Here is a 72,089-nt window from a genome sequence, read left to right on the forward strand (position 1 = left end):
GAGCTGATTTTTCAGTTTGTTCAAGTTTTCACTTGTTAGAATGGAGAGGTGACTTTCAAGCTTCTTAAGCACAGGGCTGGAAACCGGAAATCGGTACTGAATCCTTACATTTGAGAATAACTGCCATTACTACTATGTTATGTGTTCTTAACATGGACACATGAAATATTCCTCCGCTTCCTTAGGCCTTCTTTAATATCTTTCAATAGTTTTATAATTTTCTTCATAAAAGTCTTGTACATCTTGTGCTGCCATAATAAAATACCATAGGCTGAGTGGGTTAACCAATAGAACTTTATTTTTCTCAGTTCTGGAGGCTGGAAGTCCAAGATCAGGGTGCTGGCACGGTTGGGTTCCCATGAGCCCTCTTTCTGGACTGCAAATGGCTGCCTCTTGCTGTGTCCTCACATGGCAAAGAGCTCTGGTGGCTTCTTATAAAGCCATTTCTGGTACCATTTCTATTGGATCAGGGTGCTATCCTTATGATCTCATTTAACCTTAATGTCTCCCTTAAAGGTCTTATATCTAATGCAGTCACATTGTGGGGGGATGGTAGTTAGGGGTTCCATACAGGAATTCTGAGAAGACATAATTCAGTCCATAGTACAATGTTTTGTTAGATTTAGTCCTAAATACTATTACAAGTGGTTTTATTTTTCTTATTATACTGTTAAGTGTTTTGTGGTAAATGAACATGTAATTACCTTTTGTATATTGATTTTGTAAGAATTTGCTGTTATACAAAAAATAGCATATAACAGATCTAAGAGTATTAACAAATTTTAACTTTTATGAAAAAAATTTTTTTGAAAATTTCTTTATTTCAGATTCATTGCTACATAGAGTCACATAATCCTCAAAGTCTAAGTTTACAACTGATCATCACAAGATCCCTATCCATATACACATTAGTTAGACAGAGGGAAAAAATTCTGTACAACATTTTAGTAGTTACATGATTTGAAAGAATTGTGAACTAGTGAAAACTGAAAAACTCCCAATGCATTACACACAGGATAACCATTCTCAAATACAAGAAAGTGGGCCATAAAAGAAAACTTTCTGTTCAGTTATAGTACACAATCTATTGGGTGAATAAAACTACATAAATTGGTACTTTTGCTTTTGAATATTTGTAGTATGGTATTACCCATTTATGTGACATTTAATAATAAAGTTTCAAGTCTGGGTTCTCAAGACAGTTAACTTGATAATTTTGAAGAGTGTCTGGTGTACCCAGAGTGTTTTTTTCATTTATCTTTTCTTCTTTCAGAAGGTTTTGAATTTTTAAAAAATTTGAATGTTGTTGGAGCTGTACCTTTTCTACCACAGTGGATTAAATAAACTTGACAAAAGTATGGTTTGTCACTTTCTGGGATACTCAATTTGCTGTTTTTCTTTTCACATGCCCCTGTTAGCACATATGGCCAAGTGGTCACCTGTAACAGGGAAGTCTCATGATATTAGTTACACAGGTAAGGGAAGTTGTATTTAACCATTCCTCCTTCCCAGTCTGTTGACTTAGCAGCAGGGGCTCCCTAGCACCTAAATCTTTTATTTTCACATATATACATAAAATAGTAGACACTTCTTTCATTTATCTCTTCCTTTTTAGTGGGACTGTGCAATGCTGGAGCAATAATCTAGAATGTCCTGAATAGTGAATTCCATTGTAACACCAGATCCAGGATAACAGCGAGCTATCAAACCTTCAAAGTGCTTATATTGGCGTATAAATTCATCTTGCATAGAGTGCCACACCACCTATTATAAAAATGAAAATAAAAGTCATTAAATTATGAATGGCAATATAAATCAGGTATGTAGAAATTATGTCAAGGCACATTGTAAGAAGTTAGCAGAGTGTAATGGTGAAGAACGTGCACCCTGGCTCCTTCAACTTACAACATATGTGACCCTGATTATGTTACATCACTACTCTGTGCCTCAAGTTCCTCATCTGTAAGCCGGGGTAGTAATGATAATGATAATGATACTTTCTTCATAAGGTTCGTATGAGGATTAAATGAGTGCATGTACATAATAAGGTGCTTTGCACATGTTTGACATTTAGCCATTATTATATCTAATACAATATCCAATACAGATGTGTATTTGCACAAGTATATATGGAACTAAGACTAGTAATGAAATGGAATGCAACAGTTAATGCTTAAATTCCATTTCAGATGAAAGTTTAAAAATTTCTTTAGCTAAAACTGATGACATAAAACATTGTTTGATACTATGAAGGACACCAAGATGGATTGTCTGCAATCCAAGGATTTATGATTTAGCAGTGGCAGTAACTACGTAAACAACTATCAAGGCAGAATCTGATATATACATTGACATATTAGCTAATACTAACAGGTTACATTTATTTATTTTTTAAATGTTTATTTATTTTTTCTGAGAGAGAGAGAGAGTGAGTGAGTGAGCGATCAAGGGCAGGGGAGGGACAGAGAGAGAAGGAGTGAGAGAATCCCAAGCAGACTACATGCTCAGCATGGAGCTCAAGGTAGGGCTCAATCTCAGGCATCCATAACAGGTTACATTTATTGATGCTTACTGTGTATCAGCACAGTACAAAGTGCTTTATATATGTATTATCCTATTTGCATCTATTTATATCCTATTTACACCATGACTACCTGGTGAGGGTGGGTGCTATGACCATCATTACTATTCAACAGATAAGGGAATGTATTCTTCCAGGATTTTTCCTTATAAACCCTAAACCTCATCAATACTAAATTCCTGTCCCCTTAAGTCTATTTACTAAAGAGTATGACACTTCTTGCTTTACATCTTTTAGCTCATGATATTTCGTCTACCTGGAGTGCCACTCCTCTTGCTTTATCTGACCTACCTGACTTTCAGAGGCTAACATAAGTGCAATAACCCTCATAAAGCCTTTGATGATGTTGAAATCTGAATTATTCTCACTCACCTCTGGGTCTTTCCATATGCTTTATAAAGAATAATGGCTCAACATGGGGTTTAAATCTCATTCTACCATCTGTTAGCTATGGGATCTTGGTCATGCTACTCCACCTCCCTAAGCTTTGATTTTCTCATTTGTAAAATGGCAATGACAATAATAGTAGTGTCCACTATATTAGGGAGGTATTATTTCCACTTTTCAAATAAGAAAATTGAGGCTCAGGGAGGTTACATAACTTGCCTAAAGTCATGCAGCTTCATCAGGAGCTGCATTTCTAACTCTGGCCCCCATGCTCAGCATCACTCCACTGTATTATACTCTATTCCACTTAGTTACCTTCCTCAAGTCTAAAAAACAAACAAAACCCTCAAAAATCCCCACACCTCCACAGGAAAAAACAAGTAATGCCTCAAAACAATAGAGCAGAAATATAAGATAAGCAGGAATAGGCACATAAACTCATATTATCAATGTTGTTCCTTTCTTCCTCACAACTCCTGAATCTGGTCTATAATTTATGGAACTTTCCTCCTGCACTAAAATTAGAAAATCTGTAGCCTTTCTAGAAGACTCCTGGAGAAATGCAGTTTATGTAAAGATGTGCAATCTAGGATGGTTAAAAGAACAAAGCATACCTGAAGTAAGTTCTCCTCTTCGCATAAATGTTTATCAACCTTTTTGTAGAGGTTATCTAGACCTTTTTTTACTTCCTTTCCAGGATACTCTTTAATGACTTTACGAAGTTCTTGTTTGTTAAATGCAAGTTGGTAGCTTACTTCCTCCTCTCTTATACCCTGTGCTACACGAGCTTCAACTCCTTCAAAGAAATGCTTCAAGGAAATGAAAAGAAATAATGGCTAAGAACTGCTTTTATTATCACTTACATTAAAAAAAAAATCGTCATTATAAATTAGTATTTATTCACTGTGTGAAACTCAGAAAATATATAAAAATGTATCACAGTACCACTGTTAACATTTTAGATTTCCTTCTAGTCTTTTGATGTGAATATATAAATCAGGTTATATTATATGCTGTATTTTCCACTTGATATTCTGTTTTCTCCAAGGTATAAATTTTAACAGTTGCAGAACATTCTATCTAATGACTGAACTACAATTTATTCATTGCTCCCGTACTGGATATTTAAAATTTTTCACTTTTTCAGAGTTGGCAAACTCTACTCCAATTAAAAGAAACTTACTATACACACAGTCATAAATATTTTTCATACATAAGTATCTACCCACATTAATAATTGCTTTCCAGCACAAATTTCAAGGTCTATGACTCCTCAGTTGAGAAGCATCATTTTAAGTATTCTGAAGATTCTTCAAATACATAATTCGCTTCCAAGTTCAATCAACTTATATTTCTGTCAATAGTACATGAAACTGCTACTTACCATATTATGATCAGAATCATCACAATTTAAAGAAATTACATTTTGATGAGCGAAAAAGGTTTATTTGTTGTTTTACTTCACAATTAACTGCTTTCATATGTTTTATAGTATATTCAGAATCCTTGCTCATTTACACATTGAGATCTTAGTGCTTTCCTTATGGATTTTAAAAAGGCATTTTACGTTAAATATACTATTGTATTGTTACAAATATTGATCTCAGGTCGTCTTTGAAATATATTTTTTTTAAATATTCAGTTTTATTGACTGAAATGCCTTATTTGAGCACTGTACAATATGATTTAATACTAACAAGCCAAATCCCCTCTCATTACCTTTCTCTAATAATATTTGGCAAGCATTATTTGTTTTTCATCAAATTATTATTATGTTTTTGCTACTAATATTTTTGATGTCTATTCTTGGTGCTTTTAAAAATTTTGTTTCTACATAAAACTTATTTTTTAAAGTTTTTGAGAGGAGAGAGAGGTGGCGCCTGTGCATGGGCACGTGCAGGCGGGGGAGCGGCAGAGAGTGGGAGAGGGAGAGATTCCCAAGTAGGCCCTGCGCTGGCAGTGCAGAGCCCTATGTAGGGCCTGATCTCATGAACTGTGAGATCATGACCTGAGTCAAAATCAAGAGTCAGACACTGAACTGACTGAGCCACCCAGGTGCCCTTATTTCTAAATAACCTTTTAATTGGTTATTATAATATACAGGAAATAAATTGTTTTTTTTATATACTTATTTTGAATCCTGCTACTTTATCATAGATCAGTAATTTCAACCTATTATATACAGGTAATTATAATCTTGACTTTCCTTTCTGTATCTTTTATTTATGTTTCTGGTCTTATTGCACTGGCTAGGGTTTCAGTAACAATGTTAAATGTTAAAGGATCTAGCAATGATTCCCCTTTAAATTTGATGTCAAAGGGAATGGCTCTAATGTTGCAGTTAAGTATCATGTAGGCTTTCAGTCTGAGAAAGAGATCTTTTACTCTAGGGGAATAATATCTGTCTCTTCTTAAGTTTTAGAAGGAATTGGTTGTGTATTTGATTAAGTATCTTTTAACTATTTTGTTTTTGACAACAAATACATTTTTTACTCTAAATTTCAAGGTAAAAACTTAAGAAAGAGGACCAACCACATTGTGAACAAAGTTATCTAGAAGGGTCCACTGAAGCTTCCACTATTGCAAAGTTCTTTAAAACCATCCATTCTTAATTTTAATGATCAAATGCGCTCTGGAGAATGACTCACTTCAGAAAAGGAAGGGAAAGAAAAAGGCAATGAAGAAAACCAAGTTTTGATTTTCTTTTAATCTTGATAAAGTTTTCAAAACCTTCATTTGAACTAGGGTTAAAGATCAGGCATTATGAGGTAAGAAGAGAGGCTGGTACAAAGGAAAAACCTAATCTAGGGTTCATTCCCCCAGCTTTGCTACTTGCCAGTTATTATAACTTCAAGCAAATTTATTTACGCTCAATTTCTTCATTTGTAAAATGGGTTGATGCTACCTTAGCCCACATATTTTTCACAAGAATTAAAAGAAATAAGGTATAGAGCACCTAAGAGTGTCTTAGCACTCTGGAACCTTCGATAACCGAGTCCCTCCTTCCTTATCTTCTTGTATCAATATATAAGCAAATTAGAATGAATGTCTTGTGTTATTCATATCTAAACATACGCACACAGGTTCAAAATCAGGAAAATATACTGAATGAAAATATACTTACATTTAGTTTTTCAAGAGGTTGTCCTAAAGAGTAAATGACGTAAGACTGAAGGTGATCTGTGTATTTTTGTTTGGCTTCTTTTTTTTCAGCTTCTAGGCATGAGATTTTCAAACGAGAAAGTGTTGCAAAAATATGGTGGAAGTTTTCCATCATAACTACATCCCTGGGAGTCTTCTGGCTTTCATTTGCTACTTTCTCCACTAAAATCAAAAAAGAAAAAATATAATAACATCTTGATATGAATAGGACCATATTTAGCTATAAAAATATTTACATGATTTTTTTCATTTGTAAGTTTAAAAAGTAAGCACATTTCTGGACTTAATAAAATATACTGAAGGGTCTTCACATCCACTTAAATCTAATTAAAAAATAACTCTAAACAGTCATATATATGTGTGTATATAAATGTGTGTGTGTGTACATACATATATATATTCTTTTTGCATATGTACATATATTTCAAATACACTAAGTCTGGATTCCTATTTGCCATGAAAACTTTCACCAACCATTCAGAACACTAAACTAGTATAACCTTTCTGTGTGGCAATTTGGCAAAGGCCTTGAGATATATGAAAGCCTTTTGACCTTACTGGAAATGGTAATTCCATTTCCAGTAATTTATCCCAAGGAAACGATTGGACAAGAATAAAAAAATATATGCCAAAAATCAGAAACAAACTAAATGCCTACTAATAGGAGATTTGCTAAATGATACATGGAATACTATGGAATCATGAAAAAATGATTATAGTTGTAATATAAATTGACAAGGAAAAGCACTAGAATTACGGAGTAGCAGGTTCCAAAACAGAATATAAGGTATGATAAAAATTTTTATATTAAAGAACACACAAACACATATACACAACAGGCACATATATATGAGGGAGATATACTAAAAGTTAGGAAGGATAAAAATTAAATGTTATGTTTGCCTGATGAGATTAAAAATTATGTTCTTCTTGATTTATAAAATTTGTTTTTTGATTTTTGGGGGTGTGTAATGAGCATATATTACTTTATAATCAGACAGTGTATTATATAGTATTTTAGCATTAATATACCTTATAAGACAGATATGCAAACTGAGGCCTAAAGAAGTATATTGATTTGCATAAGGTTACAGAGACATTTGCTAAAATGCAAATGTAAAATCTCAGTTTTTAATTTTAAAAATTTTTAAAAAGGTCATTTTTTGGTGATTAAAAAAGGAATTACAATTTTGCACAGTGATAAGCCCATATGAACCCTAAAATAGAAGTGGTTACAGATGAATATGAATGGGTTTTATGTACTGCTTATTTTTCAGCTTTAAGAAATAATTACTTTCAGAAAACTTAAAGAAGACTATAGAATATGGAAAATGAACATATTTATCTCCCAACTTGAGTTACCAACTTGAGTTTCACATAAATAGTGAAAACAACCAACCAAAAAATTCTTTAGAACATAATAAGAGCTTACCATTAACAAATACTCCTCTGATAAGTTTGGTGTATGCTTTATCCAGATCTCCACGACGCTCAGCATTTTTAAAGATTGATTCTGCGAGTCCAGCAAATTCTTCAAATTCAGCAACAAATGGAAGAATTCCTACTTTACTCTTTTTTGAGATCTTTACTTCTTCCATTTGCCTTATTTGATTACTCTGATGTTAGGCAGAAAGCAGGGGAGAGAAAAAGCTAAGCAGCTTAGGAACAACATATAATCATAAGCAAATGTATACATCATAGTGGCAGGACATAATTTAGTACCTAGGACATTTTGGATACTTACTAATTAATGATTAATGCAATAGAGATAACCAAGAAAAACCATTTTTATAGCTTAAAACCATAAGAGACTTAACTATAGTGAACAAACTGAGGGTCTGAGGGTTGATAAGGGGGGGTAGGTAGGAGGATGGGCTAAATGGGTGATGGGTATTAAGTAGGGCACTTGTGATGAGCACTGGATGTTATATGTAAGTGATGAATCACTGAGTTCTACTCCTGAAACCAATTTTACTATAAATGTTAACTAACTGGAATTTAAATAAAAACTTCAAATTAAAAAAAGTACATATATTTTAAGAAAATAATGTCAAGGGGAAAAAAATCCAAATTGTTTTAAACAAGATACAATCAAACCTTGTGAAACTCAAATATTTGTTCAAAGAAAAACAAGCAGTAAACAATTCTGTTATTCATGAAAGGTAAGTATAAGGCAATTGTTCATTTTGGGGCAGAATAGATAACAGAGCACACACAGGATTTCTCTAGGTTATTTCTGGTTGGTGGCACATGGCCAAGTTTGAGAACCATGGGTCATTTCCAATTCTCATTAGCCTAAATTTTGTGTTTGGGTAGACCAGTTCTTTAATTTCTGAGTGTGAACACAGAGAGGGGGAATGGGCATTTCTACTATGGATTTACACACTATACAGTTTTCCATGTGTCTATTAGTTATTTATTCTAAATTGTTTCACAAAGTGCTTGTGTGTGATGGTGACGAAGTGCAAAAGGGATATCTCATATATACAAAAATCTAGACATTTGGGTCAAAAAGATCCACAAATTCAATTATGGTTCTGTGTACTTCTCAGAGGATCTAGATCTACTCACAGTAAGAATTACACTGCTAAACACTGTTAGATCATTTTTACTTCTACCTAAAATTTCATAAATGATTTTGGGGGGTATAACTTGAAAATCAAATGACATGTGGCTTAGAAAAGTAATTATTTCCAGGCTACAGGCATTAGTATTAGACAGCCCTGTGGAGTACTGTCCCTCTTTTGATATTATCTTTACTACTACCGACACGCATTTTATTGTGCTTCACTTTTTTCCAACAGCATTTGCTCACTTCACATCTCTGTGTCACATTTTGGTAACTGTTTCGCAATACTGCAAGCTTTTTAAATTATTATTATTATTATTACTATTGTATTTGTTTTGGTCATCTATGCTCAGTGATCTTTTGTTTGGGTTGCCACAAACCATGTCCATATGAGATGGCAAACTTGATCAATAAATGTGTGAATTCTGACTGCTTTACCAACCAGCCATTCTTCCATCTCTCTCCCTCTCCTCAGGCCTCGACACAATTTTATTCTCTGAGACACAATATTGACATGAGGCCATTTAATAGCCTTCTCTAATGGCCTCTAAGTGTTCAAGTGAAAGGAAAAATCACACGTTTCTCACTTTAAATCAAAAACTAAAAATAATTAAGCCTAGCGAGGAAGGCATATCAAAAGATGACAGGCCAAAAGCTAGGCTTTTTGCACCAAGTTGTGAATGCAAATTCACATATTGCTCAGTTTTTGAAGGAAATTAAAAGTGCTCCTCCAGTGAACACACAAACTATAAGAAAGCAAATGAGGGGTGCCTGGGTGGCTCAGTCAGTTAAGCATCTGGCTTCGGCTCAGGTCATGATTTCATGGTTCATGGGTTTGAGCCCCACGTCGGGCTCTGTGTTGACTGCCAGCTCAGAGCCTGGAGGCTGTTTCAGATTCTGTATCTCCCTCTCTCGGCGACCCTCCCCTGCTCATGCTGTCTCTCACTCTTTCTCAGAAATAAATAAAACATTAAAAAAAATTAAAAAAAAAAAAAGGAAAGTAAATGAGCCTTATTGCTGATATGGAAAAAGTCTGAGTGGTAAGGATAGATCAAACCAGCCACAACATCCTCTGAAAACAAAGCCTACTCTAGAGCAAGGACCTAACTCTTCTCAAGTCTATAAAGGCTGAGAAAGGTGAGGAAGATGCAGAAGAAAAGTTTGAAGCTAGCAGAGGTCGGTTCATGAGGTTTAAGGAAAGAAGCCATCTCTATAACATAAAGTGCAAGGAGAAGCAACAAAGGCTGATGTAGAAGCTGCAGAAAGTTACCCAGAAGGTCTAGCTAAGATCATTAATCAAAGTGGCTACACTGAGCAATAGATTTTCAATATAGACAAAACAGCCTTATTTTGGAAGAAGATATTTAGGACTTTCCTAGGTACAGAGACGTCAATACCTGGCTTCAAAGCCTTGGGACAGGCTGACTTACTTGTTAGGGCTAAAGTAGTTGGTGACTTTAAGTTGAAGCCAATGCCCATTTACCATTCCCCAAATCCTAGGGACCTCAGAATTATGCTAAATTTATTCTGCTTGTGCTCTATAAATAGAATAACAAAGCCTGGATGATAGCTCATCTGTTTACAACATGATTTATTGAATATTTTAAGCTCACTGTTGAGACCTACTGTTCAGAAAAAAGATTTCTTTCAAAATAGGACTGCTCAGGGGTACCTGGGTGGCTCAGTCAGTTAAGCATCCGACTTCGGCTCACATCATGATCTCACGGTTTGTGGGCTCGAGCCCCGTGTTGGGCTCTGTGCTGACAGCTAGCTTAGAGCCTGGAGCCTGTTTCAGATTCTGTATCTCTCTCTCTCTCTGACCCTACCCTGCTCATGCTGGCTGTCTCTCTCTCTCTCTGTCAGAAATAATAAAAAAAAAAACATAAAAGAGTTGTTAAAAAAAAATAGAGGGCTGCTCAGTGACAACGCACCTTGTTACCCAAGAGCTCTGATGGAGATGCACAATGAGATTAATGGTGTTTACGTGTCTGCTAACACAACATCCATTCTGCAACCCACGGATCAAGGAGTCATTTCAACTTTCAAGTTTTATTATTTAAGAAAAATATTTTGTAAGGCTATAGCTGCCATAAATAGTGATTCCTCTGATGAATCTAGGCAAAATAAATTGAAAACTTTCTGGAAGGATTCACCATTCTAGATGCCATTAAGAACATTTGTGTTTCATGGGAAGAGGTCAAAAGCATCAATGTGAAGAGGAGTTTGGAAGAAGTTGCTTCTACCCTCATGGATGACTGTGAGGGGTTCAAGACTTCAGTGGAGGAGGTAACTGCAGATATGGTGGAAATAACAAAAGAACTAGAAGTGGAGACTGATGATGTAACTAAATTGCTACAATCTCATGATGAAACTTTAATAGATGAGGAGTTGCTTCTTATGGATGAGTTAAGAAAGTGGTTTCTTGGGATAGAATATACTCCTGTTGAAGATGCTGTGAAGATTCTTGAAATGACAAAAACAGATTTAGAACTATGTTTAGAATTTACATGAACTTAGTTGATAAAGCAGCAGCAGAGTTTGACAGGACTGACTCCAATTTTGAAAGAAGTTCTACTGTGGGTAAAATGCTATCAAACGGCATCCCATGCTATGGAGAAATTGTGAGAAGAACAGTTGATTTATGGGGCAAACTTCATTGTTGTCTTATTTTAAGAAATTGCCACAGCCACCCGAACCTTCAGCAATCATCACCCTGATCAGTTAGCAGTCATAAACTTGGGAGTCAAGACCTTCCATCAGAGAAAAGATAACAACTCACTGAAAGTTCATATGATGGTCAGCATTTCTTAGCAATAAAATATTTTTATATTATGTATTGCTTTTTAGACATAATGCTATTAAACATTAAATAAACTATATTATAGTATAAAAATACTTTTATATGTACTGGGAAACCAAAAAATTCATCTGAATTCACTTTATTGCAATACTGGCTTTATTGTGATACTCGCTTTACTGTGGTAGCCTGGACCAGCTGAAGCTGCAGTATCTCTGAGGTATTCTTGTGTTCCAGTATTTATTTATCAGTATTGATAATTGTGAAGAGTAAAAATGGATGCCGTAGAGAGGGTAGTGTAAGACTATAGGCGCTGGAACCACACTGTCAGGGTATGAATACCAACTCCATTACTTTTTACTGTTGACCTGGAGAAAGTAACATAAACTCTCAGAGCATCTATCTTATGTAAAGGAAGGTAGATGTGGAGGATCTTGTGGAGGAAATTGTGAGGATTAGATGAAATAATGTGTGCTAGTGCTTAGATCAGTGTCTGGTACACAGTAAACACTAATATATGAATGCTAGTCTACGGTTGTTATTAAGATGCATGAATATTTTTGTTCAGTGTGGCACTTAACATTTTTTTGGATGTTTTTTCATTTTTTTGAGAGAGAGAGAGACAGACAGACAGCATGAGTGGGGGAGGGGCAGAGAGAGAGGGAGACACAGAATCTGAAGCAGGTTCCAGGCTCTGCACAGTCAGCACAGAGCCTAACGTGGGGCTCAAAATTACAAATCATGAGATCATGATCTGAGCCGAAGTTAGACACTTAACTGACTAAGTAACCTAGAGGTCCCTGGTTGGGCCTTTAATGCACAGAATATTAGTATGAATATACTTAAATATTAACAGGAAATATTCTAAATGACAGTTGTCTTTTCTGGTTTTGTAACTGGTAGAATAGAAACAATGCATTCATTTAAGAAAAGAGCCATCAATGAACTAAATCTTATAAAAATAAAATTTCTCTCAAGCTCTATGTATACATTATTTGCAGCTGATTATTCGACACAGAGGTTACTCAGTGATTAAGACTATAACTTTGATGCAAGGCACATAGCATGTGAGGCATACCCATGCTTTGTCCTTGACAACTTAACCAAATCACATCATTCTCAAAGGTTTAAGAGCACAAATCTGCATCACTACAGTGAGGAATCCTGAAAAGCAAATTAAGTGCAGGTAAGAATGTATAGGACAGCAGAGCAGAGCTTGGTAGTACTTGATATGTCACTTGCTTTCTCATTTTAGCTCTAGCTCAGCTTAGGCTAGCCTTCTTAGTCCTGTTCTTTGAATAACACCAGATACTTTGAGCCTGGCCACCAAATGAAAGAGCCAAACACAGGTGCTATCCTATTTTCTACAGCCATCTGTAGAAAATACAGCCATTCATGCTTTTGGCTCAATACAAACAGACCCAGGGGCGCCTGGGTAGCTCAGTCGGTTAAGCGTCCAACTTCGGCTCAGGTCATGATCTCACAGTTCGTGGGTTCGAACCCTGCGGAGGGTTCTGTGTTGGCAGCTCAGAGCCTGGAGCCTGCTTTGGATTCTGTGTCTCCCTCTCTCTGTCTCTCCCCCTCTCATCTCTGTTTCTCTCTCAAAAATAAATAAACTGAAGAAAAAATACAAACAGACCCATTCATTATCTTTTCAAGGTATGCCATAGGCCCTAATCTTGTCCCAAACACCAAAACAGAGAGCACTTATGGAGTATGCACGATCCACCAGATACTGTGAGGAGACATGAGTTAGAATAAGAGAGAGATGAGAGGGGGGAGAAGGAACTATCTTTCCCTAGTGACAAAAGATATATCCTTTAGAAATATATTCAATTTCTACATGAAAATATTTGAGTTTGCACTTTGTCTAAGTTAATTTTGCTTTGTTTCTCCACTGTTCTGCTTTGAGAATAACATGAACATTCTTTAATAAGCTATTATTTGTTACTACTACCGGCAGCAGTGTGAGCACCACCACCGCCGTTATGAGCTATCAGTTAGTAAGACCTTATTTCTGTGCAGGGCAGTGGGCTAAGCACTTCATTTGAACCCACATCTACATTTTCCTGATACTACATTCTATGCTTTTAATAATTATGTTCTGTTGGATTGACAGATGTTATATAAAGTTATGTTTTATTAATAAAAGCAACAAAGCCTTCATAATCTGGAAATGCACAGTGTCCTCATGACTTAGTGTTCCTGCTGTGTCACACAGGACTCATTATCTTAGTCTTTAGCAGCTCTTCCTTTCCCCTCTGGCTCTCAGCTTGCGGTCAGAACCTCCAGGTTTATCATCACCTCTGGAGAATGTGGGAGAGGGAAGAGGATAAGCCTTAAGTGGTCAAATTTCAAAGTATTTAAAATCCCAAGTGAAATCACATGGTAAGGAAAGAGGATTAACAAGCCTACTGAGGTGACATTTAAGTTTCTTTCTTTTTTTTTTTTAATGTTTCTTTTTATTTTTGAGAGAGAGTAAGAGACAGTGTGTGAATGGAGGAGGGGCAGAGTGAGAGGGAGACAGATTCTGAAACAGGCTCCAGGCTCCGAGCTGTTAGCACTAAACCAGATGCAGGGCTCAAACCCACGAACCATGAGATGATGCCCTGAGCCAAAGTCAGACACTTAACCAACTGAGCCGCCCAGGTGCCCCAGTTACCTGAGATTTCAGCTGACCTAGTAGTGGATCTCTCAAGCAGCTGCTACCTCTCTGCCACCTACTCCAGAACTTGCCAAGATTCACAGCATAGAAGGGAAAGTAGCCAGCACAGTAGCATCAAACTCTGTTTATATAAAATGCAGCTGACACCCTGCTTCAGGGCTTTGAGGGATGTGAAAAGTAGATCCCCCAATGGAAAGCTGGAAATCTCTTGATTTAAATACATTTACCTAATTTTTGCAATGATTAGAACTCTAAGTTACTTTAAAAAAAAAAAAAAGAACTTACAATGCATTTGTCAAAGTTCCTTTTGACAGTCACCAAAACATTTCCCAATGTAGTACTCAGGAAAGAAGCAGGATCCACATTTTGTGCAGTCCACACATGATGACTCATTTTGACAAGCATGTAAAGGGAGTTAAAGCTATCAATTTTGTCTCCTAACGCAATTAGGTTGTTCAGTTCTGGCTCAATGCAGCGAAATATTTTAATCATCATTTGACGGATCATATCTTTCCTGTTCACAGAACATACAAAATACAGATTTATTACAAGTTTCAAGTGTTTTCATCTTTAACTTTAATCCACTCACTGCATGTATCCAAAATGACTAAAATTTGTTACTTCAATTAAAAATGTCCAATTATGACGAACTAACTATTCTACATCAGTTTCCAACATAAAATTATTTTTTTGAAGTTAAGTTTTATTACTCAAAATATAACTTTATGTCATTGGTAAAGCTGGATCCTGAAATGTGCTTTGTAGTTTCGGAGAAATACACCACAATTCAAATAGTACTTCTTACCAGCAAACATCAAAATTGACCGCTTTTTTTGTGATCACCAGAGCAAAGAAGAGCTGTGGGGTCAGACAACAGGGTAAGACGTTCAAGAGGACGCCAGGCACACGTGTCAGTGCTCTGTGTGCAGTCATGTTACCAGAGTCATCTGGCTGCTCCCAGAGCGGCATTCCCTGAGGCTCAATTTTAAGTTTTTTTTTTTCCTCCCAAAGAAATGACAGATAGGAACAAACACATACTCAGATGAAACGGGCAGTGGTGTGCCAACAGCATGTTGCCGTGATAATGTTCCTCCATCTAGGTCCTCTGCTTCAGTCTGCAAAAATTATTCAGGCACTTTACATAATAAAAGACCAACAATGTGACTAGTTTATATAGCAAAAGCCTGCTCAGTCTTAAAATTCCTAGGAGAGAATACATTATGAAAAATAATGATTTTTAAAGGTAGTAGTACCGATAAAACTGTAAAATTCAGTATGTTGCTTAAGAATGTTTATGAAATGTTATGTTTTTAGATTTGATCTGAGAATTATTGTAGGCTGAGAAGTTGTGCTTGTGTGCGTACACAGGAGGGGAGAGCAGGGACGGAGGAGGGGCAGGAGGCTCAGAGGGGGTGTGGGAATGGGGGGGCAGCTCAAAAAAAAACAAAAAACTTTTAAGACAGAATTTTAAAAATTAAAGAAATCTCATCAATCATTCAAACAAAACTCTGGCATTTAAAAAATGCTATCAAAAATTCTTACAGAGGCTAACAAATAAGGAAATTTACTACCACCATTATCTACAACAACATTAATTTTATGATTGCTTTTTATATGTTGGTTCTGTTTTTTACGGTGATCTTAAAAATCATTTCATTGCGTGACTGCATGGCTAAGTTTGTTAAGCATCTGACTTTTTTTTTTTTTAAATGTTTATTTATTTTTGAGAGACAGAAAGAGACAGCATGAGTGGGGGAGGAGGAGAGAGAAAGGAAGACACAGAATCTGAAGCAGGCTCCAGGCTCTGAGCTGTCAGTACAAAGCCCAACAAGGGACTCGAACTTAAAAACAGCAAGATCATGACCTGAGCTGAAGTTGGATGCTTAAGCAACTAAGCCAGCCAGGCACCCCAATATCTGACTGTTGATTTCAACTCAGGTCACAATCTCATAGTTTGTGGGTTCGAGCCCCGCGTTGAACTCCACGCTGATGGTGTACAGCTTGCTTGGGGTTCTCTCTCCTCTCTCTCTCTCTACCCCTCCCCAACTCGCGCTGTTTCTGTCTCTCTCAAAATAAATAAATTAAAAAAAAAATCACTTTATTTGGGGCACTTGGGTGGCTCAGTCAGTTAAGGATCCGACTCTAGATCTCAGGGTCATGAGTTCAAGCCTCGTGCTGGGCTTCACGCTAGGCATGGAGCCTACTTAAAAAAAAAATTATTTGCACTGTGCTTTTAAGTTTTTCAAAATATTGCAGCAGTCTCTCATTTTATTTTCTTACATTTATGCTACCTGAGAAGCATGCTGAACAGGCATTATTATATTCTTATACAGATGAGGAAAACTGGGGATTTAATAATCGGTTTAAGGTCTTAATGCTAGTTAGTAACAAAGACATAAGATTCAGATTTGAGGCTTCTTTCTTCATCTTTTTTTTTTTTTTTCTGCTAGACCACGGTATATATACTCAAATATCATTTTTTTTTAATTATATTTTTTCTTGGTGACTACTAAAATGCTAAAATTTCTTTTTGAATAATGTTTTTTACAAAGTATATTCAGACATTTTCCCCTTCACTAATTTGAAGGATATATAGGCCTAAGACAGTCTGGAATATTAAATTAGGTGCTCGAAGTCTAACTATCACTGTTTTTGTTATCTTGTGATGTGATAAAAATTATTGGAAACATCCTTACATCATAAATTTTTTCTTTATCTGTTCTGATATTGAAATTGTGACAATAAATTAATGAGGCTACTTAGGCTACAGATCATATATATTAACCAATAAATAAACATGAGCCATACCATAGTTCCAGGCATACTCTGATGTTGCTGTAGTTTGAAAAATTTACTTATGAAGTCCTGTTCTGCCAGACACAAGGGTTCTAGTTCACTTAGTACCTGTTCAAAGATCTGAGGAAAACAAAAATGAACTGCACCAAATGCTTAAAAAAATCTCCCACATTTAATGCACTTTTCTGCAGGCGCCATAGGTGCTTTATCTATAACAATCTAAATAGAACTCCAAAAGAAACTATTCCAGGATTGATAGGATGAAGCAGAAGTACCACGGCATAACAGGGCCAGACATACCTAAAATAAAACTCACAACAATCATTCACTTGACATCTGGAAAGAGGAACAGAGATAAACTTTTTAAACTTAATGCACTGCTGGGAATAGTTTAGCTTCATAAAAGCTATTATTTCTTCTTTACTTTGTAGTTGGCTCAAAGAACTTAGATAGAGATGCAAGCATTTAATGATTTATAATAAATTTTAATTAAGCTATTATGTCAATGAATTGATAATACAAGTTTCAGTTGTCATTTGACTAGCATTTTTTTCAGATTCAGAATTGGAAAGTAAGATATAGTTAATTAAGAGAGACAATAGCCCAAATTTTTGAACACACTTACAAACTGCTGTTAGAAAACTAATGTTAAAGAAGTACTTGTTATTTTATTTTACCTTATCAAATTTGGTCCTGTCAGCAACGTCGAGATCAGAGGCAGACATGTTTCCCATATCCAACAAAGAAGATGACTGAGATCTACGATTCCCTGAACTCTGAACACTGAGTTTATTTAGACTAGAAGTGGATCCAGTTAATTTCCCAGAACTTCCATGAAGACCTAAGAAATAATAAAACTTTGAAAGTTGTGACCTTCATGAATAAAAGACCCATAGCGTAAACCAGGGCTGTCCTCCACTGCCTCTGTCTTCCAGTGCTCATATTAGTTACCGCTCAAGTCCACCACATGGGACGTGCTGTACAGTGTCCTGCTCCTTCGTCAATGTTTGTCTTAGCCCTGAGCATACTGTAAAGAGCAGCAAAACTACATAGATCCACAGAATAGGACTGGAAGGCATTTTAAAGATCACATGATCTATATACCCTACCCAGTCTCACCAAAATTGTCTGATATTTCTAGGTTAAACTAGATAAAGATCTCCTTCCCACTCAAAAGACATGAATACAGATGAAGGTCAATGACTCCTTGGTGTACTAGCTAACATGACATTTTTATTTCTGAAGAAAATGGCCATTTCCCAATATTACTTGCTTCCACATTAAAAATGAAAATATTGGGTTGAACCATACAAACTGCCAATACTCCATCATTCTTGCCCTATAAAGAGTCAGTTACATATGATTCAATGTTACACATTCCTGAATCCAGAAACTCCGCCTTTATAATAAGAGAACTGATTAACTATAGTTCTTTAAATAAACAAAATGAAGAGAAAATAAAAACCACCCTGGAAACTTGTTATATTTAAAACACAACTAAAATATAATATATACACCATGAACTGCATAATATGGGACATCTTTGTTTAGCTATAAACATAGGTATCCATCATAACCATGAGGAAAAATGAGAACAATGTGGCTGAGCAACATTCTATACACATCGAGGAATTAAAGGCTTCCATTTTTACAAGAAAATGGAATATTTTTATTCAAAATTGAATATAAATAGTTTTTCTTAATCTTCTAAAATATTTCTCAGTTAACCTGTATGATTTGCTGATGGTCAGAAAGGACAGATAAAGATACCATAAGGACAATTAAAGATGTAAACTTCAGTTTCATTATGCAAAATCTGACCATATCTGTTAGAATTTTTATAGTTTTTAAACACAGCCTGAAAACAGAAGTTTAATGGTTAAGGCTTTCACAAATTCCTGACGACCCACCATATATTTTTAACTACATTTCTTGAATGTAGCCATACCACTATTATCATGTCGGTTTTCTTTCACCAATCAATACCTGGCAACTCAGAGCAATTAATATTTTTGGTGTCACTTTTTTCAAGACAAAACTAATTTCTAGACATTAAACAAACATGCATTGAGAATACCTACTAATACACTAAGCATACTCACTCTCTGTTTCCTGTTTGACAGCACTTTCTTTTCGAGGCAGTGTAGCTGTGATGGATTAGGTTGCAAGCATCAAAGACAAAGACAAGTTAATAAACTGCAATTTGCACAAACCATGCACAAGAGGAAGTTAAAGCTCTAGTTTAAAAGACACATGCAAAGAACCATGAGCATCAGGTAACAAGAGGTGCAACATATGTTTAGTTGGGTCAGCTACTGGTTGACAAATTCTGAGAGAAAAAAACTTTACTAGTCTAATGTATTGTTTTTACTCAAATATTCGGGTAAAAAAATCTATATTTGTCAGCCCCCCACCCAACACTTTTAAATCATTTTTTTTAAGTTTATGCAGCTAGTATATTTAAATTTAAAAGACTACATTTGTAAGTTTTGGTTTCTGAAAAAAAACCCCACACAGTTCAAATAAAAGTGTTATTTTAATTTTGTAAAAATCATTTTATTTTACTTCATCATAGTAAGTATACTCTTTAATCCCCACCCCTTATTTCACCCATCCCCCATCTCTTCCCCTCTGGTAACTCATCAGTTTGTTCTCTATAATTAAGAGTCTCTTTCTTGGTTTGTCTATTTCCTTTGCTTGTTTGTTTCTTAAATTCCACATATGAGTGAGATCAGATGGTCAGGTAAAAGTTCAATACAGTGGAAATTTATTAGAATGAAGTTGCAGACTTAGACATTAGTGCATACCTTGCTCCTTGAGAACTCCTGAGTCTCCACAGTACTAAATAATGTTATAGTACATCTGATAAAAATATTACATAAGTGGGGCTTTAAAATAATTTGAAAATATAAACCTGAACTACTTAGTAGCTGGCTTTGTAAACACCTAAGATGAAAAGTGTATATATATAAAATACTAATTATCAGGAGATGGGAGGATGAAAGGGTAAAGCCAAAGGAACAGGTTTAATATAGGAATTTGAGCTTTTTTAGGGTCATTTGGCATTTCTTTTATTCTAAAACTTCTCTCTATATAATATTTATTAGATCAGCTGGAGAGATCATCTTGTGAAACACTCTAAACTCAAATCTGAAGTTAATGTGAAAGGCAAAGAAAGAAATTATAGAATGAAAGAGAAAATTAAAAGAATATAACTGTAACCTAGAAATATTTTAAAAACAGATAGTCAACTGTCACTATCCCTGCCAAACTTCAAGGCAAAAGCCCAAGTACAAGCTACTACCTTGTCATAGCAGGGATATATAGCTCTCTCCAGCCCCAACTATATGATGCTCAAAGGAGTATGAAATAGCAAGGCTGGACATTAAAGTGGCAAGCAGGGATTCTGCTGGAGCTACTAGCTGGTCAGTCTCAACAGTACCTTCTGGGACCTTAAGGTGTCACTATACTAAGTTCACCAGTTTCAGAGCAAAGCTTGGCACTTCAGACACATGGGGTTTTTTTTTGTTCTTTGTTTTTGTTTTCTGGTAGCCAATAATGTATATAGTTACTAGTAAGGTCACCTAATTATAATTTGGGGTTCATAAAAGCCTACATTATCAGCAAAAAGCAATAATATTCAAGTAACCCTTTAAATATCTTGAAATAATCCCCACTGGACTGTAAACTCCATGAAAGTATGGTCTTTGCTTATTGCTGCATTCTCAGTAACTAGCAGTGCTTATTATATAATAGGAAATTAATATTTATTATTTTCTAGCCAGCACTGAATTCAGTCTTGTGTTCAAGACTCCTTTAGGAATCAACAAGATTTATGTTTAGTGCAGAAACATACAATGAAAAAAAATTTTGACATACCACTTCTGAGATTTTGGAGTATTAAATACAAGGGAGGCAGTAATTATATAAATGCATATGTCAACGGACTAAAATAATATGTGTGTGTTATCTTAGCTATAGAAAGAAAAAGCTCATAATTTTAAAAATAGTTACAAAATTTTCTTTGCCTGCCATTGCATTAAGTACATTTGTAGAACAAGAAGGGGGAAAACTCCCAATCTTGGGGGGGAAAATTTCATGCCTCTGAGTTTATTAAAGTAAACCTATTAATCAAAAAAGGCAATGACCTACATAAAAACCTATCACAGTGGCGCCTGGGTGGCTCAATAGGTTAAGTGTCCATCTTCGGCTCAGGTCATGATCTCACGGTTCATGGGTTCGAGCCCCACATCAGGCTCTGTGCTGACAGCTAGCTCAGAGCCTGAGGCCTGTCTTCGGATTCTGTGTCTCTGTCTCTCTCTCCCTCTGACCCTCCCCTGCTCTTACTGTCTCTTCCTCTCTCACTCAAAAATAAATAAAACATTAAAAAAAAAAAACCTATCACAAAGAAAATATATTTACTGGCATTTTAACATTATTCTGAATTATTTGAACTAAAGTGATATTAAAGTTGAGTCAAGAATGGTTCAAAGAGTATTTCCCTGAATCTTTATGACTATATTGACTATACCTTTCCTTTCATAAAGTATGTTCAATCTGACTTTCTATTCTTATTAGCTCTATGACCCAGCATTTTCAGAACAAGTGAAAAACAAAAAAGATTTAAACTTTATTTATAATGACTTTTGATTCATGTACAAGTTATCTTTCCCAAACTACAGGTATCTATTTTAATTATAATTACTATTAAAAGTTGATTTAGACATAATGTGAATCATTGAAAAGGTACTTTAAAAAATTTCATTCTATCTTATTTAGAATTTCTTAAGTTATCTCTATTTAACCTGTCCTCTGAATTGTTTATTATTTAGTTTACCTTCTCTTGTAGCTAATGATATCAAAATCACTGAAACTGTAATTTTCTGGTGCCATCAACCATCACAAATTACTTTCATTATAATTTGATACATAACAAGGCATAATTTTAATGCTGTTTTAAAATGATAAAAGTGCCTTTTAAACTTCTAATTTAAAAATATTTTAAATTATTCCCTCTCTCTTAAGAGGGAAAAAAAGAAAAAAATTAATTTTCAGGTTAAGGCAATGATACCATTAAAATACTATTGTACTTTAAGTTATATTTTTATTATGTCATTTATTTCAGTGTGAATCTTAGCCTTGATAAACTTATAATACTGAGATTAATGACCTCTTAAAGAGATAATTTTAGAAAGATTTCCCTTTTGCCTCCAGTTTTCATATAACTGTAGAAGAGTTCTCTCAAAATAAAATGGTTCACTAACAAGTGGTGACAAATATACTAAATGGAAACATTAAACATGTAACTGAATTAATATGTTGCTTACTAAAAAAAAAAGCATAACATATCCACAGTGAAACATTAACAAGGATATAAACACATTGCTGTTTAAAAACAATTAACCTTTAGGATGAGTTAGCATTTCCGTTTCCAAAAGCCTATTGTCCCAAGATTCTCATCAGTATATACCTAAGTATAACATATTTGTACACAGATTCAAAACATTTCAAAATTCTGGACTAGTATAATCAATATACTAGTGTTAAAAACAAAAACAACAATGAATTACTTGAAATTACCCACTAAAGACAAAGGTCTTCTCTGTCCTGAAGAAAAGAATGGAAAGATGTGCTATCAATTTCAATCCTGTTTCCTGTTTACCAGAAGTTGCTTAGGGCATAGGCTCCTTTCAACAAGCAAATGCTAAACTCATTATTCTAAAGGGGAACTATGCAGACACACTGAGTACACAGTGTAGCCATTTAAGGCCAGGTTTTGACTTGAATAAGCACAGAACTCCATCCAAAAGGAACTCCAGAGATGGGTACATGCAAGAGCAGAATGTGGCCTCAGCAAATCACCTTCCTTGCAACTTAATACTTTCACTGGTTATCCTTTCAAATCATGTTTCTGTCCACTTAACATATTTAGAAGCAACAAAAAATAACATGCTTGAAAAATATCCCTTTGGAAAAAGAAGGTATAACCACAGGAGAAATTTGGGTGACAGTTTTATAGCCCCTTGATGGAGGAAAAACACAAACTTTCTTTTTGATTCAAAATAGCCACTGAGAAGTAAGAAGCCAGGAATCACTTTAATTTCCCTGTAGAGAGCAATGACTTGAGAGATCAATGATTTGCCCCCAACTATCACAAAACGTCTTTTAGGAAGGAAGTCAGAAACTGAACTCTCAACGTGTGTCTCTTAGCCTCCTACTTTCTCTACCAGATCGCACTTCATTTTCCGGCCAACTGCTTGATCTATGAATAGATGCTTTCATTTAAGGCATGAATACACAATTGCTGTCAAATTAACATACTACAGAATTCTAGTAAAAACCATATTTACATATATAAATATTTGTTCTGTGGAATATCTGTAAATCAAACCAACACATTAGACTTACTTTTTTGTCAATTCTACTGTATCTTCTTTCACTATGCTCAAAAAGTCTTAAGAATTATTTGTCATAAATAAAACCATTTTAGCTTACCAAACTTCTTGCTTTCTTTAGTCGTGCCGGTCATCTTGATCTTTGCAACTTCAAAGAAATCTTTAATTTCTCTCTCATACAGTCGTGATAAATAATCCATGTAATTCTTAAAATAAAAGTAACAGGTACTTTTTATTATATATTGTTATATGACAATGTAACAATTGCTTCCTGCTTGCTTTAAATTTTATGGTCTAAAATTCTGATGGATTTCATAGGATATAAAAAGTCGGCTGTTTTCTGTCTTAAAAAAAACTGAACAGGCATCAAAACAATTTACAAAAATAGGAAGTTGAACATAATCACACTTATGTTTTCATTTTTACATATTATCTTACACTGATTTTAAATATAGTTGCAATCATACTGTACAGGATATTTGGGTCGGAGCAATCATGTTTGTCCAATTGCACACTTTAATGACTGTACAGTTATTATGCTTTGTTGATGTACTGCAATTCAGCAAACCAACCCCCTAACACAGGGGATTTGCTGTATTTTGCTATGATAGACAATGTTACAACAAGCTTTTCATCTTTAATAAATTGTTTCCTTGGAATAATTTCCTAAGGGTGGAAATACAGGACCAAAGTATATAGGAAGCTTTATAACTGTTCTTCTATACTGCTATATTGCTTTTAAAAACAATCACACTAACAGGTAGTGTCAATGGCAAAAAGGAATGCATTCGGTTTCAGTGTACTCTGTCAACTTAGGGTATTAAGGTATACCAAAATAGGCTATTTTCAATAATCTTTCAATAAGCTTAAGGTATTTAGGCACATCAAATAGGTTTCAATAACAATTTAATTCTAATTAGCACATCTTATAGTTATCACAATTTTTTTCACAAATTTGATTTATTCTAGCTCAAACAGAAACATCTAATAAACATTCAAACTCATTTCTTCATCATATCTGATTATGACATAGAAATATTTTATGCTTTCAAGAAGGATTCTTCAACAGTGGGAGGAGACCATATATTTTTCCAAGTCTTAAATTAAATACATATACAGTTTGACTAAATTTAAATAAATCCATTGCAGAAAAGCTATACTTGGCTATTCCTTTAAATTTATCAGGGAATCTAAGTTTCAGCTTCCTTTATTTTTTCAAATTAAAACATTCAGTTTTAGAGCAGGTTTACATTGCTTATAAAGTATTATAAGCTTATATTATCCTTACAAAATAGTATTTGGGTGAAACACAATATACAGATCCTGCTTTTTCTATTTGTAGGCCGCATATATTTCTCATATAGTCTCTGCAATAGTCAAATTGGCAAGTCCTTCCCATGATCTTTGCATAAATTTAAAAACAAATGTAAGCTAGGGCGCCTGGGGGATCTGTCAGTTAAGTGTCCAACTCTTGATTTCAGGTCATGATCTCAGCATCATGGGATAGAGTCCCGCATTGGCTCTGCCCTGTTGAGCATGGAGTCTGCTTGGGATTCTCTCTTTCCCTCTCCTCCACTCTTGCTCTTCCTCTCTTTCAAATAAATTAATAAAGTTTAAAAAAATAAATAAAAATTTAAATGTAAATTAAAATATACCCTAAAATTAATTCCTATTTCATTGGGCAGTCACACTTTTTCAGTGTCTCATTTTTTCAATTTTAAATTACCATAAAAATCTTGATCATTGCAAATCAGTAAATAGTTGACAAATGGGAAATTAGCTTCACACAATTTGTAAAATCTTCATCAGTGGTTTCTACTCAAATAACATAACAGACTGCATTCCAATACCCAGATTGTTTAAAGTACACATTACTACCCAAGCAATTTAAGCAATTTCAAAACAGCTCCTCTGGTATCTAGAAAGCAGTGACATGAGCAGACTACTGAAGATCACCCCCTTTTCCAATGCAACTCTATGACTGGATACCTTTTTTCTCCAGTATGTAACAGAACTCATTGGTGGGAAAGGCCACAGACAGGTGTGACCATCAGTTCATTCATCTACCAAATTCTGAAAGAAGTCTCTCATGAGGTGCCTGTTAGCACCTTGATTACAGCACCTTAAATGTAACTGTCATGAGTTTAAGTACTGTTGTCTCAGGCAGTGTCTTCAACTTTATGTTGTGCTGACGGTAGCCTTACAGAGGTCTCTATATTTTACTTTTTCTTTACAACAAAAGGTAAACTGCACAAATGTAGAACTGAAGTTGAAAGAATATGTCTGAGAATCTTCAAGGCTGACTGTGAACCTCAGGAGATTATTAGGAGAGCAGAGCTCACTTCATACCCAAACATGGATGGACCATCTCTATTATTAATTGTTCCACATGAATAACCCAAACCACAAATAGGGGTCAGACTCCTGGGAAGGAAGGAATCTGGGCAGTTGAGCTATTGTCTATAAGCTCTAATTATGTATATCAAAAATCAGGGCTTTCCTTAGATTCAGCTATAAGTAGAGCTGGGGCAGTGCCTAGTGATTCTTATCCCTTAAAGAATGTGAAACAGGCTTTTCTTGTTCCTGCCAAAAAGTGTAAGCTGTGGATACCCAACCAAGTGCATGGTATCTGGATTTAATTATTATTTCTTTTTTTTTTTAATTAAAAAAAATTTTTTTAATGTTTTATTTATTTCTAGGAGAGAGAGAGAGAGACAGCGTGAGCAGGGGAGGGTCAGAGAGAGAGGGAGTCACAGACTGTAACAGGCTCCAGGCTCTGAGCCGGCAGTCAGCACAGAGCCCGATGCGGGGCTCGAACCCACGAACCGCGAGATCATGACCTAAGCGAAAGTCGGACGCTTAACCGACTAAGCCACCCAGGCTCCCCTAATTATTATTTCTTATTAAAGAAGCACTGGTTTGTCTGTTTCCTTCCTTCTTTCCTTTCTTCTTTCATTCCTCTTTTCCTTCTTCCTTTTTAATAAAATCCTGTTTTTGATAACACTTCGGCAATCAAATTAGATAATAAGATAAAATACAGTCTGTCAAAAGTTCAAACCACAGCAGCAAGTAACATTCCTGGGAAATAAGTCAATTTCATTTAAAAAAGCTCATTAATATTGTCGATCAAAAATTACTGTGAGGAGAGAATGATTCTATAAATCATTGCTAGGTTGGCTATTGTCTTGTTTCTTCACTTAAATTACATTCATGAATACTGCATTATATATAAAGATAGGGCAATAATACTGAGAACACAATTAGGCAAAAAGCTTATTGATTACTTATTTGAATATTCACTAGGGGACAAAGCACTTGTTGGCACAAAACTCTTAAGGAGATATAATAATGTTTAATTATTCAAAATATTAATCCTCTTAAAACTTCAAAAGGCAAAGAATTCCAGTACTGTAAATACTTTTCCTTAAGATATCTCCAAATCAGAATTCTGTTGAATGAAAACAAAACAAAATACAACACAACAATAGAGTTGCAGAACACTTAAAAGACAAGGTCTGAGGAACAAAAATAATCTTACCTAAAATAGCTAGCCAGATAAGATGTACATTACATACCTTAGGATATTCACGTTCTCTTTGAAAAGCATTTTTTAAATTACAGTTTAAAAATGTTATTTACTTTACCAAGGTTTATGCTCCCTTATGATCTCAGTTTAGAAGTAGGGGGAGCCAGATCTTACTTTACATGAGCAAAGGCACTTTGAAGAGAAAATATGTAGAGACTGATTTACAAGAATGTCCTATTGCCAAATGTGTTCATATTGATACACTGGTAGGACTATACAAACTGCTTTTTTCTTATCATCATAGTTCTCATAAATTTCTACCTCAAACACTGCATTCTCATGAAGCATGAGCCCAAGACTAGATGAGTTGTAATAATTATTTCAGTAAGTATGAAGATAAAATGGGTTCATGTATAAATATTAATCTCCTAAGAGAAAACAATCATTATAAAACACTCTAAAAGAAAGCACCACTTTTTGAATAAAACTAGGAAAACTTTTTGCAAGCAAAATTAGCAAAAAAATAAGATAATTTTGCTAGCTAAATTCTGTTAGGAAATTTTTGGTCCTAAACACATGGGTTGAGGGGAAAGCCTTTATATTAACAATCTCAGTATTTTTGTTTTTATTCCAAGAAACAAAACACATCATTCTTTCCAACACAAGAACATCTTTTAAGGTCATATTGTCCACATAAATTATTACTATTAAAATAGCTTATACCTTACTTAAATTTATTAATTTTTGAACTCCAAATTCATAAAAACACATAAAGGATTTTACTTGTTTTTCAAGGTATTTTTAGACTTTTAGGTAAACTGCTATTTTACCTGATATATAAATATAGCTATTTATATATTTGAATTAGGTAGCAATTTTTTAGCTCCCTAAGTGATATGGTCAATTTCAATACTAAAGGTCACTGCAGAAATGCCAGAAAAGTATTGTATCCAGGGCTTCTTGCCACAATAGCCATTTATTAAAGCTAAATCAGATCATGTGTTTCTACTGCTCAAAGCCCACCCAAACACCCTCCCCCACCTCCCGCATAATAAAAGCCAAATCCTTACCAATGCACACAGTCCCTTACCTATCTGTCCCGCCCCACCCCACTTTACCTCTCGCCAATCTTCTTCTAAGGTCCTGTCTCTGGCCCTTTGTGCTCCAACTATACTGGCTTCCTTATTGCTCCTCCAGTACCTTAGGCATGCTCTTACCATAGGACACCCGTACTGTGCTTGGGAAGCCTTCCCCAAGAAACTCCTACTATTCATCCCTGCTAATTTTTTTTTTTAAAGATTTAAAAAATAATCTCTATACCCAACACTGGGCCTGAACAATCTTGAGATCAAGAGTTGTATATGCTCTACTGACTGAGCCAGCCAGGCACTGGGCTCCCCTCAACCTTGTTTTTTTTTTTTTAAGTAGACTCCATGCCTAGCGTGGAGCCCAATGCAGGGCTTGAACTCATGAACCCAAGATTAAGACCTGGGCTGACATCAAGAGTAGGACACTTAATCGACAGAGCCACCCAGGTGCCATTCACCTTTGCTTATTTTTAAGATCTATGCTCAAATGTCACCTTCTCGATGCCTTATTTGAAACTACAGTCTTCCCCCAGTCCTGGAATTCCCTGCTTTATTTTCTCCAGAACACTCAACAATATCTTCTAACACACAATTGACTTTTTTTTGGTCTTTCTTCACTGAAACATGTGGTATGAGAAGGCAAAAATTTGCCTTGTTCTTTCAGTGTTGTGTCTCTAGCACTTAGCAAAAAGCAGGTGTTCAATTCATATATGAATGAATGACTCATCTTCTCCAACTGCTGATGTTTGTAGTACTGTTCTTTTAGTCTCCAAACCTAGAAAGTTTGGCATCATCCTGTCTCTTCCATCTTTGGAGTCTTCCTTTTGGCTTATATTCTCTACTTCTCCTACTATCTTCCTGATTCAGATTTCACTTCATCTGAATTATTACATTAGGTTCTTAATGAATTTGCCTCACCTAGTCTTTTCCCATGTATGAGGAATGCTATTAGGTCTCATGGCTCATCTTTTTCAACATAATTTCTCGCTGCCCCAGAATATGACATTTCTACTTCAGATGGCCTTGCATCCTCCTTGTTCTGAAAAGGGCCTACTCTCCCACCTTTGTCTGCATGTCTTGCTCCTCTTCCCTGGAAAGCCCTTCCCCTTTTTTCTGGTTTATCTAATCCACTCACTATTTAAAAACTCAGTTCAAATCCAATTCCTGCTATGAAGTTTTCCTCATAGCTCATGGCTTTAAGATATGGGTTTCTCTTCTCTAAACTCATTTTCAGTTCGGCACTTAATTTTTTGCTGTTTGTCTTAAGTATAATTGCTCTTCCCGGTCAGATATAAGGTTCTTTACAAGTAGGGCTTGTTTGTTAGGCCGTGTGTGTCTGGAATAGTGATATGCTTGCTTCATAAACAGGCAATCTGCACTTGCTTTATCAACCACATTATCAATTCTTAGAGAGCAATGCCACACTTAGACATCTTCATATTCTCTAGTTTTTATATTGCATATAAAGAAACTCAGGGAATAATTATTGCATTTAACTAAACTGAATGATATTTAAGGCCACAGTACCGTCTACTACTATATTAAATTGGAGTTTGAAACTGAGCTCTTCTTTACCCAAGTAAATGAAATAAATGTCCTGCCTGGTTAAATGAGCACTCAGAAATTCAATTATTTTCTGCTTCCCGAAGAATGTACTACAATACTTCAAATGTCACATGGGGAACTGAATACATGATCTCTTGATTCCAGAAGATTATGCTCCATACTCAGGGAGTAATTGATATCAAATTCATACCTTTGTTAGTCCCTCATATTTTCCATAATCTGTACTCTTTAGCCACTCCATCAACTTGGCATATCGAAGCAAGTCTCTATGAAATGGATGATGATTGGGTAAAGCCAGTTCAGCAGAGTGCTGAGCAAGAGTTGAACTCTGATCGTGACCCTAGAATGAGTAAATAAGTAAATAAATATATTGACATTACAAAGAAACAGGTCATTGAAAATTCTAAAAAATGACCAAATGTAGCCAAAGAAAAGCAAAGGAAGATAGAAAAAAGATAAAAACCAACTACTTACTTGTCTTCTTTTATCATCCCGTGTAAGCTTACCGAACACTATCACCATAAATAGTCATAAACATGCAAGAATGGCACTCTGATAAATCAACTACACATGTCATCTTCTAAAGGAATTGACAATGAATGTTTTAATCAAGCTCTTCTCTCTCATGCCATATCATTTTACAATTTACTAAGCAAATAAACTTCACAATACAACTGTATTGAGAAACACATCAAATAGGGAAGTCATTCAAAACAAATTGTCAACATCTATGGTATTTCTATTAGAGCCTACAATATTTAAAACCATGGTTAAAACATATAGAGTATAGAATTTTGGAACTAGGAAGTACCACAGATGATGATATCATGGGGTTTCCTGGATAATCCTTAATAATAGTGTAATCTTAATTGTTCTAGTAGTTTATTAAATAAATAAGTACACCATGATTTTATTTTAAGACCTTGACAAGCCTTTTATATAAATAAATTAGTAGGTTATCAAACAGTCTTAGGTGATACATCCTGACTTTTCTTTTTAAAAATACAGACCTGGAAGATCATCTGATCCAACAGCCTTATTTTCTAGAAGAGGAAATTGAAACTTAAAGAGTTAAGTGATTTGCTCAGGTCACAATGGAAGGAAACAAGAACTGGAACCTTAGTCATGTGAGTCTCACTTCCATTTTCTTTTAAAAAACATATCTAACAAAATCATTTTAATCAGACTCAAAAATTGCAAATGCTGACTAGTTACTGGTATCTAAAATACAAAAACAAAAACAAAAACAAAACAAACAATAAAAATCTTCCCAGCCCTTTTTTGAAACACTCTAGCTCTCTTTCTCTGCTACTGGATCAATATTTGTCATGAAACTCAAAGTCAGGGTCTAAGAGATGGGGGAGTTGAAAGATTAAAGGAGTTGATTCCCCTTGAAAATATTAGTTCCAAGGAAAGGGAAAATAAAGACGGAATTTCTTCAACATCATTCTGACTTAATCTAATATGCTTTGTCAGAAGTTATTTGTTAGCATTCTATGAAAATGACACAGTGATTGAGTTTTGGGGTTGGTTAACTCATTTCCTAGTAAAGTTACCTAAACCTAATTATGTGTGTATTAGACTAGGTGACATAAATTGGTTGAATTTAAATTCTTTTAAAAGAGGTTTCTTCCATCTAATTTATTTGCTTTACTATATACATAAAATAAGAACTTAGTGCATATGGACTTTTTAAAACAATTTCTTTCAAATACACAGTATCTAGAAAAAATTTCTGGATTAGGGAAACAAAGATTTCTCTAGTAACTGAGAAGTACCTTTAGAGTAAGAAAGATAGGAGTATAAGACACATTAAGTAATAAAATATCATTATCTGAGTTCCTTCTTCATTAAAGCTTTCAAATCAGTCTGTTGGATAATTTTCTTTTTGTGAGATTATATCCCCAACTTAAAATGGAAATAAATACAAGGACTCATTATATAGAGATGACATATAAAACTATATACAGCAATCAATATGTTTCTTTAAAAACTTTTTAAATATGTATTTATTTTTGAGAGAGAGAGAGACAGAGACAGAACCTGAATGGGTGAAGGGCAGACAGAGGGAGAGAGAATCCAAAGCAGGCTCCTGGCTCTGAACTTTCAGCACAGAGCCTGACACCAGCTTGAACTCATGAACTGTGAGATCATGACCTGAGCTGAAGCTGGACACTTAACCAACTGAGCCACCCAGGCAGCCCTACATATTTCTAAATCAATCTTATTGATATCTACTTAGGAAATTGGACAAGAGACAGCAGAAAAGTTATCAGAAAATTAGATGACCAATTCAAAATAAGAACCAGAAAGGGTGAGACAATACAAGCTCACAGCTATCATAGACATTACACACAAGGTATACATTGTATATAGGTCCATGATCCCTTTCTGTAATTCTAAAATACGAAAAGCTCAGAAAATGCAGTTTAAATTTGGTGCCAAATCTATTTTGATGGCAAAAATTGACCTGAACTGACATGAGGCTACTTATACTGTTTGGAATGATTATTCATATTTTTTGGTGTTGGACTACTGTGTGCCTAATCATAGAGCCCAGCTCCAGACACTCCTGGAGTGGTTATGTAATATACACTATATGTACTATTTTACTTTCCTAAAACCTGAAAAATTCTAAGACAGCTAACCTCAAGAGTTGTGGATAAGGGAGCATGGACCTGTGTGAACGTTCTTTTTTGAATGGCTGACTGAATATAAAACAATCAAACTTTCCAAAAGAATCATTGTGGACTAAGCTACAGTGTTGAAAAATGGATCTGTTCTATATATTTGGAATGCCTGGTTACCTACATGTTTTCTGTGAAGTAGAGACATAATAATAAATATGAAGAAAATTAATAAGGTTAAATAAAACATACAGTTATTATCACTGGACTATATTTAATCTCTCATCACAGTTGCCATAGGTTTATTTTTAAAATTATTAATAACAATGTTAGACATCTTTTATCATCCAAAATAATCTTTCTCATTGATTTTTCTTAGTGAATCAAGACTCAGAATTGTTTGCTTAAAAATATTTTTTTAGGGGCACCTGGGTGGCTCAGTTGGTTAAGCATCTGACTTCGGCTCAGATCATGATCTCACAGTTTGTGGGTTTGAGCCCCGCGTCCGGCTCTGTGCTGACAGCTAGCTCAGAGCCTGGGGCCTGCTTCAGATTCTGTGTCTCCCTCTCTCTCTGACCCTCCCCTGCTCATGCTGCCTCTCTCTCTCTCAGAAATAAATAAAAAACATTAAATAATATTTTTTTAGTTCATTTATTTTGAGAGAGACCGAGACAGTACAAGCTGGGGAGGGGCAGAGAGAGGGAGAGAAAGAGAATCCCAAGCAGGCTCCTTGCTGCCAGTGCAGAGCCTGACACAGGGCTCGAATTCACGAAACCGTGAGATCATGTCCTGAGCTGAAACCAAGTCAGAGGCTTAACTGAACGAGCCATCAAAATGCCCCCAAACCATTGTTTATGTTCTTGTAAAACTGTTCACTCAGGCCATTACATGTTACATTATATTATCTAATTTAGAGTCAGGATAGTTCTTTAATTAAAAATCTTCTCCTCCCTGGGGTGCCTGGATGGCTCAGTCAGTTAAGCGTCCCACTTTGGCTCAGGTCATGATCTTGTGGTTCGTGGGTTCCAGCCCCATGTCGGGCTCAGTGCCGACAGCTCAGAGCCTGGGGCCTGCTTCCAAATCTGTGTCTCCCTCTGTCTCTGCCCATTTCCGCTCACCCTCAGTCTCTCTCTCAAAAATAAACATTAAAAAATATTTTTAAAAACCTTCCCCTCCCCTAAAAGTAGAGAATTACTAATGTTTGTAGAGCATTTTACAGTTTACAAAGCTCTTTCACATATTACTATTCAAAGCTTTCTTTTGCAAACAGCATTTTAAGATCACCATCACCTGAAAATTTCCCTTCTGCTATGAAGAACATCATTACCTTCAAACTATTACTATTAAGATAGATTAAATGTGATTAGTGCTAACGGAAAATTTAATTTTAGAGAAAACAGTTCTAAAATAACTACAGAAAATAGGAAAATAAAAATTTTAAACTGTTCAATCAAGAATATAGGTAACTGTCACTTCTAGAACTCTGTGTGCACAATTTCATTCTTTAAAAAAAAAAAGGAATCAGAGGTGGGGGGGCTCTGCTTTGCCCTATGCTTTTGGTGGTGTAGCATTTGGATATTTCAATACAAATAAACCAGTAATTTATTTCTTAAAATATATAAATAAATAAAAAATAAAACTTCAAACAAATATTCTTTATACATTAAAAATAAAAAGACATTGTTTAAATTTCTTATTTTAAGTAATAATGAATTAGAAACAATAACAATGTATTGAATGCCTGTCACCATGCCAGGTTCCCTCTCTCCCTCCCTCCCACTCTCTCTCTCCGTCTCTTTCTCTACACACACACACACACACACACACACTCTAATGTTCATAATAACCTTGCAAAGTACTTTTCTCCTCATTTAAAAATAGCAAAATTCTATTATAAACATAATTTGAAAATAATATGGCATTTGCTTTATCCAAAGACAAACATATTTTCTAAAAACTTAGTGCATTATGAATTTTCATTAGTGTATATATTACTGGAATTTGTGGCACAAAGAGATTAATTAACTTGCCCAGGGTCACCCTGCTAGGAGGTAGCAGAGTCGGGGTTTTGAATCTAGGAAGTTTGGCTCCACTGTCCTACTCTTAACCACTTTACTATACTGACTTTGAAACAAAAATGATACACTCAAGATGAATGTTGAATAAATTTTCAAGATTTGGGAAATCTTTCTTTTTATTTTTGTTCTCTCAAAGAAAAAAGAAAATCTGAACAAAGCTCGAATATCACAAAAACTGACCTTAAATAATAATTCTTTCCAAGTTTTTAATTACAGATCATTAACCTATGTTTAGAAAATTGAGAAGAAACATGCTTAAGGGAACAATTTTTGTGAAATGAATTGAATATTGGTGGAATATTTTACAGGCTTTATTTTAGTATATGTTATTTCTAGAAATACATGTTGAAAGAAAAATTCCGAAACTTAAGCATAGAGCAAAACCCCTACAGCTTCAGTTTTTTCTGGCTGTACTTGTAAATTTTTTTAAGCTTACTTATTTATTTTTAGAGAGAGAGGGAGAGAGAGCACAAGCAGGAGAGGGGCAGAGAGAAAGATAGAATCCCAAGCAGGCTCCACACCATCAGCACAGAACCAAATGTGGGGTTCAAACTCACGAACTGTGAGCAGAGATCAAAAGATGGATGCTTAACTGACTGTGCCTCCCAGGAGCCTCTTTCCTGGTTGTACTTTTAGTTCAGTGCATAATCATTTCTCATCCTATTGTAAACGACAATGTACACAATTATGAGGTCTCTGCGGAGCTCCAAGGAGACAAAGAAGGGCAGAAAGCATTATCCCTTGAAGCCAAATATTTCAAAAAAACATCCAATTTTTTAAAGGAAATACATTTAATGCAACTATTTCCTCAATTTCATTAGCTTTAATCTGATTGCCTGCTTTCAATATCAGAATCCTAAGTAGTGTAACTGACCTAATTCTTTAGATGAATATCTTCTTAGATACACAAATCCTTATTAAATGTAAAAATTATGAGTAAGAGTCTATCATTTCAATGGAAGCTGAGTGTGTAAGAAGATCTAGAAGAGCCAAAAGAATATCGTCGGTTGTTAAAAATATGACTCTATTATATGTATATATAGTACGAAGTGAAAAACATTTCAAGTTTCATTAAAATACAGCTAGGTGGAAGTACTAATACGAAAGCTCGTTACAGCTAAGAATCCTCTGGATCAGTGATTCCCAGATGCGAAGATGCTTTTTACTGGCCTACAGCACCAAGAAACAAAAGGATGGAAGAGAGTTTCTCATAAAGGGAAATGTATTCCTTTTAGAAGTCTGAAATTATAGTCTTTTTTTTAGTGCCAAGATAAAAAGATAGTGAAAATGGGTGTCACAATTTCTTTTTTAAAGTATTAACTTTGTAAAATAAAAAGTTGATGACTTGGTAAATCTCCAAATTTTATTTCTTTTAATTTTACTGATGTATGAATTTTAAAAAGACTGAGAATCAATGCTCTTAAATTACTTTTACCTTGTTAACAACAGATTATTGGATTCTTCTGTACAGAAGTTACACATGTTGAATATGTATACACTGCCAAAAACTTCACTGCACAGACTCTGTTCAACTCTTGTCTTATGCATGATGCCATATCTTATGATCTAAATTCTCAGTAACCTCACTTTTGATTAAACCTTTTTAGCACTTATACACGTATATATTATGTATACATATATATGTATACGTAGTCATATAATTAACAATTTAATATATGCATTGCTATAGAGCTTTAAGTACATTAGTCTTAATGCCTCCTTATAAACATCTCAAGTTTAGGAGCCATTTCTTATTCTTACATGTGGACTTCAGCAAGGATTTAATAGGCACACAGTAAAAATCTGGTGACTGACAAAGAGACGTACTATAATATGGTAATCAAATTTTCCCAGTTAGTTTGTTCTACAACTAGGAACAGAGATATCCCATTTCCCAACTCTTTTGCTAGGTGACATGATGCACTGAATTCAACACACAGAAAACCTCTTTTCTGTACTTGGGACATCCTCCTCCTCCACTTTCTTCAGCACATCCCAGGTTGTTGCAACATTCTATTTTTTTCAACATGCATCACTCACATATAACAATACATGTTAGATTTTCAGAACTGGAAGCATTCATATTAAACGAAGCCATTAGTTTACAAGGCAAGGAGGCAAAATCATAAATAACTGCATGTTACAACAAACAATTAAGGGTGCAGAAAGGACTACTGTTTACCTTCTGGTATTTCCAATACCATCTACAAATGTGGATAACATCACTATCAACAATGTCTACGGAATTGTGCAGAAATAGATATTATTGAAATACTAATGTAAGAAAAATGAGATTAGTATTTTCTGTGTGACTTCTAAATTTACTTTTTTCTTGATACTTTTCAGGTCAAGTGAAACATTAAGAAAGTCTTCCCCAATGTTTTCCTCACATGCTGAGCTAAGAGGTCTTCCTTTATGTTTGCGTATGTTACTGCTATGATGGCATTTACCCTTCTTGAGTATATCTGTATCTCCCTTCCCTAGACTGTGAGCTACTCGAGGACAGGATCAGCTTCTCGTCTGTCCCAACTAGATGCTGGGTATGCATCCCAATCACCCGGTAAATGTTTTCTAAATAAATGAATGAGTGAAAGAATGACAGGAAGAAAGGCAAGCAGAATAAGATTAAATGCCTTTTTGGCCAAAAGAAACTTTTGGCTATGGGACATAAAAAAAACAGCTATAATTATGGTTAACAGGCAGCTTAAGTCAGTAAAGTTATAATCTATAAAGATTCTGCTGCTGTTAAGTTGAGCAAATTTTACAGGGAAAAAAAAAAATAATCAGAGAAGCTTGAGCCAAATTTGATGTACTCACAGGCACCGAAAGAAAGTAGGACCTGTTATAGAGTTGAAGGAGGGCCTGAGTAAACTAACCAGAAATAAAATATAGTAAATACAATTGTTTTAGAATACTGCAAAGTGAAAACAAAATAAGAACACAATGTTTCAGACAGCATTTCTTGAAAATTTCTCTCTTTTTTTTTTTTTTGGCCTAATAATCCTAATAAGAGATGAAAAACTAAGAAATCTAATCTACTATGGCAGATTAAAATGCCTTGTGTTCAAATCCCTCTAAGGTACTCTTAATATTATTGATATTAATATTATTGCCACAACCTTAATTATAACCTCTTTTGTCATATAAAAGTGTAGACAAAGAGTTTATTTAAAATTAAATCATATGGAATTTGCAAATGAACTACAGTCATTTTCCTCATATATATAAATACATAGAGCCAATGAAACAGTTAAAGCACTGAATCAAATCCTGGTTCTCACCTCAAAAATACTGAAAAATAAAATAGGCCAAGCAGTAAACATATAACAAGTTTGAACTTATTTTTATAAATAAGAACATTTAAATGTACACATAACAAGTAAGCATATTATTTATTTTATTTCTAGAGTCAGAAAGTTTCAGCTGAAGGAACTAGACTGTCTACTTAAGGAGGCATTTGAGCCCCAATGTACTTCTAAGAGCAAATGTTTTAAAGTTTTATTTAAAAATCTTAAGATCAAATAAAAGTGAGAAGGGATATACTGTGATCCCAATTAAACACATTACATTTTTGTGAAATTTCAGGTAATATATTAAAAAGCTACAGAAACATGCCAATTTTAATAATGAAATAAAATTACCTGTTGAACAAAAACATTGTTGAGGTGATTGGCCAGTCTCCGGGCAAAATGCTCTCGCAAATCACTGAAACGCTGCTGTTGCTGTTTGACTGCGAGGAGCATGTCATGGCCTGAAATCAGAATATTCTTGACTGATTTAATGGGTAAAAAGATTTCTCTGATCTTCAATGAATACATATTTTAAAAATTTTCTTTTAAAAAATTTTTTGAGAGAGAGAAAGAGAGAGAGAGAGAGAAACCATGCAAGTGTGAGCTAGGGAGAGGGGCAGAGGGAAAGAGAGAGAATCTTAGGTAGGCTCCATGCTCAGTGCAGAGTTCGATGTGGGGCCCGATCTCATGACCCTGGAATCACAACACAAGATGAAAGAGTGGGACGCTCAACCGAATGAGCTCCAGGTGCCCCATCAATTAATACATTTATAATAGTATATGTGTATCAGTTTTGAAGAACCCAGAGTTTTATTGGTTTATTTGTATGTTATATAAAAGACAGGTAAGCAAAAGAAAAAAATAGTACAACACAGTGGTTCTCCAAGCATCATCAGGGAACTGTTAGAAATGTGGAATCTAGGGCTTTGGCCGAGACTTACTGAATCTGGGGGTGAGGCCTGGCAGTACGTGTTTTAACAAGCCCTCTCCGTGATTCTGAGGCAAAGTGAAGTTTTAGAGCTACTGGTTTAGCAAAACCTCATGCTGTCTGGTCTAATCAAGTATCTACTCGTGCTAGGTTCTATGGACAGTACTAAAGAAAAATCACAGTGTTAACTAGAGTCATTGATAGTCAATCAGAGGAACTGAAATGAAAATGTTCTTAATACCAATAGAAACATGTTTGGAAAATAAGTGAAGCTTGTTTGAGGAGCTAATACCAAAGTCACCCTAAACCACTTGCCCCATGTATTTCTTGTCAAAACTTGATACCAAGTTATAGGCTTAGTCTCAGACTCTTGGTTACATTTTGTCATCTTTAATGAACATTACCCGGTCGAAGAGCTACATTCATGCACTGTAGAAGGGCATCTGCAGCATTGGTGCAGGCCTCAATGCCTCTGGAGGAAGCAAGGTCTCCTTCCTGAAGGGCCTTTATATGACCTTTGGCCAAGTCCATGTGGTTCTGGAATATATATAAATGTACCATTTGCACATGTAATTTCGGGAAATTTATAGGTAAGATGCTACTCAATCCTATCCTAAGGTCTTTGGAATTATTTTAAATCTGATTCTTATAAGGAAATGAGAAAAAAATCTACAAATGGGTTTTATATATCATTAGATTTTTTGTTTTGTTGGTGGTGGCATTCTACAAACATACTTACCACAAGAAACTCTATTTCAGACAGGAGTTTTACATTATTAGTGTTACTAAGATGAATTAGGTGGTTGCTTTCAGAGATCTGATCCATTTGTTCTTTTACGCTTTGGAGCATCTCCTCATAACTGCTCAGTTTCAATTCAATCTGATCTACCTCCTTTAGAGCCTCATCCAGCAACTTCATCAGGATGTTCACTTGCTTTTCAGAGGCCATGATTGATTGGATGTTAGCCTACAAAGTGAAAAACAAAAGTAACTCTTCATATTATTTGAATGTCTGAAAGAAGTGTTGAGATGAAATACTGCTAAATCCCTTTGACAGACGAGTAACAGAGTGGTATACATCTATGCATTTATCTTAGTTTATCGCTTTATGTTTATGTTCCACCTTTTACACAGTATTTCAAGAAGATACACTTGCCTCTATATCAAGGTTAAGGACCATGCCTCAGTATTTTATATTTCCTCAGTATTTTATACAGATTGCATAAGTAGGGTTCTGCCCCACAATGAATCATCAGTGTTGATATATTCCCAGTTCTGAAACTTCATCCAATTCCACCTTACCCAAGAGGGTAACAGTGGTATACCAGTCATTGAAGGATACACAGAACTAACTTATAATTGTAGTACAATTAGTATTTATATATGTGGAAGAGCCATGACCATAAGATCACATGACCAGACTATATATTCATAGATAGCTCCTTCTATTGTCTTCTTTCTTTTCTCTTTCATTTGCAACTACTGTATTTTTTTTTCCCCAGGGAAAGCAGTAACAAATCACCATCTCCTTATCATTGCTTTCTAAGTGATTCTGACTAATTGATTCTAAATTTCCTGAAATATGGAAGCTGTCAAATCCAAAATAAAATTGGAAAGCAATATAACTTGGAACATATATGCAATATTAATTAGAAAAGAAAACATAAACCACTAAGCCACATTAAGAAGGCAGGTTAACATGGTATGAGGAAAAAACCTGGACAAGGAATGAAAAGAATTTCATTCCACAGTTGATGCTGTAGTTCCACACATATTATTTTATATGCTATTCATATTAACTCAACTGTAAGTACAACCCAACTATAAGACTAGACTACACAGCCATTGAATATATCTCTTATCTTACATAGCAGACCTGGGGCTTGAGCCTGTCCAGGACAGTTTCCATTTTAACATCTTGAACTTTCTTCAAGGCTTTGCTTCCAGTGAGTGTTATAAACTTGTAAACTTGGACTATTTGTGTAATCTCATAAATTCTGTACCTTTCATGTATAAAATGTCCAAATTCTTTAAGCCTTTGAAATATTCCTCATTCTCTGTGTTTTTCTTAAATGCTTACTTGTGTACACAAAACAAAAAGTACCACATGGTCTTGTGTTAGAATTTTCTCACATTAGTGGTGTTATTTTTAGCTATATCTGTTAGCTCCTTACTTTCTAAAGATGTGCATTTAGTTTACTGACTCAGAAACCATGCATACATATTAAAAAGAGCTATCCCAAAACATTTCAGCAGACGAGCCAAACATCCTTTTTCCCTAACTCTCTCATTTTCGCTATACTTATTCTGGTCCTTTTGGGTAAATAGAATGATTTATTTCAACCTAATTTTTCTATTTCTTTTTTTATGTTTATTTTTCAGACAGATAGAGTGTGAGTGGTGGCAGAGACACAGAATCTGAAGCAGGTTCCCAGGTGTCAGCACAGAGTCTGATGTGGGGCTTGAACTCTTGAACCGTGAGATCATGACCTGAGTTGAAGTATGATGCTTAACTAACTGAGCCACCCAGGTGCCCTTAGTTTTCCTATTTCTAATTTGTACCTATTTTTTTTTCAAACCACAAAAATGCTACTCTTTTGCACTGAACTGTTCTGTGGTGTTTCAGAGACTGGAGGGAAGCAACCCTCAGGCTGGTTTCTGCTTGGCTACCTTTTACTTCCATCACTTCATGGCAAGGCCCTCCCCAAATCCTGAACTTCAGCCAACTGCCTTCATTGGCCTCACTAATAGGAAAGCTTCTGTTTTTTGAACAAGAACAGTGAAAGACATGGCATCTGGTAATGTGCTTACAGAGAAAGGTGGCAATAATCACATTATAAAGGCTTAAGTGCTAAAGCAGTAAAATTTGAACATCCCCAGTCTTCTCAATCCACCATACATCACTCACTCATAGATTATAAAAATGTCTTACCCCATCTAGCACCTGTAGCTCTCTGGACAACCTTTCTGCAAAGGCCTCAGCATTAGAGATTGCACATTCACAGCCTTCCATCATTATTTCAATATCCTGCTCTTCTCTTGCATTTAACTCTTGGTAAACATCTACTACTTCTTCATCACCTCCTGTCACACTCTGGTTTTCTCCACTTGGAACAGATTCTTAAAAAGGGTAAAAATAAAAAGTTAAGTAGTAAAAAAGCAGTAAGGATAATAACATGGTACTTATAGTCAGTTATAAGCACAGGTCACATTTAGTGGCTGAAAAATAGGAAAGAATGATTTAGGATATATGAAAAAAACCTCTTATTTTTATGAAAGACTGCATATGTTAATATAATGTTTACTGTAACAATTATAACAAATACAAAGCATGCAGTCTAATTCACTCACAAGTGTTAAAATAGGCTTTAGTACAATTTCCCAAAATATAATTAAACTAAAAAAATAAATCCAAAACCAGACACAAAACATGTGGAAGCAAGCCTAATCTTTTTTCCTGAGGTGGTTGTTGCACTAATAAAACAATGATTATAAATTTAGGACACATAAAAAATAATTTGCTCCTCCCTTTTTCCCTGGTAACTTTTTTTTTCTGTTCTTTTTGTCCTTGTTGTGTTCTGTTCTGTTTTTCAAATAACTTTTAATTGAAATGAAAAATGCATTCACAATTTATTTTGGTTATTGAAAATATTAACTGAATTTTCCATTTGTTTAAAAAAGTTTCACATGCATTGATAAAATTTCTGAAGATCAGGTATAGAAGCTTTCTCAACAAGTCTATAGGAACAAGAGCAAGAATAACATGGCTATCTGAAATTACAAAAATATAAATGGTTTTCATGCTTCTTAACAAAAGACCAAAAGGTCAAACATGAGCTGTCTTCTAGATAAATGTTTCAATTTTTGAGAAAATACAGTTGGCTTGTGGGACTTTATATAAAGCTTGAGGTTAGGAGAGGTAAAGTGTAAAAATTTTTTTTTACTCCCTAAATAAAACTCTAACTGAAGTCACTGATTTTCATAAACTTACTGGGACATAACTTAAATCATAACCTCTGGACACTTTAAATATTCATTATTTTGTATGAAAATGAATATTTATATTCAGTATGACTTGGCATATGTTAATTTGTTCTACAAAAACACCAACCAATTCAAAGTAATAAATGATTTATTCTTAAGAAAAATAATTAGGCAGACTTAGATAATGTCCCAGAAAAAAAAAAAAGGAGAATAAAACTTTTGGTACAAGGCAATACAGATTACAGTATATAAATTCTTTAGATAGGCATCACTTAGCTCCTTGTCCTCTGAACGAGTCCTTTTTAGTTCACTGTGGAAATGGAAAACTGTCATATCTCATAGTTTATTAGCCACTAGGGGGCAGGGACTGTCCAAATCATTCTGTACAGCTCCTTACAAGCAGATATTTAAACAAATATTTTAAGTGATCATAACGGCTTCCATGAAACAGTTCTTTGGAAGTCAATGATGAATCCTATCATTAATTTTATTACTATATGGATTTTGTGGTAATAAACCTGTCCCTATGCACAATTTCATAAAATATGCAACCAACAGTACATAACAAAGGCAAGTAATAAAAATATATGGAATAGAATAAGAAGAAAAGGTGTTACGCACCTTCTGTAACTTTAGGCAGTTCTGGAGAGTAAAAAGGTATGAAAAAAGCAGAGGAAAGTAAGCAAAGAATATTAGCTGGGTAGAAAAGTATACAGGTTTAAAAATTTTAAATACTACCCATATTTCATTTCAATTTCTGGTACTTCAAAGTTTAAAAGACAACATCCAAATCAACTACAAAGTGGAAAGATCCATGGACACTAAGTTTCCAGAGTTAATTCTTTCATTCTTTTTCCAACAATGACTAAAAATACATTTATCTATTCTCTTTCTTTTAAGAAATACCACTGACCAGTCCTTGGAGAAAACTGGGAAATAGATCATTTCCTGGGAATTATTTTTAGGTCAGCTGTGACTCATGCATTTAGTCTGGTTATTTTCACTCAAGGCCTAAAAACTTTACCCAGACATTCCCTCACAATAGATTAGTCATAAAACACTGTTAGAAAAGACAAGATTGAAACAATTTTTTAAAAAACCACATGAGATACCAGTTCAAACTGGTTTTTAAGGATTAAAGTCAAAGATTTTTTTTTTAATCTAGTTGTAAGAATGAAAAAGAAAAAGTCAAACAAAAACTTGACTCTACTTCAACTGCTAACAAAATCTTCCTTTAAAAACCTTCTGCTGACAAGCCCCACTTACTAGCATAAACATTCAATTATCACCAATAAAAAGCCACTCAAGTTGCACTGACAATGCAATTGACTGCTAACATTCACAATGAAATCGTAGTTGGCTGATTATTTATCTCTTAAAAGTAAATGGTGATAATTTCTTATGTTTTCTAACATCATCCAAAGCTTAGACATGTGTATTATTTTTTTAATGGGAATCAATGGCTATGATTTCAAAATTCATTAGAACATTAAAACAAGTTTGCAGACATTAATAAAAGATATTTTCTGAACTCCACTAAACCAAAGCAACAGTTACTGAGTTACAGGAAGTGATTTTCAAAATCAGATTCTTAAGGATCTTCACAGCATTCCTAAAATGGATTTGAATTAGGGGTCTAATAAATGTCTACACTGTTTTAGGCCCTAAAAAATTAAATGTCTTTATTTTTAAAGCTAGACACTTTGTTCTAAAAAATAGCAATCTTCTTCTAACTGGTTCTAGTAATATTTCTTAGTAAGGGAAACCAGGTAGCACATATATATTTTCCCATATTGTTGCCTCAATGAAATGTATTGGTTTAAAACACATGGTAGGCAATGAATAAGTTCTGGAGATACAGAATAATTAAAAAACGAATAGCAATCATTCCCTCATCAAATTCTTCCACCCTGAAATGGTAAATAAATACATAAATAAATAAATAAATAAAAGCTACTCAAAACAAATTAAACCAATATTCAAGGCATGAAAAATTACCATCAACTTCTTGAAAGTCATTCCCTCAACATGCTCAACTGCCAAGACACTGGGGTCTAATGTTGGTGAGATGGCAGTCCTGTGGGCTCCTACACAGGGGCCCCACTGGTGGGCATAGCACACACATTAAACCTGAAACCAATAACGGGCTTACTAATTACTAAGTGTTGGGAAAGAATACAGTACTATATTTGAGGGGAAACATCCAGAGTCAAACAGAAAAGGAAGAAGTAAAACAGAATAGGGAAAGGACAGGGGCAAGTAGCTAAGTAAATGAAGTTTGAAGCATCTGAAACTGCAGTTTTTATAGGTCAAAATGGCTGAATATTGGCTACTTCAAATGTTTCAACCGAATAGAATGAAGGTTCTATTTGAAAATGCTAATATATTGCTTGGACAAATCTAAATATTCAAATATATATTATGCAGGACAAATCTGGGTTTTTTTATTAATAAAGAGAAGCAACAACTCTTTCACCTGCATACTAGCTGTTATTTCAACTGCTTTCTTTGAGATAAAGAATACAACACAAATTGTTATCTCCACATCTTACAATGTTTATGTCTTTATGAAAGAAATTTTAAAAGAATAAAATTTTATTGTACACTTTCAATAAATAACAGTAGAGTTATTTTTGTCTTATAAAACAAAAAAATCCGTAGTAACATCCCGGATGATACACTGATCAAAAATATCCTGTTTAACTTCATGTCTAACGATTTTATCCTGATAATATAATAATTACAGCTACTATTTATTTGAGTACTTACTATATACCTCACATTGTTCTCATCATGTTCATATGTTAAGACACTCAGTCCTCACAACAACCCTATGGAGTGGAAACAATTATTATCTCTATTTCTGAGATAAAGAAAATTGAAACATAGAATAACCCAAGGTCACATAGTTGGTAAGTGACAAAGCCAGGATTTGAGTCCAAGCAGTCTGACAAGTTGTGTTCTTGACCACTATACCTATACTCTGCACAAAAATACAGCTACAAGGATATTCATTTCAAAGCTGTTTAAGCAAAAATTTGGAAAATTTAAAATAAACCATTAGTTAAATTATGGCATATCCATAAAATGGAATACTATGGTACCACTAAAAATAATGTATTTAATAACATGAAAAATGTTCATTGTAAGGAAAATCTTCATTACAAGAAAAAGTACTTCAGAAAATAATGTGAATCTCCTTATTTTAAAAAAGTGTTTAAATATACATAGAAAAAACACTGGAAGATTAACAGCGGTTATCTCTGAGGACTAAGTTTATAAGTGATTTTTATTTAGTTAATGTATCAATTTCTATAATAAGTATCACTTATGCAATAAGAAAAATTACTTTGCATTTCCTTTGGAATATAAAGTAAATCAGTGTTCTAATCATTTTGAGTAATGTCAAATTATATATACACTTGTAGGTATACTTGATTTTACATACACCATTTTACTTAACTTTACCTTCCAACAGCTGTGAGCTAACATTGACAAAATCAATTTTCTTCCGGAGATATCGCTGATTCAATTTCCAAATGCATGAAATAAATGCATTCTTTTCAGCAGTGCTGCTGGCAACCCATTTATATATTTTTTCAAAATGTAAATCAAATTCAGGATTTTCCTGAAATAAAAATATACAAAAGATATTATTTTTGATCATATCCCTTTTTCATTATTATACAATTGACATTTCAATAAAATGAAAAGATGAAGTTCTTCTTAAAGAAAAAAAATCACCATTAAAAATCAGCTAAGTGACTTATAGAGAATGGTTTAGGGAATTCAATTTATAGGAAAAACTTTGTTTACCTCCCCAAAGAAGCTGGATTAAAAAAAACAACACAGTGTTTTGGTCATTTCTTTCCTAAGCCCCTGAAGTATGAGTGGAATTTTAGGATGGTAAAAGTTTTGTGTCCTAGCTTCCTAGTCTATGAGGTGACAGTGATCTCCAGTTTTGATGTGGACTTAATTTTTCTTTTTAAATTGCCTGATAATGCACTATTATTCATAACTGTGATATGACACTAACTTTTTAGTAAAGAACATATCTTCTAATTACAACATGTGAGAAAAAATACAATCTACATCCCACTGTGGTTTCCGAGAACAAATGAGGTAAAAAGCAGGGACTGATTCAGTTTTCAATTTTGAAAATAGAGAATGAGTAAAGGTGCCTCAAAAATAAAAAATGCTGGTTAGCCTGGAAGTTCTTTCTAATGACAAAGAAGCTCAACTCTTGTGACAGAAGTGCATCATGCTCTCTGTTTTTTTTTTTTTTTTAAATGTTTTTATTTATTTCTAAGAGAGAGAGAGAGAGCGAGAGCAGGGGAGGGTCAGAGAGAGAGGGAGTCACAGAGTGAAACAGGCTCCAGGCTCTGAGCTGGCAGGCAGCACAGAGCCCGACGCGGGGCTCGAACCCACGAACCGCGAGGTCATGACCTAAGCGAAAGTCGGACGCTTAACCGACTAAGCCACCCAGGCGCCCCTCATGCTCTCTGTTTCTTAAGCCACACTGCAGCAGTAACTTCATACCAGCCTACTTCTTCTTCCTTGAATGTAGAATCACTTGATTGCCATAAAAAATGAAAACATATGGATGTATGCTTTTCTTCACATCCAAGGAATTAAAACATAGATTCAAATGTTCTTAATGTTCTACAAAAGGATAAAACTATATTCAATTAATTCGAAGTGTTATTCAGGGGAGGAGAAAATGTAGCAAATACCTTAAAGGTAAGTGAAGTTATATCAGAGTTGCACTGTGAAAAATTGGGATGATTTAGTTAGCAGGACCTGACCTGGGTAAATAGCATTACAGTAGTATGGAACTACTAATTACCTTAATAAGCAGAATTGGAGCATCAAAAACTAAAAAACTAGCATTTATAATGAAGAGGTAATTGCATGATTACTTATAAAAAAAATCTAAGAGTACTGGCAACTAATCCAAAACTTGATGGGAAATGATCTCTTCCCTGGGAATATTTCCCATAATGCCATAAAAGAAGCTGAGTGCTCCAGTGGCAACACTCACACAAATCAATGTGTGACACTAAATGGCTAATAATGTTAGGCTATGTATAAAAATTTTATGTTTTATATCCATATATAGTGTACACACGCCAAGGTGCCTACATAAAATGAAAAAAAAAATCCATTAAGAAAGTCAGCAATGAAGCGTCAGCTGTGAGAAAGCATTCAAATAAGCATCAGCAATGTTAGTAAATTATGCAAGTCAATGGGGTTATAAAGTGCAAAACTATTGAAGGAAAAAGCCTCTTTAATAAAGACACATTTCTAAAAAACCCTTACAGTATTTTCTTTTAAACAGTAACCTAACAAAAAAGTCTCTACTCTTCATCTTTTCCCACGGTAAAAGAATTTATTAGTTTACTGAAGCGTTTTGGGTGCCCCCTAGGGATAAAGCAATGGCCCACTGTGTCTAAAATACTTACAGAAAGGCATTCTCTACATATGTTAGAAATCTGAATTCTGAATTGCACTATTTTACATAAGTGAAGCTCTCCTGAAGCTGTTTTTGCTTCATTTAAAAAGTATTTTGCACCTGACTCAACTGTCATTTTGTCCAGCTTTTGGTTCCCCAGTTTATCCCAGGGTAAGAGCAAAGTCAGACTTTTATTTTATTGGATTACTCTACAAAGGTAGCTTTTACTTCTCTGAACCTTTTAAATAAATGTGTGAGACTGGAAGGGTTAAATCAAAGGGCATCTGAAATTACATTAATGTAAGCCTTACTACCAGCTCATCACAAGTGGATGTGATAGAAAACACTCCCCAGAGCCCTGGAGTGGCCTTTGCTGCAGAGGAAGATGAGGGGCAAAATTAGAGAGGCTGAGAAGGAAGAATACCTAATTTACCCAGAGGACTCCCACTTGGTTTCTTAGAAAAATGGGTACTGCTGTAAAAAGCCTTGACTTGTCGGAAATAAATGTGGCCCTTTCACATGACTATTATATTATTCAACTTTCTTAAAGTTTGAGTGTGGCTTAAGCGAGAAGCATAGTATTTACATTCTTATATTTTATTAAGTTCCTTAAAACAAGATGTTTAACTCACGATTGTTTCCTTTATTTGAGCCACAAATACAAAACCATGGTCTCAAAAGGACAGCCTGCCTCAGATGATGATTTTACATTAATTTGTGAAGACTGAGAAAGACTCACTTTGGTTATAGTATTACACATCACTTTTAATTAAGTTTTACCAAAACAATGTAGGTTTTTAAAAAACCACTCATACGACACTTTAAAAGGTGTACTTATATATGGATTTTATACAAAATATACCTAATCTAAATACAGAAATATATAGTTATTTTGCTCCAGTTTACATAAGTTGTGCACAAACATAACTGTAGCTCAAAAAAAGTAAAAACAATGAAACAAACATGCATACATTTTAATTTTAGTTGCTAGAGACTGAGGTGTGGGAAATGGAAGATTTAATAAAATACTTTAGACTAATTCTGGCTTAGTTGGTGAAGCAGAGGGTCACAAAACAAGAAGTGTAGGTCATCTTAGAAGACCTAATACTATGTTATAAAATGAAAGACACTTTCTGAACACAGGTCAAAGAACTAAGAAAAACATACTTTAATAGCATCCTTGGCATCTACCACAGCAAGGTCTCTAAGGGCCCAAGCAATCTGCCTTTTGTAGAAATCTCCTTTGTCAGATTTCTTGACTTTGACCATCTTCACCTGCACGGGGCGTTCAGTTGTCACTGTTGAGTAAAAGACACTTTCACTAAAAATATTCACTCATTCTGTATCCATTCATCTACTCATTGCACATATAGTTGTCAGGTGTCTATATGTGATACTAAACCACTATTTAACCAGTATTATATATTATGTTAAACCAATTAGGAGTAGTATTTTCTAACACATGCTATGACTGAGGAATGCACAAAGTATCAAAGGAAATAAATCAGATGAGAGGGTCAGACAGAGAAAGATTCCTTAAGAAGTAAAGCTTCAGATCAGTTTTGAAGGAATAGTATGAGACAGATTATAAAGAATCCTAGGGGTGGCTGGGTGGCTCAGGTAAGTGTCCACCTCTTGATTTCGGCTCAGGTCATGATCTCACAGTTTGTGAGTTCCAGCCCCACATCAGGCTTCATGCTGATGATGCAGAGCTTGCTTGGGATTCTGTCTCTCTCTCTGCCCCTCCTGCACCCATGTGCTCACTCTCTCTCTCAAAATAAATAAACTTTTTAAAGAAAAACGCTCTAAAGAATGACTACCATACATAAAGCCAAAGGGGCTTGAAAGAGCATAACACCACTTTAAAGAACAATGATAAGCACTTCAGTATGGATTGTACATATACTAAACTGGATGGAAATGAAGTTACCAAAAAAGATGAAAGTTCAAATCACAAAGGACCTTTATCTGAGGTTATAGGGGTTCACTTACAGGATTTTAATTAGGTAAATGACGTGCTCTAACGTGTTTCTAAAAATTAGTCTGGCAGCAGAATAGTGGATGGATTGGAGTGAACCAATACATTAAAAAATTTAGATGAAGTGGTTAAATCTCTAAAAAATGTAAATTACCAAAACTGACTTAGGAATAGAAAATATAGAAAGATCTATAACCACTAAATCTCTCCCCAAAAACCTTGTCTAAAACAGTTTTACTGGTATCTTTTGTCAAGCTTTCTGAGGAAACATTCTAAACGTACATAACTATTCCACTGTACAAAAAAACAGGAAACATTCCCAACTTACCTTATGACTTTGGTTGCAAGGCCAAAGACAGTGTACAAAAGAAAATTACAAGACCATGTCACCAAAGAACATGGGTAAAAAATCTTTTAACTACAAATATACAAATAGCTACAAACAAATACTTCATTAGCAAACTTAACCCAAACGAATATACAAAAGATAATATTTCATTTCACTAATTCTGAGATGTACATTTTTTCCCATATTTTAACATCTCTGAAATCAGAATATGTCTTAACAATCGAAGTAATATTGCTGCATTTTTTAAAATTTTTAAAAAATTTTTTTTAAAATTTATTTCTAGGAGAGAGAGAGACAGCGTGAGCAGGGGAGGGTCAGAGAGAGAGGGAGTCACAGACTGAAACAGGCTCCAGGCTCTGAGCTGGCAGTCAGCACAGAGCCCGACGCGGGGCTCGAACCCACGAACCGCAAGATTATGACCTAAGCGAAAGTCGGACGCTTAGCCGACTAAGCCACCCAGGCGGCCCTGCAGCATTTTTTTCTTGTGGTGCATAAAATGATATATGTTATAATAGATGGCATATGATATATCATGATTGAATTAGATTATTCCAAGAACTTGATTATTTGAAAAATCAAGTACAATTATTCACCACACTAACAAATTAAGGAAGAAAATCTCAATGATTTGAAAAAGCATTTGATAAAACTGAACATCCATTCGTGATAAAAAGTCAAAAAGAAAAAAAAGTAAGAAGTCAAGAATAAAAGGGAACCTCCCTAGCACTGTAAAGGATAGCTACAAAAAAAAAATTTCTATATGATAATACAGCAATTACCATACATGATAATCCCTTTGGGGTCAACACTGTATTGATGGTCCTAACCAGCAGACTAAGGCAACAAAAATAAATAAAAAATATAAAGACTATAAAGGAAGGAAGAAAAATGCCACTACTTACAAAGAGTCTATGGAATTAATAAGAAAGTTTAGCAATTGATAGATATAGAAATCTATATAAAGAACCAACTGTATTTCTGGATGTTAACAATAAATGATTTTTAAAATGTATTAATGTTCAATAAAATTAAAAGCTTCTGCTCTGCAAAAGACAACATCAAGAGAATTAGAAGACAAGCCACAGACTCCAAGAAAATGTTTGCCAAAGACATATCTAATAAAGGAATGTTATCCAAAATATACAAAGGACTCTTAAAGCTCAACAAGAAAACAAAAAATCTGATAAAAAAATGGCCAAAGACCTTAACAGACACTTCTCCAAAGAAGACATACGGACAACAAATAAGCATATGAAAAGATACTCAACACCATATTTCATCAAGGCAATGCAAATTAAAACAACAAGGTACTACTATACACCTATTAGTATGGCCAAATTCCAGAACCTGACAACACCAAATGCTGACAAAAAGGTGGAGCAACAACTCTCAAACATTGCTGGTGGGACTGCAAAAACAATATAGCCACTTTGGTAGAGTCTGGTGGTTTCTTACAAAACTAAACACACTTTTACCATATGATCTAGCAATCGCACTCCCTGGTATTTACCTAAGGGAGTTGAAAACTTATGTCCATGCAAAAATCCACACATGGGTGTTTATAGTAGCTTTATTCATAACTGTCAAATTGACAATCAAGATATCCTTCAGTAGATGAGTAGATAAATAAACTGGTATATCCAGGCATGGAACATTACTCAGTGTTAAAAAGAAATGAGCTATCAGACCATAAAAAGCCATGGAGGAAATGTAAATACATCCTACTAAGTGAAAGAAGCCAATTTGAGGAGGCTACATACTATATGATTCCACCTATATGACATTCTGGAAAAGGCAAAGCCATGCAAACAGTAAAAACAACAGTGGTTGAAAAGAGTAGGGGCTGGGGGAGAGCTGAACAGACAGACACAGGATTTTTAGGGCAGTGAAACTATTCTGTGATATTACAATGGTGGATACAGGTACATTTGTCCAAACCCATACAATGTACAACACCAAGAGTGAACTCTAAGGGAAACTATGGTCTTTGAGTGATTACAATATGTCAATGTAGGTTCATTCTTGGTAACAAATTATTGCCAATGTTGCCAGTGGTACTGATAAAGGGGGAAGCCAAACATATGTGGGGGCATGGGGTATATGGGAAATTTGTGTCCCTCCTTCCTCAATTTTTGTTGTAAACCTAAAACTACTCTAAAAATTTAAAGTCTTAAAAATGTATTAATGCTGGGGTGCCTAGGTGGCTCAGTCAGTTATTAGTCCGACTCTTGATTTTGGCTCAGATCATGACCTCATGGTTTGTGAAACTGAGCCAGAGTTGGGGCTGACAGCATGGAGCCTGCTTGGGATTCTCTCACCCTCTATCTGCCTCTTTCCTGCTCATGTGCACATGTTCTCTCTCTCTCTCTCTCTCTCAAAATAAATAAACTTTAAAAAACGTATTAATGGGGAGTCTGGGTGGCTCAGTTGGTTAAGCGTCCAACTTGGGCTCAGGTCATGATCTCACGGTTTGTGAGTTCGAGCCCCGTGTTGGGCTCTGTGCTGACTGCTAGCTCAGAGCCTGGAGCCTGCTTCGGATTCTGTATCTCCCTCTCCCTCTGACCCTCCCCTGCTCACACTGCCTTTCTCTCTCTCTCCCAGGAATAAATAAAACATTAAATTTTAAAAAAAAAAACATTTTAATGCTATTAAGTTATTATTTATGGTAGTATCAAAAAATCTAGGAATAAATACAATATAGGTGCAAAACATTTAAAACTATATAACTTATTGAAAGCCTTTAAAACTCTAAAAATAAATCAAAGGCATTAAGAAGATCTAGATAAATGGAGAACTGCTCCATGTCCATTGACAAGATGACTCAATATTATGAAAATACAAGTTCTCTTCGAACTGAACTACATATTCAAAACAATTCCAATTAAAATCCCCCCAAAATCTGGAACTTGCCAAGTTGATTCTAAAATTTAGGTGGAAAAATAAAGAACCAAAACAAGACAAAATAAAAACCAGATATAAGAGAGAACCCATAAATAGGTATACTCACATTCATCACTACAAACATGGACACAGGTAAATTAAAAACTAAAACGTGAGGAGCAAAATTATAAAACTTTCAGAACATAGTGTAGGAAAATACTTTCATTATTCCAGGGAAGTATATATAGGTATTTTTAAAATACTTATTTTTGAGGGGCACCTGGGCGGCTCAGTCAGTTAAACATCCGACTTAGGCTCAGGTCATGATCTCATGGTTTCTGGGTTCCAGCCCCACGTTGGACTCTCTGCTGACAACTCAGCCTGTAGCCTGCTTCGGATTCTGTGTCTCTCTCTTTCTCTCTCTACCCCTCCCCTGCTCATGCTCTGTCTGTCTCTCTTTCAAAAATAAACATTTAAAAAATTTTTTTAAAAACAAGCAGAAGTCATAAAGGATTAGACTGATTAATTTGATTTTAGTAAAATTAGAAATTTCATTAAAAGGCATCATTAAAAGCTAATACACAAGTCACAAATCTGGGATGCATATAACCAACACAGAATTAGTAAATATATAGAACTTGTACAAATTAGTAAAAGGATAACCAATACAAGACAGAAATGAGCAAAAGGCTTTAAGGCAAATTTCTAAGACAAGGAAACTTAGTGGTCAATAAACTCATGAAAAGATTTCACTCATCAATTTCATTAACAGGGAAATGAGATTTCAAACCACAATAAGATATTTCACATACAATTTCCACCAGGTTGGAATCAATTAAGTCAAGTTTTGACTAGGATGTGGAGAAAGAACACAAAATACGCACTGCTTGTGGGATTGAAAGCCAGTGTAACTAATTTTGAAAATAATTTGGTATTAGAGTAGTGTTGAACATTCACATATCTATAATCCAACAATTTTACACTTAGGGATCTACCCTAGAAAATTCTTGCCTGATATACTAAGAGATAAGGACAAACATGTTTACAGAAGGGCTGTCTAAACAGTAAGACCTGAAAACAAACCTAATGTTCATCACTAGTAGGATGCGTAAATAAATGGTACTCTCATAGAGTAGAACACTCCACAGGAGTCAAAATGAAAGAATTATGGTTATATGAAAGAACAGAAGTAAAAGTCATGAACATGACCATAATGTTGAGTGGAAGAAGTCACAAAAGAATATATGCACTATGATTCAATTCATGCAAATTTCAAAGACACGCAAAACTAAATATGTTATCAGACATCACAAACATATATAGTAAAATGATAAAGAAAAGCAAGGAAAGACTAAACCAAAATTCAGGATACTAGTTACCTCTTAATAAATGAGGAAAGGGAATGGGATTAGAAAAGGGCACATAGGGGCACCTGGATGACTCAGCTGATTAAGTGTCAGACTCTTGGTTTCAACTCAGGTCATAATCTCATAGTTTCGTGGGTTTGAGCCCCACTTTGGGCTCTGCACTGACAGTGTGGAGCCTACTTGGGATTCTCTCTCTCCCTCTCTTTCTGCCCCTCTTCAGCTCATGTGCACTCTATCTTTCAAAAAAATAAACTTCTTTTTTAATGGAAAGGGCACACAGGACACTTCAAAGGTAATGGTAATATTCTTCTTCTACTGGGTGGTGAGCACACAAGTGTTCACTGTATGGTTAGTCTTCACACCTTACATATATGATATAGGTCTTTTTTGTATCTACTCAATATTTAATTAAAGACAATCCTTTTAAAGTTTATTTATTTATTTTGAGAGAGAGTGAGAAAGAGAGAGAGAGAGGCAGGAAGGGAGGGGCAGCGAGGGACAGAGAGAGAGGAAGAGAGAGAATCTCAAGCAGGCTTGGTGCTGTCCATGCAGAGCCCAACTCACAGCTAGATCTCATGAACTGTGAGATCATGACCTGGGTGGAAATCAAGAGTCGGATGCTTAACTCACTGAACCACTAAGGCACCCCTTAATTAAGGACAATTTAAAAAAATGAATTTTTCCAATTATAGAGACAATGAGAATTTTAAAAACAAGGAGGAAAAGTCCTCTAGGGAATAAAACAATAAAAGAATGCCAAACAAGAGCTTTTTTTTTCACTAAATACCCACCTGTGGCACACAAAAAACAGTTCTTTTTCTTTTTTCCTGCTTTGCAGACATTGACAATACTCAGCAGGCGTTCATCATTTGGTGTAAAAATATCTCTTTGTAACGCATGCTTGATTGCTGTCATTTTTAATCAGCTGAAAAAATTGAGAGTATAGATTATAAGCTTATTCTCAAAATCATTCTGTCCTTTATTGTTCCATTTGTAATTTAAAAAATGATCTTATTTATAGCTAATAAGCATAGGAAGAATAGTCTAATATATCAATACACCTACATCATTAAAATAAAAAGTCATATGTTTGGAAAGGAAATTAGAGAACCAGTGTTATCAAACTCTAAAACCTTTAGAAATGCTTACCAAATATTATGATACAAAAAAAAGTTTTTTAAAGAAAAAAACCCATGCTCTATTTTTTTTTTTTTTTTTTTTTTTTTTTTTTTATATTTTTTTTTCAANAATTTTTAAATAAAAAATTTCTATACAAAGAGCTCTTATAACTCAGCAATAAAAAAACAAATAACCCAATTAAAAACTGAGCAAACAATCTGAATAGACATTACTCCACAGAAAATATACAAACGGCCAATAAGCAAGTGAAAAGATGCTCAACATCATTAACCACTAGGTAGATGCAAACCAAAACCAAATATGATACCTACCTACCACTTTATACCCACTCAAATGGCTAAAATTAAAAAGACAAGTGTCAGTAAAGATGTGGAGGAAAAGGAACTCTTCCATACATTGTTGGTGATTGTAAAATGGTGCAGCCACTTTGGAAAACAGTTTGGCAGCACCTCAAAAAGTTAAATATGAAACTACCATATGATCCTGCAATTCTACTCCTAGGTATATACTCAAGAGAATTGAAAATATACATCCACACAAAAACTTGTACATGAATGTTCATAGGAGCATTATTCACAACAGCCAAAACATAGAAACAACTCAAATATCCACCAACTAATGAACTGATACAACAAATGAAGTATATCTATACAGTGGAATATCATATGACCATGAAAAATGAAATACTGATGCATGCTACAACACTGATGAAACTTGAAAATATTATGCTAAGTGAAAGAAGCCTGTTAAAAGACCACATATTTTAGGATTCTGTTTACATGAAATGTTCAGAGTAGACAAATCCATAAAGACAGAATGATTTGTGGTTGCCAGGGGTAGGAGCAAGGAGAAACGGGAAATGACTGTTAACGAGAAAGAAGTTTCTTTTAGGTGATGAAACGTCCTTGAATTAGAGCAGTGATGGTTGTATAACCTTGGGAATATACTAAAAACAACTGAATTATATGCTTGAGGAGGGTGAGTTTTATGGCATGTGAATTATATCTCAATAAAGCTATAATAAAGAAATGGGTTTCCACTTACCTCCTTTTTCTCAATTCAATGTATTTTTTCAAACATCAACTGATGTTAAAATTTTTTTAAATGTCTTTTTTACTTTATTTTTAAATACATGTATTTATGTATATATTACTAGTTCCCATGCAACTGTGTAGTATTTTATACAGGTAAGCTTGCTTAGGAAATTAACTTCTAACACACTTTCTATGGGAAAATGAAGAAATTATGAGTTTTAAATAAATGACACAAAACGAATTTTTATAATATAACAACATATTTGGAAACTAGGTTATCTCCTATACTTTACTCAATCTGTGAAACTTCAATCTATGCTCCAACTCGGAAAACTGCTTTTCTCACAAAAAAATCACATCTTCCCACTTTCATACCTTTTTCATCTCATCTTAACCTCTAGTCTTCTGACCTACCTCTCCTTCCGGTTCTGATCATCTACATAGTCTCTCCAAGCTTAATTTCTTTTCCACTTAGCCTGGAGGCAGTGTTCACCCACACTATCTCCTTCAATTATCTTACTCTGTGGACTAGTTCACCATGTTTTATCAATTTCCATGAACTGTATTTTTCTCCACTTCTCATGGGCTACCATATACCACTCAAGAAGGCCATATGTCCATGTTCACTGCATTCATTACAAGTATCTAAATCCAGTCAAAGCTAGACTTTCAACTGTTGCTCAGCAATCCGTTAACACTTCCTTTGAAGACTTCCTCCTACTCCCCATCAGTGTGCTCCAAATCTTTATTTACCTTCTTCAATTCCCAACTCTAGTGTCAGCCTCCACCCTCTCTGCAAATGATGTCACCATCTACCCTGCAGAGGATATAGAAGTCAAGAAGTACAATTTTCCCAACTGTTTTCTTCCCCATCTTGTTACATCTTCATCCATCCTAACCACTATTCCACCTATTGCAAAAATTTGTGTCCATGTTACTAATCACTTAATATGTTCTAGGGCCTAGACACTGCATTAAAAGCTCTACTATACCTGATGTCCATGATACACTGCATAATGGCCACTTTACATTTCTATCTCTGGGCTTTGTTCATACAATTTCCTTTTCCTGGAATTCTTTTCCTCCTAAACAGTCCAACTCATTCTTCCAAGATCCTGCTAAAATGCCACCTCTTCTGTGAAGTAGTCACACACAGACAAAAGAACAATTCCTTTTATATTACTCAAACACTTCCCCTCTGCTCGACTAACATAGCACTTACAAACCAAAATTTCTAGTTAGTTGAATTGTCGCCCACATTAAAGGTAGCTCTTTGTAGGAAAAGGTCATATTTTAATCATCTATTTCTAGAGCTTGGCAAAGACATAACAGGCATTTCAAAATTAAGCAAAATGACAGCACCAAATAACATGACAACTATAGTTTCCCTAAGATTTTCCCATTCCAACTCTCACATCTGTAAGCCAATGTCCAGGTTCAAAATCTCTCATATTTGGGGCGCCTGGGTGGCTTAGTCAGTTAAGCGTCCGACTTTCGCTTAGGTCATGATCTCGCGGTTCATGGGTTTGGGCCCCATGTCAGGCTCTGTGCTGACTGCCAGCTCAGAGCCTGGAGCCTATTTCAGTCTGTGACTCCCTCTCTCTCTGACCCTCCCCTGCTCACGCTGTTTCTCTCTCTCCGAGAAATAAATAAAACATTAAAAAAAACAAAAAAAAACCCAAAATCTCTCATATTTGATTCTCATCCACCACTGTCAGCATGAAATCTGCCGCCACGTTCTGCTGATTTCTCATCTACATATAATTTACCCTTCCTTTCTGTTCCCACTTCTAACACAATAATTCAGTTTCACATCAACCAAATCCATTTAACACTTCTGTACCTGGTTATCTCTTTGCAAGCTTCCACAATCCCCAAACCCTTGATAAACAAATAATATTAAAACACAGCTTTCATCACAACATACCACTGCTCAACATTTTCCTAAAGTTCCCAAATACAAATCTTCCACTCCAAACCCTCTGCTCATGCAGTTTTAAAATTTTTCCTTAGGTTCTTTTCCATGCAGGGAATATCAACTATCCAAACCTTAATTACATTTCATGATCTATATGAAATTGATTCAATAAAGATCTTAATTCAAGTTGATCTCTCCTCTCAATTGCTAGAGCACTCCTGTATTTACTAAACAATCAGGCACTTGCAGTCCAATTGGTTCATGAGATAATAACCTTGTAGAGCTCAGGAACTCTCTTGAAAGTGAGGAAGAGGTTCTCCAGAATAGTTCTATGTTCTTTCTTAGGTAGTCAGCAAGTACCTCTTCAGACAACCTGAAGATAATAGTAAAAACTGGTCAAATGAATGACTAATAGTGGCCAGCGTTTACCACACCATTCCTCTTTGGACTAAATCAACAACTGAGTGTATGGTTAAGCGTAAAGCAAGAGAGGACTGGTTGGTTATACCTCATAAAGCAGTTAGGCATAATGAAAGGCATTATTGCACCCGTATTCATTCAGCAAAGACTAATGTGCCATTCACTGTTATAGGTTAGAAGTGAATATGATAGGGGCACCTGGGTGGCTCAGTCGGTTAAGAGTCCGACTTCGCTCAGGTCAAGATCTCGTCGGCTAGCGGGTTCCAGCCTCGCGTTGGTCTCTCTGCCGACAGCCAGCTCAGAGCCTGGAGCCTGTTTCGGATTATGTGTCTCCCTCTCTCTCTGACCCTCCCCTGCTCATTCTTTCTCTCTTTCTCAGAAATAAATAAAACATTAAAAAAGTTTTTTATAAGTGAATATGATAGACATGTTCACGAAGACCAGAACAGACGTGCCTCCGGGGCATTTACATTCTAAGGGTCGAGTCTTCAGACTACTTTTGTGTAAGTCAGTGAATAAATCACTAGAGGTCCTCTAAAACTATTTTCCGGGTTTCGGAATCTACGTCTGACCACGTTCCAGAAGCAGTTTGCCACTGCTTACTGTGTTGGTTCTTGTTTCCTTAAACAGTTGGACCATTACACTGCGTGACAAAGAGTTTGTCAACGCGAGTGCCCGCGTGGGTTGGGCCCTGTACGCTATCGAGACAACGCAGCAAACGGAGGCATTGTCATCCAGAAGAGAAAACTGTGCAGAGACAGGGGAATGCGCTTTAAAGATTTAGGGGAAAAAATGTGTATCTGGACAAAGAAGAAGGCACTGCCACGCCCTCCTCTCCCGGTCCACGCCAAAAGGCAAATGATTAGGGCCGTTTTGCACAAATGAAATCTGCTTCTTATGGATGAAACCAGGAAGGAATGTGTGAGGATTGCGGTTAGCCCGTAGGGCAGCAAGGAGCTGGTGGATACTCCTAGCGGGCTTTGCGCCTTACCCAAACACGCGGGGAAAGGGAGGCCAGACAGAAGAGTGAGAGGCACCCGACCGCGAACGCGGAGCAAACAGCGGGGCTGAAACGCTGCCTCAGACCTTGGCGCGCCTATCTGCTAGTCTCTCCGCGTCGCCGGAACTACTGAGCAGACGCGGCCCAAGGCTTACCACAAGGCCCGACCGAGCCCGGCTGTGCCGAGGCGGGTCCTCCAAGACGGAGACAGGACAGGGCCCACCGCCACCGCTACTAGGATGAGCCCGTCAATTTAGCCGTGAACGGGAAGCGGCCCTTCCGCCACCACTTCCCATTTCCGGGCACGTGACAAATCACGCCGGAAGTCGACCCCGTAGAAAAGGAAGGAGAGGCAGTGATGGGCGTGGCAAGGCGGGGCAAAGTCTTGCTGGAGAGGCAGGTCACGGACAGGCAGGGGGGGGGTCTCTGTCGNTTAGAAGAGTTATTCAGGTATTTTCCGCAATTTCATTTAAGAAGAGATCTGATTAAGTGTTTTATTTTTTGTATATATAAAGCTCTGTCAACTCTAGATCCTTGCTACTTACAGCATGGAGAGTCTAAATGAATTAAATCAGAATTTTTGAGGGGTGAGACCCAGATTTCACTACTTTCTTTTATCAATTTTTCTTTTTTTGTTTTTTCTTTCTTTCTTCTCTCTATCTCTTTTGTTAGCACTTTTAAAATATCTTCCAAAATATGGCCCAGAACCATTAATGTAGTGACCTTAATAGTCGAAGTATAGTCCTCAGACCAGCTGCTTTGAGCATCAGCTGAGGGCTTTTTAGATACTGCAGCCTCTCTGGCCCACTTCAAATTTTTTGAATCAGAATCTGCACCTTAACAAGCTGAAGCCTGTGCACATAAAAGTTTGAGAAGCACAGATAATGCCAAGGTTGCTGGTTGCAAGACTGGTAATTCATATTCTATATTCCTGGCTCTCATTTTATGCCAAGCACCTTGACAGATGCAGAAGTGATTCAGACATGAATCCTACCCTGAAGAAGTTCACAGTTCGGTAGATCCAAATACGTATGAAATAAAACACAAAATAAGTGACCAAAGAAACATACAGTTTAGATAAGTGTGCTGAAAATTCAAAGGTGTGATTTCTTTGCTCTTGCTCAACACAGTCCTTTGCAAGTGTTCCATAGGAATCCATTCATGCCTGCATTCATCAGTTTGACAAACAGTGCCACCTCTATCCCAGGCACTGTGTCAGGTGCTGGAGATCCAAAGACAGGAATCCCATTCAGAAGAGGACACACCTTCATTGGGGAAGCAGAATTAAATGCAAGGATAAAGTACAGTTTGGTGAGGTAAATCCCACAACAAGGCAGAAAAAAGAGATTACATGAAACTGCAAAAGAGTGATTCACTCTCTCAACTATGGATTCATTGAGAAAGGAACAAATAAGATGCAAAGTATCTTTCAGTGTGAATCTGAGTGTATAATTTGGTGGAAAAATCAGAATCAGTAATGACTTATTTGCTGCTGAAACGAATATGCTCAAATTAGGGGCGCCTGGGTGGGTCAGTTGGCTGAGCGTCTGACTTCGGCTCAGGTCATGATCTCATGGTTCGTGGATTCGAGCCCCGTGTCGGGCTCTGTGCTGACAGCTAGCTCAGAGCCTGGAGCCTGCTTTGGATTCACTGCCTCCCTCTCTGCCCCTCTCCTGCTCACTCTGCCTCTTTCTGTCTCTCAGAACTAAATAAAATACATTTAAAAAAAACACACACTAATATGCTCAAGTTAATACTATTTGGAATGCTTTTCAATTTCATTGAATGATTTTCCTTCTAAGAGCATGTTCTGTATCTTGTCCCATCTTTATTTTTTAAATTAAAAAATTAATTTAAATTTATTTTTAAGCTTAAAATTTTGTAATGTTTATTTTATTATTTATTTATTTATTTAGAGAGGTAGAACATGAGCAGAGGAGGGGCAGACAGAAAAGGAGAAAGAGAATCCTAAGCAGGCTCAGTGCTGTCAGCACAGAGCCTGAGGTGGGCCTTAAACTTACAGACCATGAGATCACAGCCTGAACTGAAATCAAGAGTCAGACATTTAACTGACTGAGCCACCTGGGCACCCCTAGTCCTATCTTTAAAAAGATCCTTTCGGCTCTTTGTGCTCAGTACTAGAGGTCTTACTATGGCCACTATTTATGTGAGAATCACGTGTGCTATTTTGTCATGCAAAATATGCTTGTTTTTTTGTTTTTGTTTTTCACCTATATGTTTGTTTATGGCCTTCTTCAAAGTTGGGAAGTGAATTGCATTTCAGAAATCTAGACTTCTTCGCTAAACTCCAGATTTATGTATACTGCCTCCCCAATATTTCTACTTGCATATCTGTCAGGCATCTCAAATTTATGGGTCCAAAAATTAAATTCTCCTCTTTCCTCTCTTGGGGTTCCCCATAGTAGAAGCTGAAACAAAGTCTTGTTGATAGTACTTTATTTGAGGCTTTGACCCCCAGGGAGCAAGAATAAGAGAAGAGGAGGGGGAAGTAAAACAAGGAAGAGGGAGAGGCAATATAATGGTGTGTTATTTAATTGGTCATCACCGTGCTTAAATGTTTTGATCTCTTAGGACCTTCTGAGAATTTTCATGAAATGAGTCTCAAAACTGTCCATAAGGGAAGAATGGAGCTCAAATTGACCTACTAATTGTGAGAGTTTCAAGTTTACTGTATTCCATGCTGTGTGTTCTGGTGAAAATACCTCTCTCCTAACCCCTAGAGAACTAATTATCTAGCAAAACCTAAATTTGAGAGTCAAGAAACATAAATCTGTAAGTGAGTCACTGGTAAAATGGACCGATTCTGTTCCAATTACTGGGTTTCTGGAGTCATATCTTTAGCTGTTAGGGATATTCTTTATTGGTTGGTTTTAAGCATTTACCACATCTTGTAGGACAATGCCTGAATCCCAAACAGAACATTAACTGCATTTGTAGCAAGCCATTCCACCATTTTCATGAGCTTGGCTTCTTCTGTGTGATGAGGGATATTGCAATATCAGTGTATTCCATGGTAATGCGTATATTGTCACTTTGTGGTTTTTTGTTTTTTGGGTTTTATTTTTATTTTGGGCCATGTAGTGGATTCCTTAGTTGAGATAATGTTGATCAGAAATGTTTTAATAATTCTGGTGATTGTGGAATGTTGGAGAGTAGCTGCAAACAAGACAGAAATACCTAGACATCTGTAAAGATTTATATTTCAGGCCACTTCTCTCTATAAAGCAAACAAGGAAGAATACTCCCTCAAGCTCTGGTAGCTGGGAAGATTCCCCTTCACTTTTGTTCTTTAGATCCATCCCTGAGTGGAGCTGTAGTGCAACAGCAGACCAGTTTTGCCTACTTACCAACATAATATGCCAATCCATCTGTGAACCAAGTTTGATTTTGTAATTCCATGTTAGGTAGTCATAGGGAACTCCCAAAAGGCCATAGGCATGAGCTGAGGGATAAATGTCAGTGCTATAGAATAAAGTGCAAGGAGTCTAAGTTACCCTGTCATGTAGGTTACTTGTGTCTCTTGGTTCTTCTCAGGCTCAAACTGATACCATTTCCATACTTCATAGATTGTGTACCCATGTGCTTGTGACTTGGTATATCTTATACTATTCAGTTCATGATAAATAGCTCTAGTTTCCCCAGTGACTAGTTCTCTACCTTAGAAGGGATGGCCTTGCAGAGCATGAGGGACCTATACTGCAACACTCTTTTTTGGGGGATTTACAGAAATTTCACCCAGTGTTTTCATCTATCATAGATCTCTATAGTACCATGAGATCTGCTCAAACAAATGACCTGAGCATTAGGTAATTTGTATCACAGTCCTTGTGGGAGCATATCCATGCAATGGGTACTTTAGTTTTTCAACAAGTTCATTCCAATATCCTTACTTCTAAGAAACATATTTTAGTGGTGGTTCTTTAGTCTCATGTGATAAGTCATTCTGACATCCCTGTTTCTCTGTCTTCTGATTCCTTTCTCAATACTCATTCAAAATTGTTCTAACAACTCATTTAGCACAGGGCATCATCATATCCAAACTTTAAGGGAGACACCAAGGTTGTGTATTAGAACTGACTCCAGATGTCCTTGCCAAAACATTAAATCCAGAATCATAGGTGAATAGCCTAATGTCATACATTTTCTCATATACGGCCTTATAACCTGAACCTCTGGTTTAGCACTCTAAATATTCACTCTCATAGATATCCCTCCAGTTCATATTGTTGTGTGTTAGCAGCTCTGCAATTCCTTGTAAGTTAGTCTAGTTCAGTAGTTCTACACTGGGGGTATTTGACCCCTAGGGGACATTCGGTAATGCCNGTGTGTGTTAGCAGCTCTGCAATTCCTTAGTTAGTCTAGTTCAGTAGTTCTACACTGGGGGTATTTGACCCCTAGGGGACATTCGGTAATGCCTGGAGACATTTTTGGTTATCATTACTGGGAGGATTCTACTAGCAGTTAGTTGAGTAGATGCCAGGGATGCTATAAATAACCTACAACACACAAGACAGCCCTCCACAACAGAGAACTATCCAGCCCAAATGTCATAAATGCTGAGATTGAAAAAACCTGGTCTAGTTCTTTCTAGAGCAGGGATTGCAATCCCACACAAAGGATATGAGGTAATGAGGGTAACGGTGTGGATATTGAGGGAAATAAGGTTATATTAGGATATAAGGTTATACTTGCCTCAGATATATCCTTTGCAGCATTTCTGGACAAGGAGAGGCTGCTCTTCTTTATCAAGAGAAAGGAGACTGTTGGCACAGAGGATAACAAAAAATCTGAAGGTTTAAGAGTATAAAAGCATGTCCACACATGTCCTCATTCTAGATCTCAGGGTTCCATTATTTTCCTATTAGGGCCTTGGCTTTGACATGGGTGATGTTTTAAGGCTGTGCATTAAGATTTATTTGTAGGTCTGCCACCCTTATAATTATATGTGGGAGCTGATGTTTAGCATGTCTGCTCTGTGGCTACACTGCCCTAGGGGACTTGTGGCTTTCACAGTGTGCCATGATTGACTGAATACCCCCTGTCATTTTCTTTTGTTAAGATCTCCGAAGCCGTTAACAAACATCAGCCCATCTTATAATTACTATTGCTTTCATAATGCTGATTTACCATATCTGCCACATAATCTAATGCTTCATCTTTGGTCTGCACCTTATTCCAATCTACTACAGTTGAGAGTTTTGGTAATTGTGATGTTACTATATGCCAGGGGTTATCACCAGTTGAAATTTACCACCAACCACTTACTACCAGCAGGGGTCCTTATTGTCTTGTGATCAGTGATGTAGGATCAGCCTCTGAAATCTCATACTGAGTTTCCTTTCTAGAGCCAGTTGTAGTGCCCAGGGTTCCCCTGAAAGCAGAGCCTAAGACAAAGGCGTACAAGCATGTATTTGAGAATATGAGTTTAAGAGATAGAATGAGGGCACAGGGGAAATAGAGAAAGAAGAAAAACCAATATTATTGAGGTGACCTATGCCATGGGCAACTTTGATTGATCCTATGGTAACTTCTGAGCAGCCAGAAGGTACTTACGGGATGTCTTTCAGAATTCTTCACTGGAATGAAGAAGAAAGAGTAAAACATTATCCATCACTTTCTGTCTACCATTGGTCATGATTGCACTTATGCTTCTAGTTGCACGTGGGTGTGGAGGGCTGTTTTCTGCAGGTTTCCCATGCTATAAGGAGAGAGTGAGAGAGACAAGATGTTGTTATATTGCTCTCAAGAGAAGCTGGTTGATATCTGCTTAGAATTGGTCACTGCTCAACACTTACAATAAGAGGTGAGGGTGGAAGGATTTAAAATGATGCATGAGGGCTTTCTAAACACAGCTTCTCTCAGGGTTCCTGGGTGGCTCAGTTGATTGAGTGTCCAAGTTCAGGTCAGGTCATGATCTCGAAGTTCATGAGTTTGAGCCCCACTTCAGGCTCTGTGCTGACAGTTCAGAACCTGGAGCCTGCTTCAGATTCTGTGTCTGCCTCTCTCTCTGCCCCTCCCCTGAGCACACTTTGTCTCTTTCTCTCTCTCTTTCTCAAAAATAAATAAAACATAAAAAAATACAGCTTCTCTCTCTCTCAGTTTTTTCTATTCAGGTTAGTGGTATCTCTGTCTTTTCAGTTGCTCAGGCCAGTCCTTGACTCTCCTCTTTCCCTCACATTCCGCATCCAATTTTTCAAGAAATTGGATTGGTTCTACCTTCAAAGTACATTCAGAATCTGACCACTTCTCACCATCTCCATGGCTACTGTCTCCTTGATTATTGACAGTTTCATGTCTTTCCTGAATTACTGCTGTCCAAACTGTTCCTTAAAGCCTCCTATGCTCTATGTTTTTCTACTCTTATATCCCTATGTCTATTCTTAACACCGCCTCCAGAGTGATCCTTTTTAAAATACAAGTCAAAGTGTGTTACCTTTTGCTCAGAATCACCCAGTCACTCCAGAGTAAAAACCAAAGTTCTTACAATGACCTAAATGACTCTACACTATCTGCTCCTTTCTCTGTCCACTGGGACTTCATCTCCTACTATCTTACTTGATCAATGGAGTGCAGTTCCTTAGACTTCCTTGTTCTATGAAAGGTACAAGCAAACTGGACCTTTGCACTTGCCTTTCCCTCTGCTTGGAATGATTTTACATGAAATATCTGCATGGCTCAATACTGCATCCTTTTTGAGTCTTTGTTCAAATGTTACCTCATTGAGAGCTTCCACAATAGTCCTATTTAAAATAGCATCCCAACTTAACATTCTTTATCTTCCGACTTGCTTTGTTTTTCTTCATGGTTCTTATTACATCCTGGAATACTATAACCTTACATTCTGACATATATGTTATTTGTTTACTTGCTCTTTCTTTTCTCTAGAATGAAACTTCATGAGGGTAAGGACTTTTACTTGTTTTGTTCACTGATGTATTTCCAGTTCCTAGATCTCATACCAATGTACTTATTATGTTCTATGTACTATTCTAAGTGCTTTACGTGTATTAACTAACTTAGTCTCCACAACAGTCCTGTAAGGTAAGACTATTTTTTAAAATGTTTTTAACATTTATTCATTTTTGAGTGGGAGAGGGGCAGAGAGAGAGGGAGACACAAAATGCAAAGCAGGCTCAAGGCTCTGAGCTGTCAGCACAGAGACCAATACAGGGCTCAAACTCACAGACCGCAAGATCATGACCTGAGCTCAAGTCAGACACTCAACCAACTGAGCCACCCAGGAGCCCCGAGGTGAGAATCTTTATTATCCTCATTTTAAAGACTGGAAAATTGAGGCACATATTCATTATTTAGCCTGAAGACACATAGTAACCATGTAGTAGTATTTTAATGAATATCTCTTTATGTTACTGTAATCCTCTGCATCAGGCAGACCTGAGAAACAACATAAAATGGTGGAAATACATCATCACTGGGTCATGTAGAAGTAGGTTCAAGTCTGGTCTTTACTGGTTCAGTGACCACAGGGTAAATTATTTAATTCTTCTGAGCCTTAGTTTCCTCATTTGTAAATTCAAAATAATAATCCCCATCTTTTGGGACTGTCATGCAATTTGCTGAGGTATTTCTTATAAAGAACTTTGGCATGGTTCTTGGCACATTGTAAGCACTCCATAACTGATAGCTGTTATTCGTTGATTTAGAAGATTAAATTGGGTAGACTGATGTTGTTTAAAAATGTCACTCAGGCTCTGAGATCTTCCTTCCTTTTCATAGACAGAAGGCCACGTATATTAACATATATCACATATGAGGCAATCAGCAATCTCATGTTTGGATAGCATGAAATAATTTTTCCATTGTTAAAAAGCTCCATGGGAAAGGTTTCTTCCAAATGGCCAAGAGTAGTGAATATTGATGCTAACAATATTGGCATGATTACTGAAGTTAATTGTTTCCTCTCTTGATACTATGCTCCAGTAATGCAGAGGTGTGAAATTTGTGGATTCTTAATGATCTCAGAGCACTCAGAGTAAGCTGCACTCATTTCCCATATTTTGGAGGTGGAAGGGGAATCCCTTTCTCCCTGCTTAAAATCCCTGAGGGAGGAAGAACAGAAGTGTCCTGCTGTCTCCAGGGCTCTGCCGGATGAAACACTGATGAGTGGATAGCACACTGGCTTTGTAAACTTTGTTTAGTGAGAAGCCATAGATCTCATACAAGTGAACTTTTGTATGGTCCACTTGTACTGCAGTCCACCTGTCCTTTAATTTAAATCTGATTGATTTTAATTAAGTATTAGGCCAAGAGGTCTTTATATGGTTGAAGAAATCCTATGAGTTTATGTAATTTCATTTTTTCCTTATTCCTAAATTTGGGGACTTTTATTATGTCAGTCACTTGGATTTTTCTATTTTCTTTTCCTTAGCGTTGTTTTCTTATAATTCAGTTATGCACATTTCTGTCTAAGGAAGGGAGAACAATTTCTCAGGGCTGTCAGGCCATTAGTATGAACACAAAGAAATCCAAGTAATTTTTTTGGAACAATGAGAATCACAGTGCCCCACTTTCCAAATTCTTTCTTTATAAATGGCTTTAGAAGTATCAGGATGACAGAATAGTGTCTACTATTATGCACATAGTAATTGGAGTTTGTTTTAGTTTTTATTAGAAACAGATGTGTAAATATCCTCTGATAATACTTGTCTTTTCTTTTTTTTTTTTTTGCAGCTTTTTAGAAGGAAGTCAGGGAGCCACTAAATGAGAATGAGAACTACTGGTATCACTATTAATTAAGTAAATATCAAAAATAAATATTAGCTAGATAACAGATGCACACTTGAACAACATAGAAAAGTAATACAGTAAGACATATAGATATGAGGAAGGCAGTTTGGGTTGCAGAATCACATTGTGTCTCAAGCTTTTTTAAATACAGCTGCTTTATTCAATGTACATATTGTGGGGTGGTATTACAAAGAAGGGCGTGGTGCCAAGTTTCCTGTACACATTCAGAGAGATTCCCTCAGAAGCGCAGAGATCATCTCTCATCTAATTCTGAATCTCTGCTGGGAATTGGCCACCATGGACAAAAATATATGTATTTTGGCTTGAAGTAGAGGTAAATATTTCTCAGCATAATTTTGTTAATATACTTGGATCAAGTACTGGACATGGGATTTTTCTCCTCTCTGCACTTGGGGAACTCAGGAACAATGCCACTGGCAAGCCTAGACCTGGACCCTAGAAGTATAAGCAAATTAAGAGAAATATAAGTGAATTTATGGTCTTGACCATATTCATTTTTGGTAAAAATCAATTTAATGTTGAATATTCCAACTGCTTCAAACTTATATCCCTCATTTATCTCAAAACATTATTTTTTTTAATTTTTTTAATTTTTTTAATATTTTTTATTTATTTCTAGGAGAGAGAGAGAGAGACAGCGTGAGCANCATTATTAAATTGTTTACCATTTGCATGGATTAAATTCAATGGAAAGATATAATTTCATATATACTAAGTAATAAAGCTTTATTAAAAACAGCCAGTAAGTAACTTTCTAGTAAGTAGCACTTAAACTATACAAAGGTAAGACTGTTGTTACTATCATTACTTAGGGGCAAGGAGTGTAGATAATTAATTTTTATCATTAAAGAAGTCCCTTGAAGATCAAGGACTTCCTAGAAGAGGCATGAAATGAGTCTCCAAGACTATTTTTCCCTTAGAAATGTTATATAAAATATGGTACTTCTGTAGTAAGCTTATTACCTGTTTTTTCACAGTAACTTCAGTCTTCCAGGCAGAATATTTAAAATTGGCAGTGAGCAAAAAAAAAAAAAAAAAAAAAAAAAAAAAAAAAAAAAAAAAACCCAAAAAAGAAAGAAAGAAAAAAGAAAACAAANAAATGTGGCCTGCAGGGAGTTGTCCAGCCTGGAATGGTTACATAAGAACAATGTACAAAGCTTGATATTAGCACCAGCCATCAGTCAAAAGTTAGCTCATTGAAATAAGTTTCCATCAGCATAGTTGAAATAAAGGATTTGTTTCTGAAATCTATGGATGCCCACAAAATGTATTCTATATTTTCTTGACAGTAGAACAAATGGAGCTTGTCAATATCAGCATTAGTGGAGAATTACAAGTGTTCTGTTTGACTTAATATTCTTATCAGTGTTAATTATCAGGGCAGTTTATGATTTTTAAATATACAGTGTATATTTTTAGTGTTTATTTTTGAGAGAGAGCTCCTGTGTGCGCACTAGTGGGAGAGGGGCAGAGAAAGCAGGAGACAAGGGATCTAAAGCAGGCTCTGTACTGACATCAGAGAGCCGGATTTGGGGCTTTAACTCAGGAACCCTGATATCGTGACCTGAGGCAAAATCAGAATCTTAACCAACTGAGCCACTCAGGTGCCCCAGTGTAGTTTATGACTTTTATATTGTCTGGTTATTCGTTTAAGGGTTGTTTAAGGTAGGAAAAATTTTGGAAGCATAGTGGATTATTCATTTTCTTAACATTTTCAATAATGTTTTCTTTTCCCCCAATTTAAAAAAATTGTGATAAAATATAACTAACATAAAATTTACCACTCTAATTATTTTAAGTGTACAGTTCAGTGGTATGAAGTGCATTCATATTGTGCAAACAGCACCATGATCTATCTCCCTAACTTTTCATCTTGCAAAACTGAAACTCTGTACCCATTAAACAATATCTCCCCCTCACTCTTTTCCCCCAGCCCCTGGCAATCTTCATTATTCTTACTGATGTTTTCTTCTAATAGGATTTTTGAAAATAGAGAATTGGATGATTTAAAATACTACATAAGACACTGAGTGTTATGTGGAAACTAATTTGACAATAAACTATTAATAAAAAAAAANATTGGATGATTTAAAATACTACCTAAGATTAAGAAATGTGTCCCTTTAAGCATTCATACATATAATATCTGAGATAATTATTAATTAATAATCTCCTGGCTCAAACTTTCCCAAAAAGGGGAAAATAGCTGCTGTCGTATCATGAATGAACTGTTCTCAGAGTTTGTGGAAACAAGTGGCCAAAGTGTCCATCAGTTCTCTTTTATCAGGACTTGGCTTCACTTATTCAAGGACTGAAAGTTTCCAAGTTCCTCCCACAGCTAGACTTCAAGGGTAACAAGTTCGTGGACTTGCAAGATCATAGACTTATGTGCTCCTTGCTTAAGGATAAAAATGTGTGTCACTTGCAAATGGGAAGTATGACAAAAATCAATCAAAGAAATCCCTTTAAAGTTTAGATCTCCTAGGGGCGCCTGGGTGGCTTAGTCGGTTAAGCGTCCAACTTTCGCTTAGGTCATGATCTCGCGGTTCATGGGTTCGAGCCCCGCATCGGGCTCTGTGCTAAGTGCCAGCTCAGAGCCTGGAGCCTGTTTCAGTCTGTGACTCCCTCTCTCTCTGACCCTCCCCTGCTCACGCTGTCTCTCTCCTAGAAATAAATAAAACATTAAAAAAAAAAGTTTAGATCTCCTTGTTATAAAAAGTAAACCTGGTTTTCCAAATAAAATCTCACTTTTATATTTATAAAACAGCTGTGGGGGCAGGCCCTGTATAATGTGCCGTGAGGAACCCACAGATGCACAGCTTTTTATCATGTCTTTAAGGACCTTGGAATGAAAACTGAAAACCACTGGGTGTATCCACCTTATGAAGCCATCACTCTCTTGCCCATGAAATGTCTTGGTATGAACTTAATAAAGTACACCTAAAATTAAATTTTAGATAGCATATTATTGCACAACCTGAATAACTTCTTCTGAGAGAGATTTCTAGAGCCCAGGCAGACAGAATGCATTCTGTGCTACCATTCATCCTCCCTATATCCATCTAGGTGAGGAAACAAAGCCAGAAGGACTTGTGCTTCCAAGAGAAATTTGTTAGGTTGTGGTATTGGTATCTATTATTCCCTTCTATTCCTATATTCCTATATTCTTGATATCATCTCATGGTGAGTGGAGTAGACTGGCCTGCACTTTGACTTTGGACTTGATCTGGTGACTTGCTTTAACCAGTGGTTTGCTAGTGGACATTATATGAGCAGAACTTTGAAATGTGCTTGTGCACATTTAAAAAGGACCTGCCTTTTT

The 72,089-nt window shown here is 35.7% G+C and overlaps 1 protein-coding gene across 6 annotated transcripts; it reads right to left on the bottom strand.

Annotated features, from left to right (window-relative positions):
• Window positions 1-276: 276 nt before the first annotated feature.
• EXOC1 (exocyst complex component 1) lies at window positions 277-60,260 on the bottom strand. 6 transcript variants are annotated; one of them, XM_077757757.1, is made up of 20 exons: window positions 60,133-60,260; window positions 58,832-58,930; window positions 55,257-55,390; window positions 49,059-49,189; window positions 45,908-46,067; window positions 41,388-41,575; window positions 39,195-39,422; window positions 38,860-38,992; window positions 37,879-37,988; window positions 29,723-29,872; window positions 23,453-23,558; window positions 19,060-19,104; window positions 17,635-17,798; window positions 16,970-17,077; window positions 15,200-15,276; window positions 14,447-14,675; window positions 7,563-7,746; window positions 6,093-6,292; window positions 3,583-3,777; window positions 277-1,764 (listed from the first exon to the last, which is right to left on the bottom strand). In XM_077757757.1, the coding sequence occupies exons 3-20, from the start codon at window positions 55,378-55,380 to the stop codon at window positions 1,612-1,614; spliced, it is 2,685 nt and encodes an 894-aa protein (XP_077613883.1). In that variant the 5' UTR covers window positions 55,381-55,390; window positions 58,832-58,930; window positions 60,133-60,260; the 3' UTR covers window positions 277-1,611. The 6 variants fall into 6 exon arrangements, with proteins under 6 accessions (XP_077613883.1, XP_077613882.1, XP_077613884.1 ...); XM_077757756.1 differs by having other exon boundaries at window positions 59,969-60,260; XM_077757758.1 differs by lacking the exon at window positions 58,832-58,930.
• Between the last annotated feature and the right edge of the window lie 11,829 nt (window positions 60,261-72,089).

Source organism: Crocuta crocuta, unplaced genomic scaffold (genome assembly GCF_008692635.1).
Source record: "Crocuta crocuta isolate KB4526 unplaced genomic scaffold, BGI_CrCroc_1.0 scaffold282, whole genome shotgun sequence".
Taxonomy (NCBI): domain Eukaryota; kingdom Metazoa; phylum Chordata; class Mammalia; order Carnivora; family Hyaenidae; genus Crocuta; species Crocuta crocuta.

Bases quoted from the DNA above. Each gene is read 5' to 3' on its own strand.
- EXOC1 (XM_077757758.1), bottom strand. From the start codon at position 55,380: ATGACAGCAATCAAGCATGCGTTACAAAGAGATATTTTTACACCAAAT. The intron at 17,078-17,634 runs GTAAAATAAAAT...TGTTTTCCTCAG, and splicing joins ACAGGACCAAATTTGATAAG to ATCTTTGAACAGGTACTAAG. The intron at 7,747-14,446 runs GTAAGTTCTTTT...GCCTAACATCAG, and splicing joins GGAACTTTGACAAATGCATT to AGTAATCAAATAAGGCAAAT.